The sequence below is a fragment of the Varroa jacobsoni genome, unplaced genomic scaffold (genome assembly GCF_002532875.2).
Source record: "Varroa jacobsoni isolate VJ856 unplaced genomic scaffold, vjacob_1.0 scaffold_920, whole genome shotgun sequence".
In the NCBI taxonomy this organism is placed as follows: Eukaryota; Metazoa; Arthropoda; class Arachnida; order Mesostigmata; family Varroidae; genus Varroa; species Varroa jacobsoni.
Genome location: NW_019213822.1, coordinates 50,359 through 122,447, shown reverse-complemented (window position 1 = coordinate 122,447; position 72,089 = coordinate 50,359). Strand labels below are relative to the sequence as shown.

Sequence of the window (72,089 nt, the reverse complement as noted above, 5' to 3'; positions counted from 1 at the left end):
GACCATTACCAAATAGTAGAATATGTTCTCAACATCCTTAAAAAGCATTTGTTGCGTTGTGGAAATATGTCGGCTATCGCAGCGTCTTCTATTGGCAAAATGGTACAAAATACAAGTAAACAATTTGTAGTACCAATCAGGTAATGTCTGAGAGTATTTTTATTACAATTAAATTGCATATATATTTGGTAAGCGCAAATGCTAGTGTACGCATGTATTGTCACTAAGAACAAAACCTGAAGTGACTCCCTACGACAAATTAGACATCATGTAACACTCCATATAACCATGAAAATTATCATACATATATATTACGTACATGCATATATATAGGGTACATATATCTAAATAATGTAGCGTGGTTGCCAAGCAGTTCGAATAGCGTCTCGCCTAGACTCTCACGTATGGAAGTGATAAGCGAAAACGCCGCTCGAGGCAGCGACTTGTGGAGGGAACTGCGGCCCTGATCGTGCGGATCATGCTTTCGGCCAGGCTGTTGCGCCGTAGATGCGCGATGCAATGGTCGAATCCGTTCAGTATGCTTTTTTCTGAGGTACTTTGTCACCTTCCTTAGTGCGAAACAGGTCACATTGTCTGTCACGATCTTGCTGAAGCCCCCGAGTGGACACCGTAAAGCTTTTACTCCCCGCCCCGCAGCACCAAACGTAGCCTTTAAAGCAGCGCGCGTTAGACGAACCGGGCACGATAATGGACCATCACCGAAATCTGTCTTACCACTAAAGGCTCTTAAATGACCTATAATACCTAGGCTTCCGTTCTCGAGGGAACGTTGCAGCGAGTACACAGGTTAAAAGGAATCACGCTTTCTTATATCGCGATTCCGCCCTTGGCTTGCCTCGACCTGGACCAAAACCGGCCCTAACCCAGATCCGCTGACATTTGTGTGTAACCAAGCTCTTATACCCTGCTAAAAACTACACGAAAGAGGATGTTCTGTCATGCTAAAGCGATGCTTCGCGTTGTCTAAAACGTGATGCGGGTTTGCGCATAACCCGTGTGAGCAGTCTGCGATAAGATGCAAAATTCAGGAACTTCATGAACTATTCGACTTCGCAGGAGCCAGCGAAATTCGCATTACCAGGATCTTCTCGACCGAAACTCACCACCTACTCGCTTATAAACGCACACTTCATAGTCTTCAACCGTAAGTTGGCAGAGTCGATGACCCCCGATGTTCCTTCAGGTACGCCATATGAGTGTCAAAGTTAGGCAAATCGATTTTGGCGCCATTATGGTAAATTAAAGATCTCTGGTACTTTAAGGCTTTAGGTCGATAATATATATTCGGACACATGGATCCCCAACTAAGGCGATTTTTTTTACATCAAACAGTCAAACGGTAATGTTATTAACGCTCGTCGCGCGCATTTCATGCATATATGTATATGTAGAGCGTTCCAAAAAATGTATATACCGTCTGAATGATTATAACTTCAGCTTATCTACGTATAAATCATCTGTAAGTTGCAAAAGAGCCCCCATCGCAGACGCTCAAGTATCTTAAAATTCTAGTTAATGCACAGATGATAAAGGCGGGCTATTGATTCACAAATTTTAATAAATATTTATTTTTTATTGCAGTGCATTCTTGCTCACCTGCGGCTCCCTAAACTTTCAGTGTCGTCAGTTTTTCCCATGCTTTATATATTCAAGGTGTCCCGACAAGCAAAAATCCATGCCTGGGAAACAGGCAGAGTATACTATAGAACTTCTCCGTTCAGCCTATCTGTTCAAAAGGTTCTCATCATGATGTGCTCTCACATCGCGATAATAGCGCATAATTACACACAGATTGTTAGAAATAACATTGATCGCTTTTTAAAGAATGCGTGATACAATAAATCCTTGTCAAATAAATGCCACTAGTCATATTGTACTGTCAAAGAAGGGTGGCGCGCTTAACCACCTGGAATATAGCACTACATTATGACTCCCGATAAATTTCCATAGCGCTACGATGTAATATCTGTATTCACGATCGTCTAGTAGGGAGAATAAGGTCGATTAATTATTCCATTTAGTCTGAATGTAGCTCCATTGCTCCGGAGATTTTCTCCAAAAGCTGTGAATCGTATTCGAGCTTGGCCAACATACCATTCGCCAAATCGTTTAGTTCGGTGCCGATCATCTTCATTGACAGTACGTGCCATTGTTGGAATACAACTTTTTCTTCTATTTACAACGTCCTACGATGCAGTGGGCACTTGATTTGCCGATGCCAAGCTTATGGCTAGATTTCCTCACAGGTTTTTTAGGGTGTTTCGCCATAACCTTTCAGTACACCTTCTTGGCCGGTCAAGCTTTTTGGTACCCTAGTTCTTTCAAAAGATGTCTATGAGTATGCTAAACAAGCCCATTCGATTTAAAGTTATCTTTTATCCGATTATTTGTAAGCCGCTTAGACGGCTCCACTTAAAACTGCCCCAGATATTTGTGCTCCTGCTACATTTTCATATTTCTGAAAGCGTTTCATAACGTTATTTTTCTATTAAAAGTTTATCTCGGTCCACTGAAAATAAACAATAATCAGGAAGTTATCATTATGTATATACAAGACATGTCGCGGTGGCCGTCACGCCACAGTGAACCAGGTTGTTTATCGCAGAAGTAAGGCCTAAGCAAAAATATAGACGAAGTAGACAGTTTTGCCTCCGCCTCTAAGTCTAATAATAATGCGAAAAAAACGGACATAATCAAATTCGGCCCTGAACACGCTCCAGCTTAATAAAGAAAAAGACAGATAGATACTTAACGGTCGGACATCGGACGTAATTTTAGGATATTTATTTACATTGAAGACTTTTGTGATTTGAGTTAGCCTACTCCGAAACGATAGCAAACAACAATGCTTTTTATTTACTAGTTGCTGTTTGCTTGTTACTAACATGCTAAAGCTTACCCATAAACTGAAAGCTGTTAGCTGAAAACCACAATGAAGATAGCGAGTATGCATGAAGAGCATGCGCCGAAACTGATCGCGTATACAGAGTTTCATTACTTTTGTAGTAATTACCATACGATAGTAACGTCGATGTTTGCTGCTTTTGTAAATTAGAGTTGAAGCTTTTGCCGCTATAAATGTCAAGTTGACGAGACATATTTGACGAGTATCATGTTGTGCAATACATCGACCGTAAAAATCTTCCACTTCCGAATTTCGAAACGACCGCTGAAACCAATTTAGTGTAACTAGATATTTCTACTTCTTGTTACAGATACGAGATGAAACATTTACTATAATATACCGGAGGAAAAAAGATTTCATAGTTTCCTTTCTATGAAAATTAAAGGAATTGTGCCTAAAGCTGTCCTCGTAACAACACAGTACAGCTAAATATTGTATAGTAAAATGGACGCTGAAGGACTCGAATTGGACCAGTATAGAGGGCAGATCAATGCACTCTGTCTTGTTTTCTTTTTTGTTTGCGTTTTCCTCGTATTATTACACTAATTGGTTCTTGGCGGACAGATGTGACATATGCATCAATTAGAAAAGCTTAGCAAATGCTTCAAAAAGATATGTCTAACAAACTGGATTTAGTTCTACAATATATATATATATATATATATATATATATATATATATATATATATGTATATGTAAGCTATATTTAAAACAATAAACCCGTGTAGCCAAATCAGTGAGCCTCAGAGAACGACCACTGGAAACACTGCGGTCCTAGCTACGCCTTCTCGTGCTATAACGTGCACGTTACACGGCAATACATGCAAGCAGCCGTAGCAATGATTGCCGGAGGACCAGTGACTGCGGGTAACGCCGGGGCCAATTACACGTCAGCCTCCGAATGTCGGAAACCAATGCAGCTTTTGTAAAGATTAAGAGAGCAGCGAACAAATGGAAGGGATCAGCATCAAGATCGACTATTCGGATTTATTTAGATCGACGTCCAAAGATGTTACTCGCAGTTGTTTAGTGGCTCAGTGGGGTCAGATTGAGGCACTTGGCAACGGTAACACCGGCAGCACTAATCCAACAACGAGCGAATACCATAATGGTAGTTTTAGAATCTTACGATGTATTTCTATTTCTTTTGACTTTATTACGATAATCAAACGGTACAAAACGCAAACGGGAATATATAAATACCGGGTTGTAACCACCAGCGACAATATAAATATACCATTTTATCTTTATTATCCATCTCTGATGTTCACGTTTCTCGTGAGGCTGAGCTAGTATTGCTGACATGATGCATGAGTTCGACTTAGATTAGACAGATACGAAAACAAATGATCTTTTTGTCAACGGAGAGTGATTGTGTAGACAGTTGAAAAATAAATCCTTTAGCAAATGATCAGGATTTTAACGATTGTGACGCCTTCCAGAAGGAACGTTTCCATTCCATATCCATCTGATCTCCATTGAGGAGAATGGTTACGAGTGATTTTTCGGTATTTGGACCTCTCCTTTTCATGAATGGTTCGCCGCCAAATGTCGCAATGGCGACGCCATAAAACCTCATAACTTGTTGTAGCAAAACATGCTTATGGATACAAACGGATTTCATAATAAAATACGTGAATAATTAAGGATTTTTTTCGAGATAGATGGATGTACTCGTAATTTTTGGTTTTCGCGCTAAATAAAGTAAGCTAAAGGCTCTACATAAGTAACCGGTCTGACGTTCACTATTTAGCTAAACGTAAAACGAAAGCGCTTTATAAAAAACATTAATCTAAACGTAAATAAATATAATATCGCTACAAAGCAGGTACCTATTTTTGCGACCAATAGAATAATAGCAACATACAATGTTTTGTTCAGCTGGAGAAACACGAACAATCTGCAAAGTCAGGCCAGGGCTTACGACTTCTGAGCTAGCCCTGTAACCGCGGAGCGGCCTCAGCAGGCCTTCACAATTACTGTTTTCTGAACACGACTTAATCCGACTAAGCAAGTTTAATTTGTTTTCCACAGTATAACTACCGCTGTATGAGCACTGATTAGAAGGACTCATAGAATATAGGCAAACTATGTGAACTCCGAAAAAGAGACCCAACAGAATTAACTTTCAGTTCCAGAATAAGCCTTACGTTATGCATTTTATAGCTGCGCTAACTTATTGCATCGTATATCATAATAAGTTTATTTATACCAGTTGTATGGCATTCATGTGTCGCTGACAGAAATTGACTACACACAATGTTTAGTCTTTGTACACACGTAGTATATATGTGATATGGATAAACAAGACGAAAGTAAGTTAGAATGACAGAAATACTAACTAACTCAAATTTATCTCTCACCCGTGTGCATAAAAAATATTCGTTCATGTGCACTAATTTCCCACTAGAGTAACCGCTATAGTGATTATACACGTATGTCGCCGTGGGTGCCACGTCGCTTTGTGGTCAGGAGTATTTTCTGAGAGCAATGAATACGCTGTTACTTAGCGTTAAGGTACTAAATGAGGTTTTTGCCAGCCATTAGCGTCTCCTACTCCTCCCAATCCCGCACTGTCGAGGCTGGTGCAAACCTGAATTGGTAATCTCTGGCGTAGCGAACGAAGCTACGGAAGGATTCGCTAGAGTCATCTGGTGTCACCGAAGTCTGGTGGAGGTGGCTTAACGTGGCATTGATCAACCGCAATTGATGAAGAGTAACAAGGCCTAGACAAAATCTAACTAAGGTAACCCATTATTCCAGAAATTATTCAAATTATTACGTAATATTATATACATTATTCAATTGAGAAAATACTCGTCGCTAACGCGATCTATAATAATAACATTGCGGAAGCTATTAGACTTTAATAAAAATTCAGTACAGATTTAGCATGTTCTAGGCCGCACATAACCTTCATTTTGCTGGGGTTCGCTGTTCATGGACTTCGTATGTTTGCCAAACGGAAAGCTGAAGTGACTGGAATCGTTCTTTTCTAGTCGAAACCTATAAGAAGAAATGTCCAGCCATTTCTAAGATCGGCTATTGTGCAGGAGCACACAGATTGGCTTGTTTGAAGACTGTACTTCACTGACGCAAACGCGCTTCTATTTCCATTGGGGCAGGCGACCACGAAAACCTCGTGAATCAATTCAAGTTTTCGCTTTAACACATCAATGTGCACTAAGTTTTCAGTGACTACGCCGTTTTGGGTTGCCGGCTTGGAAATGAAAACAATCTCCGGGGTTACGTCCGATTCCTATGTGCTGGCGAGCGTGCTTGTCCCTAAGCACATGAAGCCCTTATGGCCCAACGATCTCGCAGTTTATACCTGGATGCCGCGACCTTACACGATAGGTTTACATATATGGGTCACTATGATGGCGGCGTTGTATAGACGGGACTTCCAAAACTTACCCACTTTGAGTCATGACGTACTATAGTTTCTCTGACATTTGTTATTATTACAATGTTCTGAGCTTCGAGCTGCCAATTAACACGATCAAAATGTATTATATTTAATGTATTTGTAAGAAAATAAGCATAATATGTTCAATGCATTGCTTTTATTATTATTTCAGCTAATCTGAACTTAAGCCTTTCGGAGCGAACCATCTGGGCCTCAATAGTGAGATAATCCCTAGAATATAACGGCAGTGTATTTGTTATATAGCTTACCCCAAAGGAAACGGAACTCCGACAAATCCGTCTTGTAAAGAACAGCTTCTAGAAATTAGATGTGAAAATTTATCGCTAGCCTTTTGATTCGTCAGGTTATTTCCGGCTATAAGAAAGCGCTCCCGACTGAACAGTATGTGTTCTAGCCACAAATGCCTACGTTGACTACGTATATATATATATATATATATATATATATATATAAACGGTTTACATTCGAATGCGGTGCAAAAACATCTATCTACACTATTTATAGCATAGATATGGAATAGAGGGTCAATTAAAGCGCATTTTCGCGTTTGCGGGCAGCAACACTGTTGCATTGAAAAGATGTCATCGAAACAAGGTTAGATTGTTAGTAGAAATGCATCTATGGTAATGCAATCTGGATGTGCACAAGCTGTGTACAACGTTTACAATTTGCTCGTCTCCATCTGCGACGTAATAACAAAGGTGTCATTACTACTATTCTCATGATCAACTTTTCTCTGCTTAACTTGCCGCCAAAGCCAGACACATTCTCCTGCAAGAAGACCTATTGGAGCTAGAAATATGACAAGGTCAACTACGTTCACAATCCAGTGGTCGTGATGCATTGCAAGAGAAGCGCTTACCGCAATACCGAACGCGCCTCCCACGGAGATCAGGGACCAAATTGACGTGCCCAAAATTGCCACTGACGCCGGCTGTGTACGCGGCAGCAATGTCAGAGTCAAAGGCGTCGTCCTTTGTGCGAGGCTGTCATCTGACGTTCTATCGCTCCGAGTGTTGACGCCCGTAATACTTGTCGTCAAAGTAGTTGTTTGACACGTAGTCGTCGCCGTAACCGTTTTTGCAGAACAATCCGTTGTGGCCGCCAATGTGTGAGCGGGCGCGCACGTCACCGTCGTTGAAACTGAATCTTTTGTCGCTGACGCTAATCGCAGTGGAACCAACGGCCACACGTTGATGTCAGTGAGGCCGTCCAGACCGACGTTTCCATTGCCGTCAACAAAGAAGAAAAGTCCTGCGGTGCCAGCCAATCCCGCGCCGAGTAGAGTTTTCGCTGTGAACTGCGACCATATTTCCTGGCTGTTCAGGATTAACGTCGAATCGAGAAGAAGACCGATAACGACGCACGCAATGGCGACTGTGGCAATCGCCGCTGAGGCAGCCAATGTCAGGCGACACGATGGAGTGCGGGGGCGAAAGACGAGCGAGTTGGCACAAGCGCCAGCAGAGGAAACTGCCAGGGCAGTGCCACCAAATGTTAGAAAAACCAGTGGCTTGTAGTCGAAATCAAGTTTTGCCGATTTAATGAATAGAGAAATTGTGGCCAACTTACCCCAAATCAGGTAAAATGTAGAGAACAGAACGAGTTGGCGACTCACCGAAATTATTTGATACGGGCTCATGCTGTTGTCATCCAAAGGCGAGTTCAACTGAACAGAGTTGTAGGTGAACGCTGCTGAAGGCAAAAAGTTTGTCTTCAGTTTTTGACGTACGCTAAAATTTAGGATGGTGACAGCTAGTGAAATGAATGACATAAGCAGAGCGGGTAAATAGCTCGCCACCTGGTGAAGGTACGCGCTAATTGCCGGCTGAATAGCCAAGGCTAGAAAAAAAATCAGAAGTCGATGGTAAAGATGACACAACGCAAGTAGATACCGTTCGGTAAAGAACACTCCAACACCGAGTAAGCAGAACGCTAATAAGTGGCTGTAGAAATTCCATTCAGTTTCTATGAGATAGACCAGGACCAGCACTATTTGAGACACCGTTACGATACTCAATCCACAAATGAATGGCAATTGTGGCAGCTGAAGTAACACGTACAATGAGGCCACTACAATTATTGGCGTGGCCACTAGGAGGCCAAAATGTGACCTACCGATACTATCATCAGTGGACGTGTTCCGCAGGTAAGCAAACTGATGACCTATTGCCGCCGTACAAACGTACTGCGCAAGTAGAATGGAACACATTACTGTCCATTGTTGTGTGTATGCCGAACAGGCAGTGCGTCGCTTTCCTCCGTCCTCTTGGCCTATTTCGATCATCTTAACGTCGGCTTCAGACGCTGCAGATAGGTTATAATCATCTGTACGTCGACAGCAGAGTGCAGGAATCGACGTAAAGTCAGGACCATGTGCTTCTGTTTCCGGAATATTTGGCGGGTTAACACCGAACATAACCGTGGTCGTATGTTTTGCTACACTTCCTGGACATTGTACACTGTCTTGATTTGGCGAAACGGCGCTGTCGTCCATTTTTGCGCAGACGAGAACAACTTAAAACAAACGCGCTTGATCGCAAGGTAAACCAGTTCGCTACACTGTCTCAACTCTGAAATTCACTTGAAAAATAATAATAGAATTAAGCTCTATGCTCGATGATACAGGAGCTGTTCTTATCCGTTGTTGTTATTTTCAATGAGTCTGCGGTCGAGCGCGAATCGACGAAACGATCACAACTTCAGTGATCCTTCCACCTTTCGGCAAACTGATTGAAAGCAGCATGAAGACACTTCAAATTTGCCTCTAGATCTTTGACTTAGTCTCACTCGTTCTCTTCCTTCTCTAAGAAACGTATTCATGGAACTGCTGTTCACGAAGTGAGGATAGCTCAAATAGACCAGTGCCATACATTGTCTGCGCAGAGAAATGTGAGAAAAGCGGAGCTATACATGTAAGTATGGCGGTCAAACGGATACGCTGTCGGATGATGCTACCGAGCCATCTAAGCGACCATCTATCTATTCAGTCGATCAGTGTACCGGAAGGTACGGAACGCTACGTGCTGCTCGCCAACGCAGTCATCGTCTAGTCGATCTTACAGATTCGTCCCCTCCGCTTGAGTCACTTGTTTGTATTTCGACTGATTCGTTTACAAGCGTTAGATGGATCATCGTCGCCGCCGTTCGTTATTTGCTGAATTTCTATGTCTCGTCTACAATTAGCGACAAAAAAAAAAAGACACTGTAGTTTAATTTCGATTTCATAAAGGTGGTTTGAAACTCTAATAAAAATACTCTTGCTTATATTTTAAGAACAGATGCATGATTCGTACATCGGTTACTTGACACGGCTTAATAACCCTTTTACATACTAGGTTAGCACTTTTTTTATCGACCTTTCATTCTACATACATATTCCTAGTTTTCTCGTCGTATATATTGGGTACCGGCAGATCTGATTGGTTAGGAGATAGCATGTGTATGTTGCACTCGGCTATTTAAGAGTTGCACCATACGTGTATCCCAGGCTGTGTACCGTGGCAAGATCAAAACATCAACTACGTCACTGCGTGAATGGATTTGCTTCTCGCGTGGAATAAGCTGACGCTTTGAAACAAAAAGCGTACGCGTTCCACCCTCAACCTCCGGCTGTAGCAGCTATTCGGTTTATGTTTACTGTATCGTTTCGCATTTCCTTTCAAACGCCCGCGCACTCGTTTCATCCTTGCAAACGCTGTTCGCTTGTTGAATTGAAATGTTTTCCTCAAATTTGACGATGCCTTTCGTCTTTGTGTTTCATCATCATTCTCCCTCGGCTACCCCCACATACCGCTGAAAGGTCCGAGTGACATAAGAGCAGGATCAGTGACTACGGTGGCCCCGTGCACGGACAACCTGTCCGCTAAAGAAAACTATTCATACCGTTTACGTTCCTCCCCTACCATTGTATACATCACTACCCAGTTCTGCTCGCCTCTTCAATTCACTTTGCGGTCTGTTCCTGATGTGGCGTGGAGTCGAGAAGTCGACCCCGCATTACTAAAACACGTTCTGTGCGAGTCTCCGTTTTCGTTCCACCACCTTTGCTGCTTTGTTCCCCCATCCAGCGCATTTTACAATTCGTCTCGCCTCTCGTTATCTTTCGCGTTCAGGCGTGTTCCATTCTCGGCTGCCTGAATGCACCTTCGTGACGACTCCGAGTAGCCCGGTAAATGAGCGACCAACGATAATGACATGACGATGCCTAGACCAGAAGTTTCGGTTCCGAATCTTCTTGACCGGCGCAAGCCAAATTAACGTACACGGCTGCTCACTCGCTAGACCGCTCACTAACTGGGCTAAACGAACATGCTGGTCCCGTTCGTTCATGGAAGAAAACTGGCTCCTTATTTTCATCTTGTTCCTTTGCTCTTTCGAATCATTCGCTTTCCGTTGTTAGCATACGACTGCTATTGTTGCTGCTGAAACCTGCAAATATGAAGCGGAATAACCCTGCAAAAATGGAAACCGTCAACGCAGCCTTTGCTTTGATTCTTCCATTCTTGCGCGATAGCAAGAAAAACAGAAGAACCAGTAGAAATATACTAGAAGGGAGAAATCAGCCCTAGAAGCTCTTGTAAAGGAATAGAAAAGAATAAGAAGAAAAAAAAGAGAAAAATAAGAGTTGTATTTGAACAACTTTCTTCTAAGCAGAAGCGAATCGAGAGGAGAGCGAGATGCGTGTGCATATCATCAAGGACTGCCCCCAGGGCGTGACTGTGGGGCAGCATGGCCTGAAGAGCGGAAACGCTCTGTCTACCTTACCTAGCCAGTGCTCGTAAGTAATTCTCTTGTGTCGATTTCTAAATACACAATGCTTGTTCAATTCTGTCCGAATCGTCCATTGTAAAAAGTGGCGGCGTCATGCGCAAACTCTCGCTTGTATTTTGACTTTTTAGCAACGTTGCTCGAAAAAGAAAGACAGGGGAGAACCTGTTAGCTGTGCTGGAGGTCGATTACCCTTGACCCCCCATAGATGCTCATTGATTGACCCCTCTTGTCCAGTAAATGCATAGCGGTACATTTGCGTGTCCGCACATCCTCGGAGTATTAAAGTTCTTTGGGGTCACCAAGGTCTTGCGCAGTTGATCTTCAACTCCTGCACATCTAGGTACAGAGGAGTGTACGAAGCGTGCCATCCCTTCTTTTGCTGCTATCCTGTGGTGTCTTACCGTCACCGCAACCACGACATGCGGCTTTATCCTCGTACGTCTGCATATAAGCCCAACTGCTCGCTTCAGTACCGCCATCGCCCACGATGATATCATTGCATGTGCGCAAGTTCCGGGTCGACTGTGGCAGAGTGCGCGGCAAGAATGACAGGGGGTATTGGGTTGAAGTTAAGCGCTATATTAAATCGCGGGCTTATGTGGCCTTTGCTGGGGCTTCACCCACTTTCACTAAGCTCTTATAACAGAAGGAACGAGGGAGCAAAAAATTATATGGGAGGAAAGAAGGAAAAGACTGCCCGCAAGAGCCACCTTACGGGTAAAAATTTAAGCAGCAGCACCAGCAGGCAGGTCGTCGTTATGGTTGTAATCCTACGGAGTTCATCGGGAGCGCAATTCCGTTGACAATATCCGCGCCACTCATGCGTTTTTAAGTGATCCCCCTGGGCAAGTATGCGCTTTCATTGCTATCACTATGGGTTGCGGAGTTTATAGAAACAGTCACAGCCACTACCGTTCCACAGATTAAATTATAACTTCTTGAAACCGCTACATGTAGTCAAACAGGGTGCCACTGAGGCTCCGCTGTCGTTTCCGGATATTCTGAGGCCAGTGTAGGTATAACTAACCAGCTATAGGAGTACCTTAACGTAGATACCGCTGTCCTACGCGAGAATATGCAAATGTGGCCATTGACGCACTATACAATCAAGAAAGACACATAGTTAATTCATGGTTTCTATAATTGCTGCAGCGAGTCAATTCATTCATTGCTCATTAACAACATGAACAGAAAAGGCTTACACATGTTTTATGCAGATTATCTCTGAAGTAAATGTCTTTCTTGACACTACGTTACAATGATGAAATGTGTGTTTATTTGTTTTTTTTCTTCGCTTCCGTATTGATGTTGCTTAAAATTTCTGTATATTTTTAGGCATACAACAATTGAACAGTAAATGACACATAGTTCGAGTATATGCCTGCATTATTGATACGCAAAACTGCGTATCGCTGATATTATCATAACTATTATGTACAATTGAATGATGAATGCACAAACAAATGAGCATCACGGTAAAGTCCTTTGAAAAAATATCTATTGGTCCTCAGTACCGTTGTAAGAATGCTTGTTTTTTTATGTTTAAATCGGCATACGATGCACGATGTAGAAAATAATAATAGTAACAATTTAGTTCAAATAACAATAGGTTCAAACAGGACATGTTAACCACACATGTATATATATACAAGAATATTACAGCGCATCAAACCGGACTTTATTGTAGATTGACGCGTTGCTATTCCAGCGTATCCATTCATCGAAATCGTTCCGATGCTCACGTGAAAAGTGGCTCCCTCAACCGCCGGCAAAGCCTGTCTTACGCCCGCCGATCGGACCGTTACCGCCGTCCGACGAACCCGCTGAATTGCTTTTGGGTTAGCATACGATCACCACTATCTGTTACCGTTACTGTTGCTGCTACCTGTGAGAACTCCGAAAAGCTCAGCGGTTCGACCGACGAAATCGCTTTCGTACGTGACCACAAGCAGATTGATAGTGTCATCAGCGTCGGCCAGTGAACGCTCGCAAGGACAGTCAGGTATGCAGGTTCGCTCTAGCTACGACCGGATATAAACAAAGTAGTCGCCAAATGCCACTTTTCCAGCGATGAATAGACGGTAAAACTACAGTTCTCCTCTGGTTGCCAGCCGTACAGACGACGGAAAGCCTTATTGTAATAATAAAAGAAACACATACTTGTTTGTTTTGCGTACGACAAGACTATATCTGGCCCGAGGATTGCAACGAGACCTCCAAAATGGCAGCTGCATAGTGTGCACACAAATACAAGGCACGTGGTCGTTTAAATCGCTACAACTGTCAGCTTTCGTATCGTAATCTTTTTCTGGCTTCATCTCTTCGAGCGGTGCTAGGCTTAGCTTCAGTGAGAGTGAGGGGAGTATTTTTAGGACGGCATCCTCGCCCGATGCTGGATAAGCGCAAACAACGAGATCGTAGTTTGCCGGCCAAAATTCTAATCTTTCGGCAAAAGGCATATTAGGTGGTGCCACTAGAGGGAATTTGGCAGCGCGTTGTTGTCGGCGGAAGCTTATCCCGTGTCCGTTTTCTCGAATTGTGAGGTCTTCTTATTGACGAGCACACACTATAGGAGGCCATCCGCAGCTTCTACAAACGAATTTAGACGATTCTAGGAAAGGCTAGATAACAAATCGTCTTCTGCAGAGCACCATTACGAACACTTTTCATAATATACACCTGCCTGCTACGCATTTTCTCGTCAACTAACTGCTCGTAGGAGGCAATGCTTATAAAAGTAACTGCTCGTCATCGTTCTCAGCAGTCATTGCAGGTCGAGTTGGGTGATCAGGACGTCCTCCCGTGACAGCTTCGAAGACCGCGAGTCTGCAGTCAAAAAGATAATCAAGTAGATGACAAAAGTTAGTAAAAATGACCGATTATGAGAAAGCTAAATTAAAAAATCAAAAGTAATAATATCAAAATACAATAGCTATCTAGCCTAACGAGCAGCAGCTGTTTATGAAGGAATTAGATTTTAAGCTGTTTTTTGATTTTAGCCAATATTTAAAATCTAACCGGACTTTTCCGCTTATTGACGCAAATGGCTTAGGTGATACACGCGCTTAGCGGCGGTATGAACGGCAAGGCGATGAAATCTTCTACATCCAGTTACTCTGTTGAAGGACAAGTAGCGTTCGAGCGACCTTCAATTATGTCACCTGCACACTATATTCGTAGTGCAACATACACGATAGTTCATTTTAAAACAACTAATAAAAGGAACATGTTTCTTTAAGCAATTTAAGCAAGATAATAATAACGGCTACCTTTGCGAAACGTAGTAATAATGACAACACTCGGAATTCGTTCATAGTACGAATCTCATTGCTGCCATTATTCTTACTAACAAACACAAACAATTGAAGTCATCACCGTTAGTCAGGCAGATTGTAGGTAAACATAAACCTCGTTGGAACACTTCCACTCATAGAAAAAAAGGTCCTTTATGACCTTGGACCATGCGAGCATATTTAAGCGGAAGACAAGACACCTCTAACGAAAACGTAAGCTACGTTGCAGATGCACACAGGCCCACGTGGCCTGCCGCGGTTGTCCTTCTTCAGCCTGGACTACATCTTCTAGGCAAGCTCCTTATTCCTCTATTTTTGATCTGTACGCGCCTTAATGCAATCGTGTTTTCTATTTATGTGCTGTTGGACAAAGGGGAACTCCTGTTAGCAAGACCCTCTTTCAGCTTAACTTGGTTTGTTTCTCTTTCGTCCCAACAAGGTTTTAAAGCACTAGTATCGGCCAGGAAAATCCCTGTAGATTATCGGATTGTAGGACCACAGCTGCGTAATTCTCGCATGCTCTATGCATGGACTAACAATGTCGTTTGGGGCGTCGGTGCCACCAGCCACGACTGCATAACGCGTATAATAATAGTAGCAAGGCAAAAGGTTTTAACTGCTGCGTGCTGCTAGTCGTAGTTACTTAGTACAAAGTAACAAACAATTATAGCAGTAGTAGAAGCCTCAGTAGCCAATGGGAGTAAAACAGCATTCGGAAAATTGCAGTCCCAGCCACAGCGGCGTGAAGGTGACCACGCGGAAAGGGGCAGGAAGGGCAAACTTCGACTTCGACTTCGCCCAACTCCCAGCAAAGCTACAGTGTGGTATCAATGAGAAATACAGGGCAGCGCGTGGAGAGGGCGTCCGTATCGTCACTTAGCCGCTGGCCAACGGCTAAAGTACGAAATTTATAAGCGACCTTTCTACACAGGAACTTTTTAACAGAATGCATCAAATAGGGCAGCAGCAACAGCAGTCGACGGAGTAAGACAATGCGGTGGTGTGACAATGGCACGACAACTCGACCTACATTAAGCGACACCGTTTGATTTTTTTTGCTTGCGTCCTGTTCTATGCGAATGTGCAATTGCTGTATCATACTCAGGAAAGAAGCGTCAAACACGAGAGTGTCAAGGGACAATATGAAATCATAACGCCAGAAGTGGATAAGGTCTCTTTCATAAAAGTAACATAGCGGTGTTTCCGATGTGGAACACATAGCAGACAACTCATGTGCATAATGATATGTTTTCTTTATGACAGAACCAAAGTTCTATAATTTAACTCTAGAATTTAAAACGCAAAAATTGTTCCCTCCTTAGAATTACGATGATACTCGTAATAAATAAATATTTAGGCGCAGTGGTAATCAACATTGTCTTCCAAAATGGCTCATCTGTCCTCAAAAGAAGGTGACCATTGAAAATGTCCAGAGTAGGTTTCGGTAGGAAATATAAGGCGTTGTCTAAAATCTATGACAACATGATATTATGCCACCTAGCTGAATTACCGGCGAATTACAAATACTTTCAAAAAGCGTTAAGGCGTCAAGCACGTTCGAACACATATCAGAAGACACAAGGTCACAAGACTTTTTCCATAATGAATAACAGGGCTAATAATAAAAACACAATTAGTCAACGAAAAATACCTTCACAAAGGTAACATTGCTTCCATCCAAACAAGAAGTACCTATCTTATATCCGGTATGAGACAGTGGCTGGAGCCAGCTAATGCTGTGTATGTACATAGAGTTACATATATATTACCCAGTGACATCTTGGCACCCTTCCGTGAGAATGAAGCCGTTCATTTCGACCGATTTTTGCAAGGGAACGTGACAACCACTGGCCGCGAAAGATTGCGTGCCATAGCGGGAAATAATGTTTCGGCAAATAATACTAAGCGGATGGAACAATAGAAAGATTTATTCCTGCCGCTGGCTATGTACCAGGACAACTTAGGTACGATGAAAGGTAAAACGGCCACGTATAGTCTTCAGTTTTTCGACTTTTCGACTACTTAACGCAAACAGATAGCGACAGTAGACGGACGCCAACACCAACTATCACGGGCATCCGCTTTGTTAACGTACGTTTCACCGATATTTAATAATTAGTATATGCTCTTGCGCGGTATTGGGACCGCTCGAACAAAGTATGCGTCACAAGAGACCAGTTTAAAAACCTGACTGAGGTTCCAGCTGGCGCAGTTTAACAAGTTTCAGTTACAAGCACGTATACTTAATAAGCGCGCGCGCTTTTAATATGCCTACAGTATTCTAGTCTTTGATGATATTCTTAATCACCCGAACAAAGAGCCGTGAAACGGGTCGGATAGAAACGACCCAACCCAACGTTAAAGCCGCTGCCGTCTAGTCAACGGGAGCGACAAAGAAACAATAGAGAAAGAAGAAAGAGCCTCTCAATGGTGCGCGCACACTTTGAGAATACTAAAAAAAACTATAGATAAATTGTTGTTTACTGCGCGACAGTGCTAAAAAGCTATGATTCATTAACATGTCTGCCGGCTACCGCGCCTGAATTAGCTATTGGTTAATGCGTCGATAGTTTACAAGGTAATCGTAGGGTAACACGTGTCAGATCGAGTTAACAGCCATATAAAGTCATAGCATACAAAACGTTCAGTTGTTATTTCGAAATAACCAATTTAGACATAAATATACTTTCGAGCGTCTAGAACACGAGCTCTGTATGAATTTCGACGATTCGTTCTTAATTGTATTCCGCAACATAATACCTTGTAACATATCTGCAAGATGTTATTAGTAAAAGCATAAGTTATTGATGTGAGTGGCTTCCGAGGGCAAACTAAACGTGAAGAGGTATTAGCTGCTCGGAACAGTATTTCCTCTGTGATTTCGCCTTGAATATAAGTGAGATTTGAAGTACCTTTGGATTCCTTGCGCGAATCTCGACCGTCGGACATCTAATGGCGACGTATAGTCGATATCATTTTAGAAGCTTAATATCGTATGAGTGCCAACAAGGTTTGTTGGATCAATTAATTTCACTGAACTTGAAAAACCTCACCAAACTGTTTCTTGGCAATTTGAATTGAAATTGGTGCTAACACTGGTCTATTTTTATGACAAAACCTTTCAATTTCTTCTATGTCAGAATAAAGTTAAATCAGGGTATTTCAATGATTTTGAAATGGAACTTGATAATTTTGCATGCCACTTGTATTAAGACAGCCTCGTATGACAATCGTAAGCTATGTAGCTGATTGGCATTGTAGTCTACTTCCTGTTTGATTCCATAATTAAAACCGAAGCAGAATTTTCGTGTCATGCCGGCGTCTAACACGTGTCATCATGCTACACCCTATAAACTGAGCTTCCACGGGCTGCATAGGTAGCTTATGTTATACAGTAAGATATTCTTATCTTTCCCGTACCATATTGTGTCATCCACGTGGATGATGAACATCGTATTTGGATAGCTTGGAAAATGCAGACCCACAAGAACAAGATGAATATATTCATTATTGCTCTCAATTTGGGTAATTAGGTGGTCAGCAAAAAGCTCTGTTGAAGTTCGCACATGAATGGCCTCCAGTTGCCACCACGGTCCCGAAATGATGAGCAGATGCTTGTGTCCACAAGTTATTTTAAGCTAGTGTCTGATAAGATTACGGCAACGTTATGCAGCTTATATAGCATTTTTTCTGAGTGATATAAATGGGTGTGTTGCTTAAGGCGTGAATAATACAGACGATCAACTGTGACCATCTCATAAGTGGCTTTTCGTTTGTCTTTGCTTTTTAAAACACCTTTATTGAGAAGCTCTAGATAGAATGGAAATTTCTTATTTTACAAGAATCTTAAATTCTGTGCGCGTCTATGCAATAATTTATGTGCACTTCATTTATAAATTTTAGCGTTCGGTCATCGTCTAGGCTGACACAACGTTTGAAACTTCAGGAATGCGCCCTATTTTCACGTGGTCTCATTGTATCAGAGTCAATTTAAGTAGTAACGAGTTGGTGCTATGTGCTCAAAATGCCGTTGCTAATAAACACTATTTGACCTTATTATTATTATTATTTTACAAAGCAATGAATGAACGAATATGTTATAACATGATTTCTTAGGAATGAATCAATTGATAGCCTACGTAATGAAGTAGGATCCGATCTGAATGCACCATTGACATATACATCAGCGAAGTCCTTATTGAGTACTCTACGTCCACTCAATAAAGTATCTACATATATTTATCCTTGTAGAAGTACCCAACGAGCTAGCAGAACATCATTGCCAACGAACGGAAATGCTGCCACATGATTGCAATTTTCGAATCTTATTGAACCTGGCTTCATTAACACGGCACAGCGATGCTAAACTGAGGTAAATGCAATACACACTGATAAAAAAAAAACGATGCATTTGCACTTTGCCAAAATTGCAGTTCCAAAACCCAAGAACTGATCACTTCGCGAAATCGCGGGCAGAAGAATCGTCGTCTTTGAGGTGGACTTGACAAAAAAAGGGGCGAGCAGCAGCTTTCCGATTGGCTTGTCGCTACTACAAATCCATCCGGGGCCCCTGTGTAAGTAGATTGTGTACAATTGCTATTTAATTTATTGAATGTTGAATAAATTGCCCCTAGACAGCAGCCAGCTCAGCAGCAGTGTGTAAGCGATGCATGTAATGTCATCACATACTGGTGAGTTCGGACCTAGATACGCTTCTATCATTAGCTGAGTAGCTAGTTTTCGACACATAGACAAAGATGTAATGGCATTTCAATTGGCACGACCCGATGCACGGATCGATAAATGCAACGGTTGCGCATATATAAAGGATCCCCCAAAACGAGTCAGCTGTACCCGAGACCGGTCTACAGTTTTCGGACTGCAGTTTGATGCCTTTACTGTCCATTTAATGTGGTGTAAAATAGCACAAGATAATAACCCCTTTATAATCACCGTTATTTTTGAGTGTATTATATATAACGTATATAAGGAGGTCCTCAATGCTGCCCAATCTTATTTACGTCGCTTCGCTGAAATGAACGGGATATTTGCGCGATACTTTATTAGACAATGGTTACTCGAAGCTATTAAACGCAAGCGCCGGATTAAGGATGCACCGCCACGCGATGCCATCCGTCTGATACCAGAGGATGTCACGTGTGGGGTGACGATTAGCAACAGTAGCGAATCGGCGATGCCAAAGCATACTATTTAATCGTGCAAGATAGATAGTCGAAATAACAATACGTCGATGGTGTAGCTACCGCAACAACCGATAGTACATTGTCATTAACGCTAAAAAATTCTGGTGAGGGACATGTATTGCTCGAAGTAAGTACCTGTTAAGGCTTGACAACAATATACCGACAGAAAGGCGACAATAACAAAGACTGATAATGGGTTTGGATGTTGAAGGCACGCTTTGACGGAACCACGAAAAACAACGAAGAATAGCGTACGGCGTTTGTCGTTCTAATGAACTGAGTGTGATTAATAGATTACTTTTGTTCCCTGGATAGTAGAATATGAGCTGGAACATCTATTTTCTCCATGTTAGTCCTGTTTCATGAACAGTAAACGATTTCCCATCTTCATGTTGGTAGATTAGAGAAAGAACTAATCGAAATTACCGTCGTGAATCTATGATATTGCATAGGCATTTGTTCAGGCATGGGAGTCAAGCTGTTCTTCCAATCAGTCAATGTCGATAACAGATCTTTCACTTGTATCACAAGTATATAGCGAACGACAGGAAACGATACGACACATATGATCAAAATCTGAACTTTTTATTGGAGAGTTGCAGTATGTCTAAATGAGTTACATAAATGCCTTAGCTTGACCACCCATCACGGTGGCGTCTTCCCAAAACTCAAGGATAGAATTACTAGCTAGATTTAATTAGAATTAACTAAGCTTAGCATAGTGGATAGGACAAGCAAGAATGTTATACAAGTGCTTGGTTAGAACAAAGAAAGGTAACGTTTTATGAAAAACCTTGTAGACAACAAAAAAACAACCATTCGAAGTTCATGCAACAGAGTAGGGCAAAAGATGTAAGGACCTCACAGCAGTTGGAAGCTTTCTATTTTGATTATTATGTCTTTGGTAGTGTGCTCTTTGCTAAACGTAAATATAAACGGTTTCTTCGAAAGAATCTAGTTCGAGAAACGTTCTACGCGTCATGGTAAATTATACCAAACAAATCTGGCTAATATCGTCTAGATTCAAGGATGGCTCCATTCGAATGCTTGACATAGGCACGTGTTACGTATGTACAGAAAGCTAGACTAAAGCGTAGAATTCAGGGAAGTACGATTCAAGTGAATTTAATTATCGTGCCTTAATAAACGAATAAATCAATCAAATAACTCAATGCAAGATAATGACGCACATGTTATTGACAAACTTCTTTCAAGTAAGATAGCCCAATCCGTACATGTGAAATTGTTGTTTATTCACTCCAGTGTTATATTAAATTACTCATTAATAAATTACCAGATTTTTTTAATATCACTGAAATGTTCTATTCTATATCACTTATTATTTTTTAATTTAAAAATATCACTCTGTCGGTGGTTTTATTTTCGGCTACAGCTATTATTTACGTGAAACCCGCGGTTGACTGCGTAGTCAATCCGCAGTGCGACTTTCACACTCTGTCAGTCATTTTCAGCTGCTTCGTTGACACTCACTTACACCCTTCATTTTTACCTGATTTTCGTTTATTTTGTGGCCTGCTACATGTTTCAACTTTAACGTGATTCTTTTGCTTTGAATGCAATTACCAACTAGATTTAGCGTGAAAATTATCAAGTCATATCTCTGTTATTTACTGTTAGGCAGAATAGTGATTGATTTTGTCTTTTTTTTTTGTATGGGCTGAAACTTTTTGGCGCTGGCACCCCGGCAACCGGTGCAATACGCTTGCGATATTGTAGAGGCTATCCCAGTCTATTTAGTTCTTACTGAAGACCACTGAATAGTTTTCATAGCGTTGAAATCTCTCAGGTAGATCGTAGCAACTTGTCGGAACATGATAATGTTCAATTATACTGTAAACGTAGAAACGGAGTACGGGTCTTGCGAACGGGCAGAAAGGTAAATCGGGAAAACGGTGGCCAACAGCGAATGGGGGCGATAGAGTCAACATGAATACTAGCAGCATAGGCATCATCCTTGTCATAAGAGCCATCATCATTAACAACGATAACAAGTATTAACATTCGGCTTAATTCACTCGCTTAGGAAAAATAGCCGCCATTTAATAATAAGCTCATTTGTCTATCATCTGTAAGAACACTGCTTTTTGTTACGTATATCTAATTTAGGATTTAAGCATTCACACGAATGATACACACTTTTATCCCAAGTAAATCTTCACGTAAATGTCACGCACACAGACATGGGCTTGTGCCCTTAGCCTGTAACAAATAAAAGCAACCACACACATTGATTCACACACATATAACGAACAGAGTACTATGTAGGATGTGACGAAATTCTGCGTTTGGTCTGGGCGACAAAAAAAGCGTGCTTGAGACCGATAAAATCCGCTCTACTACACTTGAACTGAGACAGAGAGAGTGACGATGGGAAATCACATTAGCCGGGCCCTGAAAGGATCCTGGCTACGTCGAAAAAAGATATGAGCTAGCTACCTGATAGGTCACCAACATTTCGCCACATCCTAAATGTTATAGGCAGATATAGACAAAGTTATTACGTCCCGATTGCATATGAAAGCGTGTTCGTGACAGGATTCACCGATGAGTCTCGGTATGCACAGCAAGCGTACGCGTAAGTACAGAAACGAGTAACAGTAATTATAGTCAGCCCTAGAAGACACCCATCTACCTTTTTGGCAAAAAATTGCATCAGTCTCAGTTTACGATAATTAGTGAATTGTTCAAAGCACATGACGACTTCACTATGCCTCCGATGAGATCGGATTAGATCGTCTCGATCTGTCAAACTTGCTTTTATTTGTTTGTTGTCATTTTTTGCATACTTCCCTTGTTTTCTCGTCACCATCTCATGGTATCACAGAGAAGATATTATTATTTTTATGAGTCATCGTTTCATCATTTGAAGATCGTGCATATCACACTTATTCATAAACCCAAATTTCCTCTTACACTTGCCCGTAGGCAAGTCAATGCCGTATGGCTGAAGTGCTATATTGTATATGCAAAATATGTGTTTGTCTTTACATATTTGGCAGGCCAGTACCTATATTAACATCCTACTCTCAAAACATGTTTTTCAGCTTTCGGGCACTTTGCCTGAGCAGCAGGTAATACTAGGTCTTGTTGTATTGTATGAATCACAGTAATCTGCAAATAATCCATAACCAAACACTGCTGTATATTCAAGGTTGAATCGTTGCCTGAATACGGTTATCTTACCGAAAAAGCGAAACATTAAACTCGACCTTCAGTTCAGACAATAGGAAGGGGCTTCTACGTAACCTCACACGAAATATCAGCCCACTGATATTATCTGAACAGTATCAGCGGGCGGCTTGAAAAGTGTCTATTTCATTCAATAGTTATTTTCCACTCTACTGAAAGATTGAATAGCTCCCAGTTCCACAGGATCGCGACAATTACTTGCGATTTGCTTGGCGGCTGTTATGAAGAGCAAGGTCTGCTTTTTTTTTGCAGATAGGTTTTGGTATGTAATGGCATGCAGCCGCCTGCTTACTCCGTTAGTGGAACAAAACCTATTATACAATTTCTTAGAGCGCAAGCGGCCCCAAGTAGTATAAAATGGCCATCTAAAATCTTCAAATAAGGCAAAGGATGGAGAAACAGATAGATGTTGGACAACGACAATTAAAAGTTATTTAAGTTGACAAGATGCTCTTATCTCGATAGATTTATCTCGATAGCCATTTAATGGTTAGTCTTATAGGAATGTGATTTTCTCATTTACAGTGTCGACATCGATCTAACACCTGTCATGTATTCGAAATGCCACGGGCTGGCTTCTAACTGACTTTTGCTACGAATAGATGGGTGTCCTCTTTTAGGCGAGCTGTTAAATCGCATCGTAACCTTTCCTCCCCCATATCGACCTTCGAATTTCCTCGTTTGTGCGAAGTTGCTCCTCCTCCGTTGACGCGACCACCGAACGAAGCAGGTGGGCTTCCTCGTGGGGTGCTGCACGCGAATACAAACGAACAAGAAATATATGATAGATAGACCCAACACTGTATTGTATAACTTCAGCAGAATGCTGACCTGTTTGAACCTTAGCACAAGTTAGATCGTGGGAGCTAGAGACATATACGGCTGGTTCAAAGTTTATCCTATAGCTGTAGCTTATGAAAAAAAAGTGCTTTACTAGACATCGGTGCTCCTGAAAATGCGTAAGCGAATTTGCAAATATATAACAAAGTAATAGTGAACAGCAGCAAAAAACAATATCTTGAATTGAAGCAAAAGCTGACTACCAAATATTTCAGGTAGCCTCACCCCTATCCTGAGAAGTTAGTCACATATAGCTTATAGAGTATGACTCAGACCCGAGCACAAGAGAACACCCAGGCAGATTTAGTTGATGAATTCTTCTTGGGCAAAATTTACTAACGGTACTACAGCAATATAGCAGTACAGATATAACTTATCAAACGGATACATACCTTGTAGCCGTCGGTTTCCTAAACTTGTAACGCTGTTTCCGATGACACGTATATGTTGTTGCATGTCAGATGTCACATCGGAAACATCGACCATCGCAAGAAGCGACTGGATAAAGGAGATATTCCCGAAGCGGTCCGATCTGGAAGCAAGACATCAGGACATGGGGTACCATGTAGACGAAGTTCGTCATAAACATTGATTATGAGCGAATCTATATCAGCGCAAAAATTGCGAATTACTTTTACGCTTTTATACTTTGCAGGCCACTGATTAGCCGTAGTAAGACCGAGTTTGATCTGTATGAGGTCACACACAGGTTTCAGCCCAGTGAAGGGAACGATCCTCTCTGACGTCATCCTTTTATTGCATTTTTACGCTATGAACACAAAAAATAGATAAAATATTCCAAATATATGTATAATTACAAAAATATACGTATGTAGAAGATAGAAAATTTTGAAACAAGGTTAACGACCACTACACTGCGACATGCCGGTCAATAACTCTACAGAGTCTCTGTACCACAAAGTAAGACCGACTCAAGGATTGCTTTTAAGCTTTCGTACAAGTTATTTTTTTTACCGAACAACGTATCCCGGTGAGCATATGTTGATTAATCTAAATCATATTCTTTTTTTTTATAATTGAGGCATGCCTAAATATGGCGTTGCAATTAAGACACTATATGAAATTAATCGAACCATCCGTGACCATGAATTTGAAACAAGCTCCACTCTGCTTCGTGCCTTTGTGCGTTACAATCATCATTATACCCGCACTGTATTTTTTGTGATATCGTAGTCATATTGTTCTAAGTGGTAGTCGGTCTCATAAACGAATCAAGTATTTAAAATTATGACACACAGCCTTATTCTTCTCAGACACTTGATCAGATTTGATTTGATATTTTCGCTATTACGATCCACGGCACAGGTAGCGCTGAGCTGCCATCGGCTGTCAGTATGTAGTATAACTTTTCTTGTTTTTCTCTTTCGTATTCGTTTTTTTTTGTTTCAAGAGGTCCAAAAGCACTGCCATAGTTAATACGGTAAGGAGATAACGAGATGTATTCCTTCCGTGGCACTCAGAAAATCAATATATGTTATCAATAAATAAGGTCTATGAAAATTACTGCAATAAGTCGATCTTTTGGCTTTAATTTGTAACTCAAATATGTACTGGATAATAGTCTGTCACAACTCAGTTCAATATTCTGGTGAGTTTTATTTTTGCAAAATTTGACATTGTGACTATGTGTAGATATTCAAACCACGTGACAGTTATGCGACAGAAAAATGACACATATCAAATTTGAATCAATATGCTTTTTACCCTTAAATGAAATGTCTCATCTCAGCCAACCTATAAGTTTTTTTTTGAAAGATGTCTTTGATTCAATCTGAATAGCAATATTCTATGGTTCCTTGTATGTGATGGCGGCCGTCGCACTACAGTTTCTAATCAACAGTAGCCTGACGTCTATGTATAGTTGAAATTGGGTCTAGTGGTATCTTTATGCCCATTTGAGGTAGTTTCATTTTAGATAGATGACCATACTGTCAAGTTAAAGCAGGTGATGCATAGAATTGCGAAATCTAGAGAATAAACTCCGATTTACGGAGTTGAAAAAAGAGACAAACAACTTACAGGTAAGGTTTGTAGGAAAATGTGTAGTGATGAGCAATGGCCGCAAGAAACATCTCAATACATATGAGGAAATCCTGTATCGATCTTGTTGTAGCTGCTACATCTGCTTGGTCTTCTTTTTTCTTTTCTTTGTTCTCCCACCAGATATAGATGTTGATCAGGACGCTTTGACTGCATTAGAAAAAAAACATTAAGCAAATGCGCGTTTTTATACACTGCTCTGCCTTAAAAACCGTTATGGAGGACACCCCCTCTACTGTAACGTTTGTCACCTTGTCTATCACTGCTAATTCGTTTATTACACAAGCTCTGTTGCAACCATTAGATCTATACGACTCTTTCTAAAGCCTGTTCATTAGTAAACCGTCAGTGGGATGTGTGCGCTTCGAACATTTGTTCCAACCTAGTATATCAAAGCTAGCTTAGCCTTCCAATATATTGACTAAGGTTACTTATTTTATCAAAAAGCACTAAACTGTGCTCGTTTTTTAAGAGGTTAATGTATCAAAGCCATTCGCAGGCACAGCCTCATTTTCATTTGATACTATGGTCGTGTGGGATTTTACCAGCGTCTCCTGACAGCACAGGTCGTCACTGAACACGTCCAACTGTCCTCGTATTTCGAGTGAATTGCGTTCTGTTCAGCAGTTGTAGGTACACAACAAGTGTGGCCGTTAAATTACTTACAAAAAGGAAAAGAAGACAACTGCTTTAATGCAGAGGAACTTCCCAATAGGCGACATGGGCGCGAGGTAGGATCGGTATGCTTTGTAAAACATTACGAGTGAGTACATAGCCACGAACTGCGAGATATTGTTGGCAAGAAGAACCCACGGAAACCAACAGGAAAGGTTAAACTCTCCCTCACAGTAGCTACCAGCAGCCTCCGTGACACTGAAATACGTTCGTGAAGAAACAGGTTAAGATAGACCTTGTTTATTTCCAAAGAATATCACTGTAGAATACATAAAGACGACTCGATAAGCAGAACCGTCGGTTTTTCAAGGGACTTTGTATGCTAAATTCCATCGATATCTATCTCGAGTTTACAATGTCATCATCGCTATGCATAATTGCGTGCCACGACGACCGCTCCACTTAGAATAATTGACGAGGATCTATTGCAGATACGTACAATAAATTCGTGAATCTCAATGCTGTCTTTCGAAAGCGACTGAACCAGTAGAGCTTAGAGTGGACTATTTTTTGCTACAGAGCTAAAATATATTTGAAAGGATTGCTTACACTGCTATAAAGGTGGTGACTACACGAACTACGGTATACTGGAGAATGCCATGTCGGCAATTATCGATAAATGTCATTCCACCTCGACACGGTGTAAGGAAACAAAGTGGGAAGATATGCTTCACCTAAAAACAGTATGCGCAAACCGAACACGACAAGCATATTTCGAATTAACAGTCATTGCTTATAACTAATATTAAGCTGACTATTGACAAATACGTTCACTAATCAGATCACCTGTTCTAGAGTTTATATCTTAAGGATAAAGATTTTGTTTGTAATTCGTAAGTTTCCACATAATATCATAACACGACAATGAAAATGTAATAATATAATCGTTCAAGGTTTATAGACTTTTCTTAGCTGCTTGTATTAATCACAGACAAACACTCATGCTTACCGATGGTTGTTCACCAAGAGCGACTGGGTCGTAATCCTGATCGTAGAACAAATAGTTGAGCAAGAACATCATAAAGTTATATATCACATAGGCCTCGTAACATTCACGCACAACGTCCAGATAGAAGCCTCCTTGAGGCCAACCCAATGAGATCCACTGAAAAAACACCATGATAATAAATATAATTATGCAGTATCTATGATAACCGCTTAGAAATCGCTTCGCGGATGATGAGACGGGGTAAAACCTTTACTGATATTTAATGTTTGATATTAGAATAGATATCAAAGTACGGAACATTTACTACCAGAATACCATTTACTAACTCCATTTTACGTTTTTTTCCAATGTTTTGTATATATATATAGTTTTACTATAGCATTTGCAGATTGCTCAAGGTTATATTATATAAAATCAAACATTTGAAAGATTTGAGTCGGATCTATCAGAAAAACTCATAGTTGCCAATGAGTTTTATTTTTTTTGCTATATTGTGAACTTTATTTATATGGTCTTACTGAATTAATTGAATAGATGGGCACCATCCAAAGAACCCTGATAATGTGCTTTTGTAGATAAGGTTTACTATAATTTGCTATATGTCCAGCAATTTCATATAACGTGACGGGTGATGTCATCATTAGGAACGCCCCTGCCGCAAGGAAGGCCTGCGTTCGTTGAGACGCGCCTTCATGGATCTGTTCAGAAATAAGAGAAATAATCAGCACTGCACGGGTTACAATCGCATGTACAGAGTTATGATCTACGCCTGTTTAAGGTGACTTTTGGAGCGCTATATGGCGCATACATTATGACAATATTTCAAAGTTCCACTAAGTTGTATTTTGAGCAAAGCTAGTGCACATTTTCCCACATACCATTTTGGTAATCCACCACGGCAAGAACACTGTGAGAACAACCAAATAACAGATGCCCGAAACAGCCTTGAACCAAATCCGCCAATTGCGAAGGCATGAGTGGACTTTGAATGAGATCTGCCGCCGAACTGACCCATGTGCTTGGGATGGCGCAGTCCGTGTTGCTGTGTTCTCCATTCTTGTTCCTAGGTTCCGCTGGCCACTGCGCCCCTGCAGGCCGTACCCGTTCGGTCACTAGCACTACTCCTCGCCTTTGATCACCGCATATATAGCAATAAAAAATCACTGTATAGTCCGTCGAGACAACAGTTTCTAAGGTGAGCATTATTATAGTTAGATTTGGTTTATTTTTGCGTGGTATTGTTAGATGAGGCCAGTAACATGTAAGTTACTATGCCATTAAAAGCAACGATTACCACCGCAGTCATGCTAAGGTATAAAGCTTCCGACAAGAATCAGTCGTGAAGTTATGACTTTCGTCATACTTATACAAACAAAACAGCTAGCCTATTTTGTGTCCACAATGTTTAGGCTACGTTGCCCTAACGCTAACAAACGAATAGCAAGAGAAACTCGGATTGGCCTATCGGCCGGAATAACCTGTCAGTCGTTGAAAGCAGTATATATATATATATATATATATATATAGTATACATATATAAAATAGTGTGGTTAAGTATTGAATTAAAAAGAAAACAGCATACCCGGACCGGATGATAATTACCGGAAATGTGTTATATTGAACACTCAGCCACCCTATATGCAAACTGTGAGTTTTCTGTCGAGACCATTCCAATCCGCGTAACAACTATTTGGCTGAATCAGTATCATATATGTAACAGTATCTATACAGATTCGAATTATAGGCAAAGTTCCTAACTAAAGGCCAAATATGCCGAACGGTATTGTTAACAGTCCGACTAAATGTACTCGCATATTCGCGTAAGTATTTGAAAAATCAGTGTTACTCTAATATTTCATTTTGAAATGAATATATTTGTTGAACAATATAGAGATAACTGATCACTGCTTGAGTAGTATGATGCTAAACCGTCCTATTTTACTGGTTCTCCTCAAGCGAGAAAACCTAATTGAAAAACGGTTCAGAGAACAATGTTTTTCGTGGACCTAGCTTTTTCGAGCTTTCCAAGGTAACATAGTTTCTGTGCTTCCTATAAAGTATGTATCCAGTGAGCTGTAGTTTCATATTAACTTGTATTCGTAATACGACAGCCAGGCTGGAGGATCTCTGTCGCGACGCATATAGGTATACATCTTGCGCCATATATGAAATAATACTTTGCTACGAAAATTGGGGAATTATTAAGATGGTGCACTTAATATCTATTAAATCGTTACTCGAAAGTATTTAACCCATCATCCGTGTGGGATAATTTTTTTACATATAATTTACTCTTAGCTTTAACATTTAAGGATCACTTTGGCCGATGCTAATAAATATCTGAAAAAATAATTCAATGACAGCTTGAAACAAAGATGTATGCCGCACAGAAGTCGTGCAAGGGGAAAGGCCTAGAGCTATATACTAGGCTTTTCACAGAGAAACATGCTAAAGTCGGACAGGCAACATCTATGAACAAATTGAATATTCCAACAAAGATTAATACCCTTTATTTACACACTTCCGATACAATGTGGGACAAACGCAGAGTTTTTTTTTGTGTAGAACTGTGTGATTATATCAGAACAGATACATTATATTAGAACTATACAGTGGAAGCCGTAGGTAATTTTTTTTATCATGAGACTTAGAACTCATTGTAATATGGTGGACCTATATTTATTTCCATTTTTCTTAGTTTACGGTCTTTATATCAAAGTAATGCAGGGCTGCTGCGAGATGCTGATTCAACTAGTGAACTTCTCGCAACAAGTCCTTTAAAAGGGTCAAGGTGCACGTATTATAGTGATTCGATAGAGCCCAACCGAAATTAAAGGGATCGAAGGATAAAATCACGGGTATTAGCTAAATATTACTTAACCAATATTCGAAGACAAGCAATAGGCTTACGGTGATTTGAGTACACACATTGTTATACACAGAGGACGGTAGAAAATAGGGTTGCCGAACTGAAATCAGTAAAATAGCAATTTTACCTTATTATTCCCTTTTTTTTTTACCTCAGATCGGACAAGTGTGGTGACTGCAACCTCGTGCGCAAATGAAAGTGTAAAAAACATCAAGAATAAAAATAATTTATCAAGATTACGAGAGTATCTAAATTGACTAACAAAGAGGTCGACCGTTCCGGGCTAAAATTTATAAGAAATACAGGCGGTTATAGAAATCACCTTCGTAAATACTTACTCTTAAAACGCTAATTGCTATTTAATTTGTATATTTTACGCCATGACTGGATTTACGTTCTTACCGTTTAAGAAGGACTGTAGTTGTCTTTTTTTAAGATTATCATAAACGGCAACAAAAAAAAAAGCTTTAGAACACGTTGTACAGACTACATGGCCAACAACTTCACAAGTTAACGGCTTAATGTACGTTTCGTTGGGCATAGATGGTAAATAAAATGAAAGGCCAAGACAAATATTGTCGCTACGAAGAATTCCAATAAATATCAATACAAATTTCGATGCAGAATGAAATATGCTTTATTATTTATTTCAAAATTCTGCTACGATAAGGTTTAAAGCTATCATTCTATTTTGCTGCCCCCTTTTTCAAGCCTACCTATCAATTCGAATGAAATAAAACTATCTGTCCGCACCACAGTTTTTTTTTTATAAGTAAGGCACGACTGTAGGTAACCGGACCTAAAAATGTGCAACATATATGTGTTGCAACATCACTCTGATCACGTTGGCTTTCTGGAGAGTTAACCGTGGTAGACATCGATTTCTGAGTGTTGCTTACAAAACTATAAGTTATAATGTTGCTAGTCAAGTCAGCGAAACGAGTGGCGTGTTCAAAGCCGTATATATAATCACGCGCAACGAGATAATATTAAAACCTGATTACTCTTGTTTCACCGAATACCACACAAACGTAGACACGCAAATCGTGCTTGTGTATGTAAAATATACGTAGAAAAACAAAATCTCATATTTACACTGCAAGGCACGTACCATTTTGTCTGGCAGCTTTGAAAAATCATTTCTTTTATCTTTTATTTAAAAATTTTATTCGCTTAAGACCTATCCAAGATAGATGCCTACAGCACAGTTAATACAAAATACATGTAGAAAAGCAAAATGTAAAGGATCGTACGAGAATAAATTGATACGCATTGTCCACTATACTGGTAATTCAGCTTTTTGTCATTGTGCAATATAAATCAAGCAACGTACGCCGGAAGTGAAACAACCGAATTAGTCACCGATCTCTATCGTCGACGCCTTTTATTTGTGTACTCACGCAAGTTCCCTTACGGATTGCACTGACAAATAGGTTGACTAAAGTCGCTAAAAGAGTATACTATAAAACAATAGTATATGTTGACAGTCGTAGAAGTAGGAAATAGTTCACTACAGTCCTGACTCACTTCCTTCTGCGGACACAATGCTACCACTTCAGTGATCATTGATTGAGTAACTTGATAATCTATTTGAATCCACCGACCTAGCAAGAATGCAAATTGAATTGGCACTCTTGGCAATTGCAATATTTTACGTCATTTTCAGGTGACCGCGCAGCGGTGGAAAAGCCGATTTATCGTTCAAAAACACTCTCAATAGTTCTAAATATTGTCTTGCTGATGTCATTTGGAAGCATGCGCGAGTCAACATCACAATGGGATTTTGGATTATCCAAAGTGGACAGACCGTTGGAGAATAATCTTTTTGCTTCACGCGATACGTAGGCAACGGAGTGAAAAGCCTGAAATTAATATTTCAAAGAATTGTACAGCAATCTGAACCCATCAGATGTACAGGTTTGAGTAAATTATATAGTTCAGGTACGTTACCATGCAGATGACGTAAATGCTGGAAAGACCATTTTCATTCACGTGCATATGCAAAATAAGAGTAGACATTACACAAAAAATTGACTGAATAAGCGTAACAGTCCGGTCGACCAAGCTAATGATTGGACTACTACTAATTTAGACGTCCAAATACATATAAATTAAAGCCAGACGTCGTGCATATTAGCCATCACCTTCTACCCGATGACAGATTCTCTGTGGAGTCACATATCTTCTACAAAGTGATGTTAGAATGATTTTCCGAGACACGAAACTTCTATCAGCTCGAACGCAGTATTTAAGGTATGTTGGGCAATTGCCGGACCGCAGTTACGTGAGACGTTTGCTTTCCTTCAACCAAGTCATATGTCAAGATGATACATAATATCAAAGTAGCCACTTTATATTTCAACGTTCTTCTAGATAGCTTTACATAATTCGTATGAACACATTAGGGAGAAAGCTTTTCGTCTACGATTGTTGTAATTACGTTGACTCACCGACGACTGCTATCTGTAACACAATGCCTGGTAGTCACCGTCTGTCATATGCACTATTACTGTAGGCACGACGCAATCACCCAACAAAAGTCATTACGTTTTTTAATCGAACTCCTCTTTTTCAGACGAGTCCCACTTCAATGGTGACTTGAAGATTATTACCAATACTAGTGACTGTCGTAACGTTTACCAACTGGTTCGCTCCTGACATATGAAATAACGACAGAAAATCGGTCACATTCGAGGTGTAACGAAGGATGGACTATGTGGTGAATTTTGTCATTTTGATCATCGAGAACAGAACGGTCACCAGAAATTATATTCTATATCGACAAAAAAAAATACTTTATATCGACAGCAGTTTCTTCTCCGTCCAATTCTATGGTGGGGCCTCACGATTTGTTTCACGTTCTGTTACCTGGAAGAAGGTCTAGGCAGCCACTCAAAACTCAACACACAGAGGCATTGCACTAAGCAGGCGCTAGGCCCTCAAAAGCCCTCACCCGTTGTCCGAAGAATAACCCTTAGTTCTCGGAGCTCCAAAAATTGAGTCGACTAGATGGGCGATAAAGATAAAAGTACTTCATTGCTCTCTCGGTTTTGCGTGCAAAATAAAATTTTCGTAAAAAAAAACCTAGAAGCTGTAAAAAGTCTCGGTTTGGGATTTACAACAGTAAGCTTTTTTTAGGACGTTAGATATTGGCGTTTACCTTTTAGAACACAAACACGACATAGCGATATTCTGATAGCTTACTTGTGCGTAGCTCGATTCCATTGAGCTCGCAGTGTGCCAAGTCTGTTCGACAGCTGATTGCCAAATTTCGGCTTTTATATTCCACAAGAAGCTTTCAGTAATTTATTGTGCGTGGGATCTATCTAAAATCACAATTATAGCATTATAAATATTTCATATATATACATTGATAAGGTAAATAACGGCCCGAACGTTATAACCAGTAATGGGTGACCAGAGCACTTTGAAGCACAGCCGGACCGTCTGTAAGTACACAGATTCGAACGTCTGGTTCTTGGAGCTTGAATCGAAATCGAATTTGTTTCGGCTAGATTTTATAAATTTTCCTTCTTAATTTTTGAGAAAAAAAAATATTTTGTATTCAATTCGTATTCGCCTGAATCTTTTTACTTTTTTTGCTTTGCCGGCTACTAGTCATCCACACAAAAATTCCTACTCATTTGATGCATTTGTGTCCAAAGCTGTAAACTTTATATAACGATAACTACATAATAATAATATACATAATATATGGTATATGTATAGGATTGTAATTTTAATGGAATAGCCTTCCGAATCGCGGCTAAGTAACAGTCTCCACTCGTTTGTATGAAGTATTTCAGTTATTTTGGACATGAAAGACAATGCGGTTTGCTCCTAGTTTTATACAATCTAAACTCCAACCGGTCATGAATTTGGCTAATCGTTAGGCAGTAAATTCGCAAATCTGTCCTACGTTAATAGCTTCCACTCATTAAACACTTATATATGTAAGTGGGCCGCACTCTAGTAGCGTATCACCCTGACTTGCGCAAAAGTAGTCTGAAGATGGTCATATTTGTTGTATATACACGCTGAGATACAAAAGGGTTGTAGGAATACTCCGACGAATAAGTAAAAGGCTCATGCAAGCAATTAAGGAATAAATATCTATGCGAAAATGACAGATTAAATGGTGTTTGATCCAAATAGGGGAAAACGATTTTATTGATATCAAAGGCAGGTTCCTTAGTATTTTTTTCTAAACGTCTTTTCATTGTAGCTAGTAGTTCCACCCGCAGCGAAGGTGATGGCATGGAGTCTCCAATGAAGGCGGCATGTGAGGTTCCGATGCCAGTGTCTACTCATCGGGCACCAAGGTTCGTCCCAAAAGAGCCATATAAAGCCGCCGTTGGCCTCAGTAAGCGTGAGCATGAAAGGAACAAACTTCTACGTCATGTCGATCAACTTGAAAGAAAACTTGAAACGCTTCATGAACAGTACAAGTACGTTATTTTGCGTAAGCGCTTTAACGACGAGAGACATCTGCTCTTTGCAAAAAAGAACCAACAATACATTACGGGCCACCAACTATGAGGAAGCCATTATCAAAAAAGTTTAGGTCATACTGTAATTTGGAACGATAATAAGTGCTATTTTCCAATATGTGGAAAGGATTCAGGTGGACGTTAATGCGGATTTAAAGAAGCTGCTGGTGGCCTCTCTCGGTGAAGATATGCAAGAGCGTGTTCAGTTTCTTACCGAAGATAAAAACAGACTGGCGTCTGAAATTGCCTTTTACACACAAAAGCTGCAAAAAGATCTTGGCCACATTGACGAGCTTAACATAGAAGTAAGTTCTCGCTCGAACCGACCATTGTAGTAGGTCGCATCGAAACTATTCCATAATTCAAAGCAACTTAACTTTATATACAAATGTATATTTGTGTGCCGGTTATCTCGAAAGGGACTCTTGATTAATGTTTGAACTAGGATTGGTAGGAATTATATTATAATACGCTAAAACGTCTAAATGTATGAAAATTCGTTTTGATTTAGCAAAACCAGACGAAACTTAGGGATTGATAATTTGAATACTAACGTGTTACTTTTTGTTAAAAACGGAGAAAATATCGACCAATATTTGTCACTTAGATTAGAGCTACCATATTTAAATAAATGATTCTCTTTGTATATTCATACAGTCTATCAGTAAGAAGTATGTTTTTGCTGGGCATCGAAGGATGCCTAAAAACGTCAAAGAAAAATGGCCAACCTATTTTGCTGAAAAAGGGTATCCAACCGATCAAAAGAAGTAAATTAGAAGCTATATTTTAAGGTCTTCTTCTAGTCAAAATGTTAGTAATTATAATTATAATACTGTGGTGATTCAGGTGGACGTTTGGAGAACAAAGTACTTAGCCACGAGTCTTCTCGTCACGGAGCTAGCTACGGTGAAAGCTGAGCTTATGAAGAAATGTGACGACTTTGAAAAAGCCGTGGAAGGTAGCCGAAAAGAGCGAGCCGAAATTACAGATAAGATCTTTAAGGTCGGTCCATACCTTACGGTATCCAAGCATATTTATGATCTTTACTGCAAATGTTATCGTATAAATCAGCTTTATAACACGATAGTTGTAAGTGGCGTTTCAGAGTAGCACAGAACTTCGCTAGTCTCTAGCAGGGACACGATTGAAAAAGTGAAGGGGTTAACGATCATTAAACTTTATGAACAACGTAATTTTAAGGTGAGGTTAAAATATAGTCGAAAGATTTGCGGAAGACTCATACACGGCAATAACCTTTATGACCTAAATGGTAATTTTCCCAAAATGAAGTGCGTATATTATAAATTAGAAATGAACCCTAGTCAACAGTACTAAAGAGGACTTTGTTTCATTAAACATTCTTTTCTTGTATCTGGGTAGAGACGTTATAGGCCAAAGCCTTTCATTAGTTATAACATGCTTGACTGCGACATGTGGTTCATTTAAAGGCGTATAATATTCTTCGGGAGGTTCATTTCCAAGTTGAACTTCAGTCTTGCCCTAAACGCCGTCCCAGAGACCTAGTTGAATGCAGTCACTGGGTGCTCCAGCTTGCTTCTGGGATTGCGGCCAACTTTAAGCTCACTGTTCCAGTAACGAATGAGGTAGGTATGGAGCGAGATGTTGCCACTAGCTGGGTACGCTGATCCATAGGAGTTAATTTTACAGCGAAGATACATATTATTTGCTTTGATAGCCTTCTGTTAGCGTTATTACACTTAAATAGACATATCGGTAGGTATGTTAATAATAAGTGTTCACCTACGGACCGACCAGAATACGTACTGGAAGCCTCCGGGTTTTGAGTCGTTAGAAAGGATTTACCGGCCATGCAGGACTGTTTTAACCTTAAGTAGTTCTGAAGTTTTCTAAGTTTTACACTAGTAGCCTTTAATGCATTTTAACGGTGGTTACAACTTGCTCTGGAACGAACAGGTCCTCGATCAAACGTTGTCCGAAAAAACATGTGATATTGCACTAAACCAGTACAGGAACCTGACTTCAGTGATGGCTGCCCGGGCATGTGTGCAGGTTGATCAAGATACACAGGAAGACATGGTGAGAACAACCGGTGTGCCCACTTCGTTTGGGTGTCAAAAGTGTCGAGGAACCATGGTGCATGTATAATACTTGAGCCAAGTTAGGCCGTCGACCGACTGTGGGTTTTGTCATATACAACTAGTAATAACAATTTTTGCAGTAAAGGTTCAGGATAAGGAAAATCGGATGGGAGTGCTGCCATTTTTCTCATTCATACAAAGTCGACGTACTGTAAAGCAATCAAATATTGCCCGCAAACTATGGGCAATATGTTGTATTCGTGCCAACACTGTCTGACTTTTGACGGTGAATGACTGCGTCAAATTTGGCAATTAGGTTGGAGTAGTCTATTGTGCTACACTGTGACCAACATTGTAGATATATGAATGAATGAGATGTTTCCTCAGCGATAGAATTTCGATTAGTTCAATCGGAGCTGTTTCTAAACTCAACTTAAAGTTAAATAAAAGTCCGCCGTTGAATTCTTCTTAATTAAAGCAGCGAAACGGTATCTACCGGTTTTGCTGGACATAAGGTGGTTCTATTCAAATATTGAAAATGTAGCAATGATTTGTTTAAATTGTATAATAAAAGAGAATTTTTTTGCATATCTATAACCATGTTGATAAACGCCGTTAGCCGTTCCCAGAGTTATAGCTGGCTGACACTTACATTGGAGGACTGTACATATATTGAGGGATAGAAATTTAAATAAAATACCTCAAATGACTATAGACGTATTAACTGATTTCTTATTTAACAACTCAGGAATTACGGTTGATAGTTGTTATCGTAAAAGATACGTTTAAGCTGAAGCGGTTCATTTATGATGTATCTACATAGGTACACGTATCTATCGGCTACTTAAGCGTTGCAGCACTTCGAGATATATTCTGTCAGGGCAAGTGAGGCAAATCAACAGAACTTCAAACCTAAGCTGTTGGCTGTCTGACAAGACATTTTTACATGGCGAATTGTACACGCACCGTTTTACAGCGTTCATTTCATTCACAACTCGGCTGTACGTGTTCCATTTTTGTATTCTCTTATTTAAACCAGATAGCTCTAGCACGAGATATGCTAGGTACGACTTGAGCCCCAATATCGAATAGAGTTTTCAAAAGTGTTAGGAAAGCTGGTACAAAATGGTGATAAATCATACATAGATACCTACAAGAAATGACAACGAATTGGGGTATGAATATTTATTGTATGCAAATTGTCGGCTAGCAAATGCACCTATGGATCATATGAGATCAAAATTCCCGTTTGAATCACGGCAAATGTATCAGTTGGCCTTAGATGATATGAACTTATAGTATAATTACGTTGCTACGTACTGTTGGATATTAGTTTGTTCCTATTCATGACGTCGTGCACTGACGATCTTGAAACCGACGTTTAGAAGTCTGTTAATACCTTGGGTAGTATGGGTAGGTAGGGTACGGACGCGGCCTGCCGTAGTACGGGCTGTAATAGTTAAAATCATATTTTGATGCTGTTTATATTGGACTGATGAAGTATTTCAACATTTGGCATGTGCTTCTTTCTTATTGACACCCGAGATGCATGCACGATAAGCCACTCTGATTCATCCTGAGACGTAATTCCGCCGCCTTCAATTCTCTCTTTGTAAAATTTCCTTGTAGTCCGCTATAGCAGTCATGTCCAATTATCTACAAACTAACACACTGGAGATTCACCCGTTTGTTTTCGATGGAACTCATTGATAAGGTACTAACTATAATTACTCACTCCCCATAGACACCGTAGGGTCTCCCATATCCGCCTGTGATGTACGGTCTGTCATAGGGGTATACGTACCCACTACCGCCAAACAGAATCGAGCTTGTCGCTACGTCGATGGCCAACAACAGGACGAGAAGAAACATCATACGCAACATCTGAAACAATATGAGAGGTGACAGATAAAGGAAAATATGAGTCATTCCTCTTTATCTCGTTTTAACATTTTGTTAGTTTTTCTGCTATGTCTATTCGTGTGATTCGTCGTGCTGCCAAGTACGCAAACGAAAGAGCATGGAAGAAGTACCGTAGACACGTTGACTGACAGATATAAAATGGTTCTGCTAAACTGCTAATGGCGTTTTATAGAAACATTGGGTAAGTGAATCCTGCTGTAGCATTTTTATAAATTCAATCTTTATAAGTAGTAATTTCAAGTGGAGCAAAGCGAGAGAACATCAAAAACAACCTCTGCGCATTGAAATTTCATCACTCATGTTGCGCTAGATCTAGTATCATCGGTTGGGAGCTGAGCCTGCTCGAGCTCTACAGGCTAACATGAACTGAAGCTGTTTGATATTACTGATATTCATGTTATAATCTAGTGATGATTATAATTCGAGTGAGGAATAGACATTTTGTAGAATGTTCGGATTTAAACGCATTTTTTCGCAAATGCGTTTGAATCCCAAATAATCAGCCCGATGTTGCTAAGTCTTCGTCTATGAAATCGTGTGGCTTATTAGCTTGCCCAAACGAAACCTGAGCACGAAAACACTGCGGAACATTACCGTAAAGGATAATAGACAGTTAAACCATGAAGTTAACACAAACTAGAAAACAATCCGAATATAATATGCAATTGTATTACTGCAAGTGATGAACTTTTGCTGCGAACATATGTTTTAGAGCTTAACAGACTCCTTGTAAACTGAGACAAGGCTGAGAACTACAACGAAATTGTTCGCAACCATTAGCACGAAATGTGTCTAGCTTTCAGGTCATTTGTGTTTAGAGTTAGTGAAGTACGTAAATAACGCGCTTGATTTGCCTACACTCGTAAAGCACCTATAATTTTTTCGGTGCGTCACTGTTAGAATCATTGCTTTGATGCAACTGGAAAGGTTAGTGAACACCTACAAACGTTCAGGTCCCGCATGGATCTGCTTCACAAGACCATTTAGCCGGACGGTCTAACTGTAGACGCTAGGTTTGTGTAGTAACGAAGAACACTGGTTTAATCTGGGTCAACGACGTAGTTTTATCTTTAGCATGAGCCCAGTTCTTCTCAGATAAGCTGTTCACACGTAAGGTCTCCAAAGTAAAAATTTCCATACAAAACTTCATAAATATGACAAGGAATTTTTGAAATAGTCCAAACCTATGTTCACCTGCTAATCTGCCTCTGAAATAAATAGTTTACCTGGTCAGAGCTTTTGTTGTGCGTCTTTCAACGAAACTTAGTTATGGTTTACAAACAGAATCAGTGTATGATTCGATATGGGTATTCATTGAGCGTATGTTCTATTCAATCCCAATTATAACGCTAAAGATTGTAACACAATAGGTGAAAACCCAGATCCAAAGTTTGCCATTTAGTTGTGCCACCTCTAAGCTACTTTTTTTATTTTGGCGCATTTCTTGGCTTGATTTTGCAGCAACAAAAGTATTTGTCGCAATGTGAATTTCTTCCTCTTGTTCTCCTATTCGTTCCCGACGCTGGTCTCAGAGATATCTTTAGCTGCAGCGGAGATGGTGAAACTTAGGGCATACGCTCTTTTGTTTGTCTGCGGATACTTTGTCTCGCTGCAGTCGGAAACGCCCAACGTTATGATAGTAGAACCGACACCACGAGGTAAAACTATTCTTTACCATGCGTGGACGCATTAGTAAGAAGAATTCACACATGTTATCCTTGCAGTATTACCTAAACTCATGTTTTTTTTTCTTATTCGGGGATTTTGTGATTTCCTATAGGTTCTTTACGTGAAAATCGATGCTGGAAATCCAAAATGAAAACTCTGACAACTGAATATTTCCAGTTGGCAGGCTAAGAAGAAGTAGCTTATAGGATAACCGTTTAAACAAGTCGGGAGCTACATAGCTTCTTCGCTCATTTTCTACTGATTGAATACGGATTTATATAATTAAGTTGCTTTTTAAACATCAAAGGGCCAATATATATAGCTTTAGCTAACGTGTACTCTTAACGTCCAGTAGTGGACTGTTAATTAATTATTTTAGAATACATAAATTTGTCCCAACGGGACGTGTCCTCCAGAGAAAGGGTATTGAAGCTTGGAGATAAGTCGAGCACACATGCTTGCTAGCTATGCTGAACACGCGAACATTTCACGCATCAATGGACATTCAATCATACGTATAATCATAGATATGTCTACAGCTTGGGAAACGATGCCACTGCACTATACCCGAAATGAGAAAAGGTGACAACGCTTAATGGCTGCTTGTTGAAAACGTACAAGATGAAGCAACTGAACGTTGTGCTTGTTCAGCTCCGTATGCAGTTAGCATATCTGTAATGCGAAAGGAATATTATAGGTTAGGTTGTGTACTGATACCTGCAGGTAAAGGGTCGATTCAGTTTCACAATGAATGCGAAGCAGTGATTTCTGTAGAAAATAGCGTGATCATTTAGTATTCGAACAGTATACACGCGAGCTATGCAGCCCCATTCATACTGATTAATAAAACTCATATCTTTATTAAATTGTGATTTTAGTATGATCTTGAGCTTTTCTGTGTTTGAATTCTGTTAGTCCCCATCAATTATTCGTTAACAAAGCACTGCCGCATACGACACTGTCAAGAAAGAAATGGGAAATTTTAATTTGATTGCCCGAATTATTTTTTTTTTAGGTCTTCAGTAGCCGATTTCGAACACAAATTGATGTATACTGCTGTGTTAGCATTCTTTAAAACATTTTACCACTTCCGGTTCTTGCATGAAGTCTAGCGCCGATGATTATCCTTCAACTGTATTTCTTCTAGCGTACCCGAATCATTACATTTTTTTCATGGCTCTGTTAATGGCGTCCCAGAGAGAAACATCGACTCTCCTATCTTCCAGCTTATTCCGGAACCAACAGTTCTGTTCGAAAGCTTGGCTCCACTTCCTTCTTACTTCCTGCTGCGCCTTCTTCAGGTTAATCAGAAATGATTCCGTTTTTAAAGTCAAAATTAATTGTTCTCCGTTGTCAGCTTATGGAAAATTAACGCAGGCGATAAGGAGTCGGTTTGTTTGCAATCAACACTAAAATAAGAGCCGCTTTTTATGTGCGGCCATGTTTTCAAGAAGAGTAGCATTTTCCGGTAAAAAAAGGCCAACCGTGATAGTCCAAGCGGGTTGCCGAAAATAACAAAAAATGGATATTATTTTTTGAACAAAGTGGAACGCAAGATACTTGCTTCTACGTTTAATCCATAATGCATTGTGCTCCTTACGAACATCATAGGTCAGATTGTGCTACAGTTATATTATCATTGTAGCCCGTTGCATAAGACATATATAATCATTAGCAAACCGAAGAGTTTATTTTTATGAAAATCAGTTTACATGGTGGTTGTCCGACACAAAACATAATTGTTGCTGAGCCGGTAGCATAGCAGTATCTCAAGTAGAGACTCTATCCCTAGAAGAGGCTTGTAGTCTACAAGTTATTTTCAGTCCACATAGTTATGTCAAAGGCGACCGTAGTAACAGCTGGATTGACTGCCTACCGCAACAAATGGATTAGCAATTGCACCTGTCTAACTAGCAGAGAGCGTGTTTACGCGGTATTAACGGGATAAACGTATACTGCTTGAGCGCTAAGTTGACTGCAGTTGGGAAACTTCCGCTTTCGCTATATTGGTACGATTATAGTACTAGTATACGCTTGACACCGTACGAATACGGCACCCAGAATCGGAAGGAGGGGCGATCGTAAGTAACAGATTTCCGCTGACCCCGCTTGGATTCCAGTACTTATGCTTATGCTTGTTTGAACCTTGCGCCAATCACTTGTCAGTCTACGGATCTCAATCAACATGAATATTACTTTCATACACTTATACAAACACAGTTCAGTCGCAGAACGTTGTACCAGACGACGCTACACGAGCTTGATTGACCTCCACTGAGACGCGCTTTATGTGCGTGGAAAGCTGGCTGAAATCCAATATAGATATCCAATGCTACTAATCAGCTCGGCGACCGACACACAAAATCTTAAGGAGGGTAAACTTTCGTATAGATAGCAAAATCACATAAGCGTTTCTGGTTGCCGATTACTTTCGGTCCTGTTTCATAGCGGAAGCCGAATCGTCTATTGCACATAAATTGAAAAGAAGGCGCCGGCAAAATCAACGTTGTTTAATTAATCACCCAGCAAAACACACTTAATTCGAGGATGCCATGAAATACCATATTGCCTTCCTCAGATCTCCACTAGAGGGGTAAAACCCTACTTGTTTAGTACTATCAGTGTTCACGTTTATACTAGCGAATACAAACATTATTTCTTATTTTCACCTCGTACGACTTAGCGCACTTCAGACTGATAACGCTCGCAAAATCCTAGCCGATGTCTGAACGAAGTCTAAAACGTCTGCTACCTTTGGCTATTTCAGATGTAATTTTTTCGTATCGACAAGTCGAAACTACGGGAAAAGGTCCGATAGTGCTCGCTCTCGAAGCAACCATGTATATTTGTAGACGCTTCAAGTAGATCGTGCAGAAGATATTTAACTAGAAAGCTTACGGAGAACGTGGACTTCGTTCGATGCCTTATGAAAGTACCATCTATGAACACAAAGCGTACAGACCATAATGAGTTGACGATTCACATTCAGTTTATTTACGGATCTCTAATTGAAGAATCGCTTTATTACAAACGGGCGGTATCAGCGTCGTCCAGCGGCGGTCAACGGTCATGGCATCGTATGACCGCTGCTGGCCTTGCCGGTACAAACGAAAGATAATGACCACGTATGTTAGTTTACCCGTCGATATCTGTTGTTTACGGAAATTACAAACATGGAAACACTGACATGCTTGAGCTCGCTGCAACGACAGCTCAGACGAGGCTGGCTGCCGTTCCGCCTTCCTTTCAGTTTCGTCCGCTACATATGCCACTATTAAATACGTGCAGATTGACCGATAGATGCGCGAGTTTGTCAGCAATTCTTCCAGCGAGAACGACAGTAACAACTGTTAGCAACGACATTATACTTTGATACTGCTCTCAAGGTTGGTAAACGCATTTAAGATGTAAAAAAGAAATGAAGAGAAACACAGATGTTGTTTACCGCCGGTAAAGACTGCTACACGGGGTCATTTATTGTAGCGCCAGCGGCCTGTAATTGTTGCGGAGACTACAGCTGTTGCTGCCGCTGCCGCTGTTGTTGTTGCTGTTGCTGTCCATATGCGGTACGATACGATTTAATGGGTGTTGGAAATCGCGCCCACCATCCATTACTGTAGAAAAGATCCCGCCAAAGTAGTAATTGCCTGCATCCGTTTTTCAGCTGAAATTATTAAAGCAGCAGCAACAACAAGAAACCGGCACAAACGAAAGCAAGCGAACAAGGTAGGTGTAACAAAAAGTGAAAGCTAACCGTCTCCGATTCAGCGTTGGCAGTCCCGCCAATTCAATAGGTGGACAGTGAACGCTAACTGGCTTATTAATAAAAACAGCAATGACTCAGTAAATGGAAAATGTTACGTTATTCATGTTAGTAGTTGGCTGGTTAATGGTACTGGAAATGGAAATGACAAGTGAGAAGTTGAAGGATGTGAATCCCCAAAGATTTGACGTGTCAAAGGCACTATCAGACCAATATTATATTTAATTGTGTCACCGGCATAGTTCAGCAAGATTTTACTAAGCAGAAGTAAATAAAGAGGCAAACGGAACAAGACACGCCTCTGGCTTGTGTGATTTTTCTCGGAAAGATCAACGCTCATAACAAAAACTAAGGCACTATGCACCGTTACGCAATAGGTACTTGTATGAGACACAGATGTGTCACGTGTTTAGTAAATAAAAACATTTTGTTCATCACCATTACTTCGCAATGGTGTATATAGGTCAAATATATATCCAATACATTGTTGTTACAATACAATTAGCCAGATTCAGTCTAATTTACGCCGCAGCGAATAAATCAAGGCACAGTTTGTCATCCGTAACGTGGCCAAAAAACAGTCGAATAGCGCTTTAACGTTGAAGTGGCAGCTAAGCAAAAAAACATAGCTAGTCTAAACAGCTAAACCTACCCTAATTTTTTTCTAAAATTACTTTTTTTTCATGATACATGCATTTTAATAGTTTTCCATTGTTTCTGCAATACCATTGTAATAATTAGTCTGAATGATTTGAATCTAATGACAACAAACGGCATATACGCAATATTATGTATTCATTTCGAACGCTGTGTATCTTTATTTTTTTCATGTACATGTAGTGTACCTGTGCCTTTTATTTTGTCCATCACATGAAAAAGACCAGCCGACACGGGACTACTCTACAAGGCTCCCGTTGTTGAGAATCGAGCTCCGTCACTCATCGCTGTTACTCCGTTTGCACGTGAAGTATACAAATGTGTGATCGATGAAGTGGGAACAGGTGACCCAGTTACGGTGGCCTTCCTAAATAGCTCACAACATGTATATACGTTTGTGAGTAATAACACGCAGTAGGGAAAACAGCTTGCGTATGAATGGTTTGTACGATTTCTGTTAGAACGTATTGTAACGATGATAATGATGACGATGATGATGATGATGATGATGATGATGATGATGATGATGATGATGAATATCTCTTTGTACGCATGTCCTTTCGAGCCTGTTACCTCACCCTCTCTCTCTCTCCACGCGGTAAAAGTAGCAATATCATATTTGCTATTTTCAGAGGTAGTATTAAGTATAGTTTGTAGTTATTACACAAGCTTTTTTGTGACTCTCGGATAGATTAAAATAGAATTAACTATAACTCGTTCCTTTAACATACATGTGAAACTTTTCAGCATATCTTCGTTTGTGCTGTGCATATGATTCTGGCCATTGTGCCGCCATCATTTGGAAACGAAGTCGTCCTCGCTGAGATAAGTTCGAGGTTTTCACATTGGAAGTTTCTGAAACCTTTGCTGATAGCTAATACGCTGACGACAATACAGCCGTGATTCATTTCACGCTGTTTATTTATGACTTATGTGTCTATTGTAGAGGATCCGACTTGGTACACACGCTATAGTTGTTTAGGAAGGTGACGAAGTCGGTAAGGACTTGGGTTTGATTCACCGTAACTGCTCTCGAGTCGTCGGCGAAACCTCCGAAACGTGTCCTGATTCATCTTTCGCATCGATATCCGTCGGAAAAAATCATGATCATCATCCAGGTGATAGCGGTTGGCCGGCACTCTCGTTGACAACGGGTCTATTATGACAAACTCGGAACGGCGTTGCTGGTAACCGGACGCAAGCACCAGTCCACGCATCAATCCCACCAGGAGGAGAACTTGACATGTGAGCATACTTGATTGAAAACGATGCGCCGCTCTGGCTGCAGAGAGAGTATGAGGATAATTAATCAATATTTAACGAACGGTGTAATGGCACAATGCAAGACCGCATCTGTAAGCTGAGAGCAGACGGCCTAGGCGCGTCATAAAATGAAACCAAGATGGGAAAGGCTGAAGCATTGACAGTTAGCAGCTTAGCCAAGCTTGTCATTCCTAAACTGCAAAGATTATTAATAAAGTTAAGCTGTGTTATAATTATAGCAGAAGGTCATGCATGACAATCACCTGATACATCAGCCTCTGTTTGTACAATTTTAAACAACCCTCTGCAATTTATTTCTCATTTGAGTTCCGTATGGTTTCCAAGTTCGTTGTAAATTACAGCAGTCCGATAGACGAGCAAGCAAACTTTCGGGATCTCTTTGTGGAAGCGCCTAGGTTGAGCACCAGGAGACCAACGATGGGCCTAATCATCCGTATATGGAATTTTTATTCAACGCGTTGCTTGGTCTGGGGACGAGAGTCTCGCTTCTGAGTATTTCGATAAAGATAATTTCTCTTCCTCCAACAGAAATACAACTGTGAAACATTTTTCTTTTATGCAGAGGTAGCTTCGGTGTCATAGCGATCTGTTACCGATCAAATTGAGTGACAACAGTAACGACCGTGGCTAAGGTCAGTTTTTTCAAACCTAATCAACTGCCCAAGCACCAACAACTGGTTGTTTTTGTTGATATTGTTGTGGATTATTCGCGGGCAGTTCCTGGTTTCCATCGACTAGCCATAATTATTTCCGTATTCCTCCTAGAGGGAAAGCGTCAAGAAATAAGATCAAGTCGACATTGACTCTGTTCTCGATTATTCGATGCGCCACATCAAATGCAGTAATGATGAGGGTGGACGTTTACGTTTTCGCTGATGTTTACGATCGACAAGCAAGCGGCGGAGTTAAAGTTTTCATGATTTAACGGATCTCCTTCGTGCACCGAAGATTGATACGTTACCCAGGCGACAGTTAACCGATTTTGTCTCTTCTTAGCATTCGTAACCGTCGTACAGAACCGATAAACTGAACAACGTGTATATATTTGGTAGATGTTGTTTTCTATGTTTTTTTTTTGCATCAAAACAACCTGAAACAAGCGACTGATAGTTTTTTGTTGTACACAGAATTTGCTGTTAGGAACGGAAAAAAAAACCAGCCGGCCACTGGGATATTAAAGTAAGGTCGATAACACTGAAAATGGCAGTTTGCAAGGTACCTAGCAGTACGCTAGCTAGAGTTGCTCCGCAATGGTAGTTAGTACCTTTGACTTGAACAGAAGACGGGCATGGCAACTGTGATAGATTTGGAGGAAAAGGAAACAATGAGCGCCGTGATTAACGTCGCCTTACATGTCTCAATCGGAAAAGCGAAATAATGATCTGTTAAAACCTGTGGCTTGTTCTGTGTGGTGGCTAGTTCCGGAATCAATCTATAATTACTACAGAAGGCAGCGAAGTGCTCAGAAAAAACGTTTCGATCGTTTATTCTCATAGTGGAAATATCAGTTGTCTATCTTATCAGGTAATATAGACGAACCTATGCCTAGGTTCCTTCGATGCACAAAAGAATATTGTAAATACTGCATTATAAGGATCGAAAAACGGTTATAGGAGCAAGGAAGAATCACTTTTTTAGAGCACATTTTCCAAGCCCTGATACTTCAACTTCACCAAAGAGAAAAGTAAATCGGTACTATTAGCTTTGGTTAATTTATGATTTGAAAATTTTCTTATTACATTTAAGGGAAAAAAACTAGGAATCCACTGGTTTTGCTTAGGAACCAATTAAGAAACTGACTAGAGAAAGAGCGACTCCTTATACAAAAGTAAAGCATGAATTTAAACCAGGCTGCAAACAGGCACAATATAATAATTGAATCTTGAATACATCATAGTATTAGGAAAATCACGTGTGCAATATTGACTAAGCTCGTCCCTATGTTTCGGGCCTAATTATACGTGGAAAGTGTATCTCGCGTTTTTCTTGCTTCGCTAATCCAGGACACCACATTATCATCAGTTTGCAAACATATGGACTTCAATAAAAAGAAAGCAATAAGGCAAATATTATAAATTTGATGCTTTCCATCATTTTCACTGGAAAAAACACACACCGATTCATAGAAACAATACGAACAGTAGGCAGGCATAATTCGGATGGCACAACGCGACCAATGAATTCCGTACCTATACGTCGAGAAATACCAACTTTAAGCGCGCAAATCTACACACGGTATTTTCATATCTGTGTCTGACGGTAGCTTGTTGGTTTTACAGTCGGCACATGAATAGTGTTTGTACGCGAACTTATATCGAGCAAGATAACATACATATTATTCAAAACTTCTATTTTATTAAGTGCTATTAGTGTAGGCTTAAGAGTCAGCTGTAGTAAATGCCATTAACGTGTTATTATTTGATTAATTTGCCAACTTTCTTAATATTAATAACCGCTGAGAATTTCAAGCCCTAGTTATTAGCCACGAAGCATGTTTGGCAATTGAAGAAAAAAAACTTTTTCGACTAACCTTGTGCTTTCCTATTTCAGTTAATTTAACGTCAATCCAAATCAAGTTTGCCTCGGCACAATTGCGTACTTGCCCTAACGGCTATCTTTCTAGGGGCACTTTTCACGGTCAGATAGCCTCGTACTTTGTTTACTAGACAGTGACTCTACTACAAAGATCTGTAGCTTGTCTGCTTGTCTGCCTAGCGGTCTGTCTGCGTAGAGCGTCCGTTGAGTGCGGTTTTAAGGACTCGCCGACCGAATAGCTGGCTAATGGCTGAGGCACGTCGCCCGCCCTCGCTCCTGGCTGCGCCAATTTGGGAAAGGTGAAAAAGACAACGAAAGAAAAACAGAGAAACGAATGACCGACTATCAACAGGAGATTACATGATCAACATAACAGCAGCAGCGACGCGGGGTCTTCTCCTCAGTACAGAGATAGACCGAGGCGAGGAGCCTCCGTTATGAGCCTCGTTCTATGGGAGCTGCTGAAGCAACAGGCAGCAAATAGTGTTACCGCGGCCTCGTATATCCCGCCGTTCCCGTGTTCTTGCTACCTCACCCAGTCCAGTTTGGTGCACATACCTCACTGCGTTGCTTTCTCCGCCATATCTGTAGCCTACACGCTCCTCACTAAGAGGTGAGGTAGTCAATACGCATACCAAATATGCTGCACCATTTTACTGAATCTGCCGCAGTAATAAAATCAGAGACAACACCATTTGATTGTTGATTACAGACTGGGGTCCGCTAGTCACAGGAAAAAAACGACTCCGTGAAGTGATCCTGAAGAAGTTGGATAGGTAATCAAAAATTGTTAAAAAACACCTCAGCTGGGCTAAATGGGTGCTTACATCGTATACTGTAGTCTCGTTATCAGAACAGATTGTGGGAATTCCCACAGTAGTAGCATGAAGTCCTCTGGAGGGTACTTAAGCAATAGGCCTTCAATGCTTAGGACGTTAGACTTACCAGAAGGATACGTAACGGTCAACTTGACTATCGACATAAACCACAGATTGCTAGCCTTCTGATAGCTTATCCAGTAAGATATAGGACTGGGTTTCGTCGGGAGTCGTTTCGCTCGATTGCCATTCAAGGCGTTTCAAAGCATCGATATCCACACTGAATGTATTGCGCAGGTTACAATTTTACTTTAGCGAAAGTTTAAAGTTAAGTTTGTACTTGAATCGCATATGCTTTGAGATTTCTAATTGGGTGAACTCTCTCAATGATTGTGTCTAGAAGCTAAGTACCTCAGACCTATGTACACGAAAAAACCATAAGATATCATTCAGTAAAACACGACACTGACAAACGTTGCGGATCCTAATCACAATTAAAGTCACAACAGAGATAAGTGGCATCATCGTAATCGAAAATAAGGCCCAGGTTAACTACCGACAAAAGTAATCGTCGTGTCGCTATAGTTCCAACTGGGCTAACGGGGAATGACAGCTGTTTTCGCGAGTAAGACAACTGTCATTTCCCGTCGCCAATGAGACAAATGTTTAGTTTTTTATAGATTTTATAGACAAATTTTATAGATGAGAAAATTCTAATGACGCGTATGCGCCCTTAACGTGTATATAGGACGAGGCTCTAGAGAACCGGCAGCGGACAGCTCAACTGACAATTATGGCCAATATGCATTTCTTGAAGCGAGTCGATTAGTTTATCATGCCCCTGCCATTTGTAAGCAAACACACTTAGACCCAGCATTCAAGTTCCGCTCTGGCTTTATACACACAGATATATTCACACCCTATGCTAACCGCTGATCGTCTACAATCGACAGGCTTACTCCTAAGCCAGCTTCCTACTCGAACAATGCAGGTCAGCTTATTCTCGAGTTTACAATAGGAAGAAGGCGCATAGGTACTTTGCACACTAATGTTCTGCACATCATATTAATACTGAGCTCAGAATATATATATATATATATATATATATATATATATATATATATATAGGAACAATGAAATATAGAATTTTTTTTCTCTAATGTCATCCTTTATTTTTACAGAGCTTGGACAGGCAGCCGGTGCCGGAATTTTTATATCTTGAAGATTTTCGTTTGAATATTGAGATTAGTAAGGGGAAGAGTGAGCACCACCGCGCAACAGAGAAGGGTAAAAAAAACTGTATATACATCAAAGCCGCCTCATTATTGAGCTACGAATACTGATTAAGTTAATGTTTAAAATCTTCTACGTAATGTCGAATTTAATTTGATCCGCTAATGTTTGGAAGGTAATTCCGCGGGTGAACTTATGGTATTTCTAACAACTCGGTCTACCCTATGCAGACGGTGACGGGGCTTCTTCTAGTCCTATAAATCTCGTTGAGATAGTGTCATTTGCGCCTATTGAGAGGAAAAACTCAGTGCAAGTTACGGTGGTTTGCAAGCTATATGCTGATCGATGTTTACTTAGGTACGATTCGTCCCTTTGTCGTCTCTTGATTTCCATATCAGTACATTATTTTATCTTGCAGCTTTACGGGATATACAATCGAAATATGCCTGTAACTACTTTGTCACGTCAAAAGATCTTAGTTGAAACATCGTTTGCTAAATATCTGTCTAGTTTGCTATGTCTTTCTCTCTCCCTGCAAGTCTCTATATATAAATGGCCTATAAATTCTTGTTGGAGCTTGGTGCCCCGGTGTAGCGGACGACGGGAGCCGGCAAATTAAGGTGAAAAGAGATAGACTCAAAACTTGTTCAATAGTCCACATTCTGCACACACGCACGCACTCTCTTGCAGCGATTAGTTCAACCATAGTGACTGAATTTTCTCCCACTATATGGCAGCGTATGTTTATAGACATGCTGCTTAACATTGACTGCGAACTTTAAGTTAGCCGCAATCAAAACGTATTAGCGGTTAGAAGATTCGACGTAGTTTCGGAGCGGCTGCGATGGTTAGCAGCGGTAGCAGTAGCACGCCTCTGACTAGTGACTAATTTCTTAAATATTACCATGGCGATGAGACAGCGCAAGTGCGCCCTCGCCTATCCATTCGCAGACTTTGTAAAGTACCTACTGTTTTCTGAGCATGCCGAACAAAAGCCACAAATCTCACTACCCGCCACACCAATGGGCGGATATATCGTCATCAGCAGCGTCACTGGCCAACGCTGCGGTCCAATCGGTGGACAGTAAGAAAATGCGATCTCACGTTCCGCTGAACCCAAGCACGCACGCCAAAACATACACAACGAAATAAGGATGATTGCATTCACCGGAGGAGTCACTTTATTGATTCATTTTATTAGGCTAGCACACACATACACAAACACATATACGCAGAATAATTTAGAAACAAAGAGGCAGTCGCCTAATTGAAGACACGGCAGCGACAGGCATCACTTCCTCTCTGTTCCTTCTGCTCTCCTTTTTTAGCTTGTTGTTCCTTTTCTTGACATTGGTCTCGCAATGAAGATTTATTCGTGCGGCATGCTACAAACTTCGCCCCAGTGCGCCTTATCCTTGTATTCGCTCTAAAGGGTCATCTCAGTGACAAAAGCAGGACAACTTATGGTTTCCGATAACGCCCTGTACATTCGTTAATATGGTAGCAATGCTGTGGTGGGAGGTTTGACGCAGGGGGGCAAACAAGCACATAAGCAAGTAAACAACGCAACGCACTTGGACGATTTACAAAGGGTACAATGTTGCTAGAACTGGTTATATTGAAGTTCGGAGTTGGGACGTGGCTGACGCGGCAATTTTTTTGCCGCTGGCTGGTCGCTTTTAAAGAGTCTTCACTTATTGGGCGTCTGACATAGATAGAGGTCGTTGTTGAAGACAATTTATTTGCTTACGCGGGAAGTTGAGAGCGGTATTACATTGTGGAATTGCTCTCTACATTCACGCGATATCAGGGGTGCAAATGTGGCGTGTAACCGCTTCATCTGTGTCCCATGCTTTATGCACTAAGTGAATGGCGTTCTATTATGAGCGCATATGGAGGCGCATACTTACGTTGGCTTAAGTCCATCGATAAGTTTTATTGGCCATTTTTGAAACCCGTTAATAATGCATTGATGACGATGTCGCTAACGGCATAATGCTTATCATGGTGATCGTGCCGTGATGACGTCATTTCATTATTTTGATATGATTATGATATATATATATCATTAATGGCGCTGCTGCAAGGCAACGACTACCATCAACTAAAGATGGCCGTCGCTTGTCATGGTCGTCGGCCCTAATTGTAAGCTGTTTCCCAAGTAGGGGTAGTGTTTGTTTACTGGCTGCTGAATCAGGATTATACTTGTACATGAGTACAATTGCAAAATTCGAAACAGAAGAAAGACAGACAAATACGAAGGCAAGCTGAAGTTAGTGTAAAAAAATTGCTATGGCACTATAGATATTCGCCAATCCGAGTATGAGCTAAATGACAACATTCGGTCTGTTTTATAAATCTATTACATTTGGGCGCAGACCTGTCTGCCGACAAACATGGCGCAATCGTACCACCGAATCGGAACGTTTACGGCGGCGTCCTGTTGCCTATAGGAAAAAGTTTCGTATAGAAAGAACTTGATCCTTACATTACCATCTTACCCGTTGACTTTTGGCAACGTTAAAAAGGAAATAGTTTTTTTGGAGAACACGATTTGAGATTTATTGGAAAAATAATATTTTGTTAGTCAGAAATATCCCTACTTGTCCTTGCACACTCATGCAGGGGAGGAGCTTATGTAATGAGCAGTGCTCATAGCGGCAATCATGTTAAAGTAAACTTTAAACAGATTAGACAAGTTGAAAAGTAAGAAAACCGTTGTTGGCTGAATAATTGAATTACTATAATAGAGATACAATCTACTATCTACCCACTAAATTGTAATGCTGTTATCTACAGATCGCAGTAGAGAGACGTTCTCATAGCGTTTTATCTATATTATGATGGATTTTATCACTCTTTTGTGACCGCATTTTTCGCTGCATAAGCAGATCGCTGAATAAGAGGATACAAATTCTGTTGTGCCCTCTTATAGAAGCGTGTGCAAGGTGGGCGGGCCAGTGCTGAGAATATGTCAACCTCTTTGTCAGAGCAAGCATAGAGTAACTGATAGTCAACAAGAATGTTACTGATCTGACATCTCACTGGATATTTAATGGTTGAATGGCTGAATTGGTTAAAGGTAACGAAACAACGAAAATGAGATTGTCGGTTAAATGCTTTAAGGCCGTGTAATTTTTTTACTGGCTATTCTCATCCAAGATCAACGTTTAAAGAAACGTGCTTGAAAAGCAAGTCGCAAAAAGTTCAGCCTTTGTTTATTTTTTGTTTATAACCAAGTTTTACTACTATTTTATTGGCCACGATTGACTTGGTCAACTTTCTGGAGGTAAACCGCTGTTTAATATCTATATGTATTTGCAAGGCGTTAACTTGAAATTCAGATATAACGTTAGCATAATTTTGGTTCATTCAGCGCTTTGTGTCATAAATTCAAACTTCAATGCAAAAGACGACTAGCGCCACTTGAAGATGTTGAAAATAGGTAGAGGATAAGACCAACCAGCGTTGGTCAAGGTCGAGTTAAATGGTTTTTCCGCCATACACTTCAGTATGAATATAATCGAAAAGTGCCTCCTACTATGTGTCGTAAAGCCTTTCAATAGCTTGGCTGATAGGGAAGCAAAACAGGGGGAAAGCGTATGGTATCGTATAGCAACCTTTGTGCGGCGGTAGTGCGTGTAGATTGTATAGAACAAGGCTGAACCCGAAACGACAAACCAGTAAGAGGCCAGTGATCGCGCATGCGGTCGACTTTATCAGCCCTCGACGTTGAGGTCGAGTACGATGGCCGGTAGGAGATTGTGTCCCTCCAATACAGTGTTGTTAATTTCTGTTAGAAACCGAGCATGAGAACCTTCGTGTAGCTATTATCGTATATTTTGTAAGCGGTTAGGTCTGGTCTCTTGCCACCTTTATTGTCCTCGTGCAGACGTCAATCAAGAGGCGGAGTCTGTATTCGCATAGAGGTACATGTGAATTATGCCTGCAGATTGATAGCGCTGCTGTGAAAGGTGACGAAGAAATGCAGAAGTTTTTGGCATTGACCACATCTAATACAGCTGTCGTCAATGTAGACCTAGCTTTAATCAGGGATTGGGGGTCGGGCTTCCATAATGCTTAAAAGTAGACCATAATCATGTCGTACCGTTGGTCGCTCACAAACGAGGATAACATTTTAGGCTATCCTCTTGTAATGGGCAGTAACATGCCCAAAACTGGGTCACGTTGTGGACATGAATGTAAACAATAAGCCGCGGTACTTGAAGAGTGTCAGTAAATGACAACAAACCAGCTTCGATAGTCAAACCAATTAAATGATCGAGAGCGTGTTACACGTGTCAGTTTTATTGAACAAATGAACTTCATTGAATGCTATTGACAATCTGTCCGAGGCCGACCCTTCCTATGTATGAGAACGGCATACGCCTTAGCTTCGAGGGGCAATACTTGCCACTCGCAGATGACCGTATTCGTTTTGATTTCTTGCTCGTTCTATGATAAGGCTTTATTACTTTTCTTGGAAATAAATTACCCTGTGTAAGTAAACCATCTGTTTAAAGAAAATATACACTACAATGGAGGTAGAGCGTGACCGTTTGGCATACTGGCGGACTAGCTGGGATTCTCGTGCTGTCGAAAATGCCATACATATGTCTTAGCCTTATTTAGCTAGGTAATTTATTATTACTTTGGAAGCAGTCCTATGTTGAGCTGTACCTTCTTCTAAAAAAAGTCAATAGCGTGACGATCCTGAGCGAATAAGTAGGCCAATACGTACCGGTCATTCTCGTCATGTTTATATTCGACGATAACCTTTTAAGACGCGTTCACATTAAACCAATATTGATACAAGCCGATCTAAACAGCAGCTCTCTTCATGTTATTATCATCTATATCTAGGTTGATGATGTGAAGGGCACAATGGTGAGTGAGCCGCTTCGAAGTTCGGTAATGGTAAATCCCGTCACGGATTGTAATTTTGCTTGTCAGTTTCGTATACATCTAGCATTATAGGAAATTTACTGGAAATATAAATCAAGGATAAAATGTCGATTATATGTGAGAAGCCCTTTTCAGTAGTTAGCAGACATCTGTATATATTGTTTTGTTTAGTTGTTCAGCCAAACGCTTCCATGTCTTGGAAGAAGATGCGTCTAGCGTATTAATTGACCTTCGTTTCCAGTATCACCTATATAGCATATAACAAATTTATAGGCTCCGATTGTGCTTGACGGCTTTCGAAGGCTCCTATCCCGCAGAATGTCCGTTTAAGTGTAAATCAAACGATATTGAAATTGTTTCTGGATTACAAATTTTACTCATTGAATGCATCCGACTACTAATTACTTGTCTAATGAGACCACCCTTTCGAAAAGAAATCCAAGATAGAACTTAGCAATTGTCCTTTATGGAATGGCGGACTGTTTCGCAGTTGGTCCTATTCGATCTATTTTTTATTCAAACTTCTAGATTGCCCAACTGTAACCAAGTAGAAATGGCAAAGCGGTAATTTTAACTTTCTGCTATAGAAATTATTAAGTAGGATATCTCTATTGATTGATTCAGGTATACTATGATTGATTTGTCGGCTGCATAGCATGCTTATATAAAGTATAGTGAAAATTATCCCTATTTATTATATACATCGTAATTCATCGACAAATGTACAAAGTGACGGAACATCAATAAAATCATCGATCACATTAATATAATTAAGATACAATGACTGTGTTCTTGATATTTCAATCTGTGAATCTACCTAGCTTGTACTGTTCTGACCGGGCATTTAGGAACAGACTGACTAGCAGTCAGCCGCATTTTTTACAACGCATGTGAGTTGCTGTTGTAAGAACTCTTCCGATAAATTTGAACATTTAAGATGCAACACATGGTCGCACAACGGTTTATTCGCCCATGACACATTTAACGCTTAACCTGGTCCCCGGAACAGGATTTCAATGAAGCTGGTGCAATGCATCCGATCAGGGCGATCCTACAAAAGAGCTAAGTTGGTATAGGTGTGATGAAATGGTTCGTCTGATCAACTGGCGTAGCCACTGCTTTTCTTTTTGCTATTGAATGATCTGCCTCTCGATGTTGAAAATTGAACGGAACACATAAAAATGCTGTTTTACGACAGCAATAAGTATCATCCTTGAAAACAGCCGGGCAGCTAGCCCTTGCAAGATCCGATTCACGTATAATCAATATGCAATAGATGAAGATCATGAAGTTCCATTTTGGAAGCTGTCTTGCTGCTCCCGACATGCTCCTTATAGTAAGAACGGCTTTGAGGTACGTAATTAACTTTAAATATTACATGCAATTTTATCTATGAATGGCCAAGCCTTTTCAAAACACGTAGTGGGCAGGGTACGGCGAGCAATGGTGGTATTTATGGCAGCTTCTTCGGCGTAACTCGAAAATCCCGGCCGAATTAAACTTGCGCCTCTAAAACGCGCTAGGAGTTTTCACTGCTCATTATTGAACAGACATGTGTACCTTTGAGGCGATACCCCACTGCTTGCATAAAAAATATTGCACCAAATGTCTAATCCTTACATTTCTCTAAAATGCTTTATAGTATGCCTTCTTAATACCTGCATTCTGCACTAAGAAAGAAAAAAGTACATTGATCGGCGCTGATAGGGTTTCGCTGTACGCTATTTTCGTATTATATAACATAGGGTATCTGCAAACGTCAACTCGCGATTCCTTATGCATTTCAAGCTGCAATGAACTCTGACTTTTGAGTGAATACGCTTAAGCTGCGTTGCTCTAGTTCCAGAAAATGCTTGTTTAGTAACGAAGGCAGATGTCAAAGACCAGTATTGATTTTCGTACTGGCAGAGTAAATTTTTCCCCGTGACAGCTTAACGGGTAATGTATTTACTTGCTAATTTTAGGGACACATTATGGTCTAGGTTCGAACCCATAGGGCGGAGACAGATTTTGTTTCGTTCAATTGTCTGATGGGATGCCTAACAGCGACACCAGACTTTGCCCAAGACACAGAGAGTAAGCAGATAGATCTAGTATGCGCAATCTGGACTCGGTCGCCTTGTGTATATGGTTCAATGCTGCATTAACACCTGTATGCTCCGTGCGAGTGGTGATTGGGGGTAATTTTAGTGGGGAATTGTCAGCTTTTACCTCGACACGGGTAGCGCATAAACTAAACGTTTGACGTGAATTTCAATTATAAATAAGTGCACACATTAGAACGATAATGGTAGTTTAAGAAGTGTGACTTTATTATTATTACGTTATTTTTTTGATTTCACAGTAATCATTTAATGCAACAATATCGTCCTAGCGGACGATATGTCTTTATGTGGGGCAGTAACGCGAAACTAGCTTTTGGTCGTAATGACATCTTAATCATAGTAATCATTATTAAATGTTTACATGCTAATTCACTTTCATTCTCTGATGCTTCGCTCAACCGTTCTGCCGTAACGTCGGCAAGGTTTCAGTTGTTTGACTGCGACCATTTTTATTTGGCCCTGTTGTTTTACCAACAATATATTTGCCGAGAGAAACGCTTACAGTTCTATATACACATGTTCATTGATAACAAATCATTGATCGTAATTTGTGTGCTAAGGCTGAGAGCACTCTAAGTACACACAACAAATTTCCAGTGGCAAACCAGTTCAAAGTCGAAAGTAATTTTGGGTCTGAATTCAGCTCTAGGCATAGTGTCGTGTTTTCGATTGGGATCATGTAATAGCCTTCAAGGGCAACACGGGAATAGTTGCTCGTCACAACGGAGCAGTACTTCTTCTATGATCGCTTGATTTTTGTATCGTTGTTATTTCACAAAAGCTTTATCTAATACACACTCCTGATGAATGAACCGAGGGCAACGATCGGACTGCTCACAGCTGACACCGAATAACGAATCAACAATAATACGCACCTATCTTTTTGGCGTGTACACACTTCTTCAGAATCATCTTCGAGCGTCTTCATCAGATGCGAGCATTAAACTAAAGAGTTAAAAAAAATAAACTAAAAAAAAGGTCGGACTTAGTCTTAAACTCGATTATCGTTAGGAGGGGTGTATTATAGACGTAAAGGTTGATGCTTTGTCAGTTAGATTCGTTTGCCGTCCTCTAATTCGTCACAGGGAAGCTAGCGGGTCACGCGTCAGTCGACGCATTTCCGTGACGACGTTTGAGGCCCGCATCAATGCAAACGGTGTTACCGTGCTTTGCAATCAATTTCTACCCATGCAGACATAAAAAAGGCTACAGAAACCTAACATGTTTCTTGCAACTGACACCACATAACCTTTTACAGTCGTATTACTAATGGGATAGTAACAATCGTAGTAATTCGTCAAGTCAGCCATACTCGGCCTAATGGTGGATGAAATATAGTGTACGCCGATGACAAACAAAGAGCGTTTTGCGGCGTGATGGAAAGATTAGCATCTGTTTAAAGTGAGCTCACAATGACAATATCATTTCACTTGGAACAAGCCATCCTGGTACTACGAAGAGTGGAGCACGCAATCAAGGAGTTGAGACACATTCGTTCATGATCTCTGAACAGACCACTATGCTCTACAAAGGCTCTGACACACAGTTACGTTTGCATAGCCACGCGAACAAACGCATCGAGTGCAGAGTATGCGTGATAGATGGCAACAGGGACTTACGGAAGGCCTCATCATTTGAATGGATATTTAAAACATTGAAAAATGGGCTGATAATGTAATGCTATTAGGACGGTCGCTAAGCAACGTACTGAGTCTGTATGGGCTATGCCTATGGGCTTAACTCGTCGATCTTTCGGCCAGATCCGCCGCTCTTGATCAAACAAATACACTCTCGAAATGCTCTTTTACCCAAAAAGTAACTTAAGTGCAGTTACACAAAATGACCGAAACCTTTCTTTAGTAAATAAATGTAATGAGGCAAATGCTGCCAATATCAATATGCCCCGTGCTATTAGATTCACAATAATGTATAGCTTCCTTTTCATGTTCTACTAAACATAGGGTTACAGGATCGTTGATATATTCATTGCGTACTCTTAATAGAAAATCACTGTAGCCGCGCACTTCTGGAGGATCCCGCTTAGACTTAGACGTAATATTAATTTAATTCATTAGTCCTTTTCTGCCTCTGGTAGTCGACTGGCGCCAACAATAGGTGCATCCCTACAGTTAAACACATTTAACGTAAACGCATCCCTTTGGGACTTTGCACACTATAATACAGTAGTTTATTTAAATTGAGTATCCGCAAGGAAAAAATACCACGCGCTGCGCAAGTGTAATAAGCGGTAGGACCTTCTCACTCTGTCCTTGTGGACAAGACTATCGAAGATGGCCGAAAACAAATGTTCGCCGGTTAGCCGTTTATGCTTGCCTATACAAAACATGGAACAAAGAGCACTGTAACTGGATGGAATTGTCTCATTAGTTTATCCTGTGGCGAGTGCTTCCAAGTTTTATAATAAACACTCATCGTATTCATTGGAAAAAGTCTCGGCTTGATTTGAGAGCTTGAAAAAAAACTCAAATACACAAATTTTACTAGTGTACTCCATATTCAAAAGCGCTTAAGCATTCTCACTGAAAAATTACGATTGGTAATCTATAGTCAAACAATTTAAAGGAAACGTTTAAAGTACATGCGTCTACAGATAGAATAAAAATCAACAGGGTTTGAAGATTAATGGCTAAACATTACTGCTCGATTCTATACGAACGAGTTTAATATAAAGCTGCACTTTGTTGTACGCCTAAATGGGGCATGACTCTGTAACGCGCGAAGCACCTGCATCTGTGAAGAATTGATCACACAGATTATCGGCTTACGTTTGGATATCTTCGTAAATATGGAATTCCCAACGGCGGGAAAGCAGCAGCAAGCTGCCCCAAGGGCAGTCGCAAAAGAATTATGGCTAGCACTTCTTAGTAATGGCGAAAACAATTTCTAGCGATCTCGTCAAACCAATCGTCAAACCAAATCGAAGGACCAAAAGGTATCTTCGGCGAAACCGAAGACACCTTTTGGTCCCAGCGCCACTCAGAACTAAGTTAATGCAATAGAACTATACAATCAACTTCTGTTACCCGCTACCTCGACTCAATAAATCGATGCGTAACATTGGCGAAAACACAGACTGTATCACCTCTACGCTACACGTTGCACTGGCAGCCGACCAGTGCTATTGATAGTAGAAGTTGCGCTGATGATTTCAATTATGATCGAAGACAGTGCGTGCGGTAGAGTCGACGTTATCGCTACTATTGTTGTATTTAAATATATTAACGTACAGCAGAACACACCGATAAGTCTACGAAAAAGTTAAGTCGATAGTGTCAACTTGGTAGCAATATGAAGCCAATACTTGTCTTAGCCGATCTGAACATCGGAGTCAACGTATCGGAACAAGCCAGAACAATCGTGGTGGAGCTCTGAGTGTTTCAAGACAAAACGCACATCGCTTAGCAAGGTGACTTTTTTTTTGCTCCGAACCAAACTTTTTGCTTTAACGTCCACTCGGCATGAAAAAAGTTTTACAAGTTTAAGAATATGTGTACTTTTCGTCTTCCTCAATAAAAAGGGGCATCGAACTTATATAAAACAGACAAAATAAGGAGATGCTAACAATGTTGGATATACAAGCCTTTGCCAGAGATGCTCGCATAGTGCCTAGGGTTTCGTTTGATGTATCGTAATACACTGCCAGAGGAACAGCGTAGGTTTAGCACCGCAAGATCAACGGTAACACATTGTGGGATCTTCATCAATCAAACCCAAACAACACTATCATGGCTAAATTAGTCGTTTTATTTCTTTGACCTTCTTTAAGGCAGCGTTTGACTCTCGATCGAGAAACGTCGTACGAACAAAGCTGACGCAATAGAGTGTGACACGCAGACCTAGGCAAAGCTTAACCTGCTAAAGGGCATCCTTTGAAAGCATGTTACTATAGTTGTCGATGAGGTAACTGGAAGGTCGGCGTTAAACAGACAACAAGATTTGTTACCATGAGAGCAGATCGCACCCGGAGCAAACGCTAATGATTTGTTTTCAACTACGGCGGAAAATCCTGAGTTTAAATGAATGAGGTGTAGATCGAAATCGTGAAGTTCAGCAGAGAAGGTATGCTTTCATGGATGGTGGAAGCTTAAAAATATTCAATTCCATTATATAACTCGGCCCAACATTAACAACATTTGAGGATCTGAAGTTTGCACCAGCTGCTACCGTTAATAGACGAATAATCTTTTTTATAGGGATATAGGTTAGTGCATTTGCATACGACCGGAATGCCCGAAGCTGTTTTCCTTTATCCCGTGCATTTTATATGTGTGCCGAATCTGGAGCTCACTTGCCGGCGTAGTGCGGTACTGAGTGATACCTCATCGCTTATTTAGGATATCTGTGGGAAGTTCGACCGACCCGTGCCAAGCAGAAGCATCTCCATAGATAGACAGGAAAAAAAGAAGTGGATTTTCTTTTCGAAACACGACCGCTCACTGTTCATGGTTGTAAATGCATTGACAAAAATAATGGCCACGTAGCAACGAACTTTAGAGTCTGTGGATTTCATCATCGGGGGTTGGCGAGGTACAGAAATACAGTGAGCCAAATCAAAACCAGGTGCGCTAGGTATCAGTGAATCCGTTTACCCAAATCTATATAGTACAGCTGATATAATTAATATTTAATGTATAGCCAATAATGCATTATTTAACAGTTATAATCAGATCTCGTTATGTGATGTATACTTAAAATTTCTGTACTTTATGTTACGGAAATGTGGATACACATTATCGTTTGCTTGATCTTTTCTTAAGCGGCACTTAAGCCTACCCACCTCGCACGACGCCCGTCCTCTGTAGGCATCGAACAGTCGATGACCTGTCGCTGACAGGTGCCGCAATGCCTCCTCAGATCGTAAACTCGGAATCTTCAATTTCGGATCGAGAACTTATTTTCAACAAGATGCCATTGAAACTTAACGATAAATAGAACTTAAGTAAATGCAATAGTTCCTACTTACAGTGGATATTAACTGCATATAATGTGTAACGCGTGGCCGGCTATAAATTGTAGTCTCTGAAATCGCCATTCAGTGCTCACAAAAGCCGTAAGCGGCCCACATGCGCATTTTCTATCAAAAACATCATGCGATTCGTCAAAAATTAACGGAAAGACCGTGCTAGTATTTTTTTAAAACCGACACGATCATGTTCATGATTACGGTTTGCAAACGATTCCTATTATACGATTTATAGATGCATAAAAAAAATAGATCAAATAGTGTAAACGGGTACAGTTTTGTTATTGGTTTAGCATTTTCTATATATTAACAGGCCGTTATTAATACGACCAATTAAATTTTTTGCGAACTTATCTACAGCGGTCATGGATTTCTAGCAGGCAGCTGGCTTTAGCTTGCCGTTCCGAATATTAAGTAGATTTTATCGATAGTATTATTGTATAAAAAAACGTTATCGTACTAGACAAACAAAAAGAAAGTCGTTCTTTCAAAGATACGCCAGTATACGTCTTGGATTCTTTATGGCTTTAAACTGATATACACAGTGGCGTTTGAAATATACTTCATTATGGCATACAGAATTGTGTCGAGATATAGCTAGGGTAATTTTATAATCGTAGAAATGATATGCTAGTATCTGAGTTTGATGATTTGGCTATCTTTGGACTGCATTGTAGAAGGCATTGTCTCACACGTCTTGGCGGATACAGTTTGAGATTTGTAAGGTCAGAAGGTTTCTATGCTGGTGTAGTGATAACGTGTTCCCGTATTGAACTCAAGGACACATGATGCTGTCTGAGCGCGAAGCCAGACTGTTTTCGCCGAAAATCATCCGCTTAAAGCAACGCTTAAAGGCCGTACTGCACGTAGAACATTCCTGTATATCCGGGACGAAGCCAAGAACTTACAGGCAAACTGTACCCTCTGAGAGAAGTTAGGGCCAATGTATCGCCCGGTAAAAATGTGGCTCGATTATCCATATTGGCAAAAGAGTGAAGGCCATGTCCAAACAAGTTGACTTATGGCTTCTTAATGATACACGTCGTGCAATGTTACCACTATGCGATAATAGTCAGTCTCTATATGCTAAAAATCTTGCTGAAGCACCCGCATTGTTCCAAGCCGAACGAGGAAATGTATAAACTAGTGTGAATATTATCTACGACAGTTAGAGTAAACATTTTGTGTGCTTCTTAGATTATAGCTTAGCAGAAGCGAGGTTGTATAGCTTAGCGTAATTACGGGGCATCCCGTTTTGACAGATTAAATTTACGGACAAATCCCTTCTATAAATAGACAAGTGACACAAAACGAAAATCTATGAAACAGCAAAATTATGCGGCTTTAGTTGTGCATACAGGATACTGCCCCTTGGAGTATAATTAAATCAACACCTTCCATCTACCGCGCAGCTCTACCATTGAAGCGACTGTTTGGATGCGACTCCCACCTTTTCTTATTGACACGCAGCATATTCCAGATACAATGCAGCAACGACGTCAAGCAGAGCGTAAGAACATATGACTCAATCTGTACTACAAACGATGTATGTTATTTCCGAGTTGAAAAAGGAAATTCGGAAGCTTTCAGTTACCAACTGCCTCACCAGTAATAAGAACAGCAGTTATGCCACGGAACATGAAGTCTTCGGGTCTTCGTTGTCTTCTTGTTTTCGCCGTCATCGTCATCGACATCGACGTCGGGTCCATATCATGAAACCCCTTTTCCCCGCGAGGCTGCCTCCCTAACGCGTGCCTCCTATTCTTCCTAAATTCGCTCCTATAATCTCGGTGTCTCCGCCGACTTGCCGAACTCCCACCCGTCCGCCAGCCAGCCAGTCCGTTGTTTGTTCGCTCTAAAATACATGTCAGCCGTCGTCTTCCGTTGGCAATGAACACCACGAAGAGACCATTTAGAAATGGCGCGTTACGTTCGTTTGATAAGTTGAAAGATATGCAGTCAGCCGATGATGTCGACTGACCTTGGAGACAGACGACAGGCTAGCGCAACCAGCGGTAGCAGCTGCAGCTGAGGGCGTAACGATGGCTGAACGTCTTTCCGCCAAGGCTAAGGTGAAATGTTTTTCGTCACTAAATGTGTGTTCATGAAGAAGAACTCATAATGTAAGCGATAAGAGCACGGGCTCGTCGGTTATGGGCATTCAGTAGGTCGAATGGTTTTTGCACGAATGGTGTTCGGTACGGAAAATGAATGCAAGTACGAGACTGCTGTTTTACCCTCTAAACATAACACCAATGCCAAGAAAAGTTCCCTCTTACTCATTATACGCTCGTATGCTAAGGCACCGATTATACAACAGGACAACTGTTCAAAACAAAGCAAGTTTTTACAAACAGTAGACTTTACCACAAATAAGAAAAAACACGTAAAAATAGGTGTGTATATAGGCTATAATTGTCAAATTTGAAGTGAAACTAATCAAGCCTGTCTGTTATAGAGAAGCATTAACGTGCTCATGATAAAAAACGTAGACAAACGTGTACATCGGCGGAGGATATGCGGCCGTCGTCCAGTTGGCAAAGGCAATTTCAGAAAACAAATAAGTAATTGTGGCGTACTATGAAATAAACAGGAAACGCAAATATGTGTAACGCACGGGAAATACAATGACATTGAACAAGTCCTACTACAAATAATTTCCGAAGTCTGCAATGACACACCGCGTATAAAAATCAATATTCCCCTTATTTTTATACTTTATATATTTGTCACCTACAACATTTCAGGTTTAACGTCTGATACTGTGCTTAAATATTGATAAATGTCTTAATTATTATGTACAGGGTGTTCAAAGAATTAAACAATTATATGAAAGCCTAGACGATATGCGACGAATCCGCGTAAACTAGATTCATTCGCTACTTTGAAAACGCATGCCCAAATATTTTCAAGCAAAAAAAAAAAGGAAAATTCTAACAAAAGATCTAGGCAAAAGCGTTTATCATTTAGCATTGTGTTGACAGTAAAATTTTTTGACCTTTTTATCTTCTTGCACATTTGGCCTCTAGCAACTATCTTGATATGACTTTAGGCAAAAGGCTTGTTCGGTTTGATTTTGCCTTATACCCATCAGATGCACGAATAAACAAAGAAATACGTTTGCACACAGACACATACATAGATGTAATGTTGAGTAGGTATGTGTCGTGACGAAACTTATACCAGGGCCTGTTATCTAAGCAGGACGCCTAATTTCGGAAGTACAGAGTCCGAAGCAAGTCAGCTGTGAATATAGGGGTTTCTATGCCTGTAAAAATATGAATACATTTTTAAAAGAATGCAAAACAAGGTAAATTAATATATCATTATTATAGTGTACACAGTATGTATTTTTGTTACGTATGCCAATAGAACTTAGCCAATAGAATAGCATATTTAAAAAGCCCGTCCTTATGTACACCTAGCATTCTCACGTCCCCTATTATTTGTCATTTCTTTTGTCTAGACACAAAACGTGAAAATAATAATTAAAACGTAATAATGATAATTGTTAGTAAGTAAAAATGAATAATTTAGTAACTTACTACAAAAGCATTTGCTAGATAGAACATATTTAAGATAGGCGCACCAGTTTGAGAAAAGGCTAGTGAACTCGTGCGAAAGAAGCCTGAGAAAGACGGCATAAGTCAACGTGCTTCACATATCTTAGGTAATCGAAACTATATTTTTATTTGGTAGGGTTTTGACACAAGCTAGAAAAAACAGCGACATCAAGCAAGGTGTCCAAGGGGTTCAGCTTCTTGAACTTAATGTTTGCCAACAATACAATTTGCATCATTTGCATAAAATCGCCAATTGCTAGCCACATGTATTAGGATCATCGTGCCAGCAACATCACTGCCTTATAGCGAAGCTGGTACTGAATAGTTTCAGCAATGTAAAGAAAATTCTGATCTACGACCTTTGCACAATCGGCCTACATGTATCATTGTCTCCCAAAAACGTATCTTGAACCTTTTCCACGAAAAGATTATTATTTTTCCAAATCTCTCACCCTTTGCAAAGTCTAAGTGATTCTCAAAGCCCAATTTCCACGACACCAAACTACTGGTTCGGGTTTGTCCATCTCGTATTCTTCTTTGCTGTTATCTTCTGAATCTTTTTAGGTAAGCAAACATATAATAACGGGAGTTATATCTATTGAGCTACAATTATGCTATTGTTGTCTGTTATGGGAGCAAAGCTTTTGAAGCTTTATATCATACATTTTTTGCTACCCTCCTCGTTCTTTCCGACTTTTTACTTTTTTAGGCAATATCAATATGAGGCATTCAAGTGGACGCCACTGCCAACAGTCTCGCTGGGTCTTCATGCTACGGGTCTCTGTGCGCCGCTCGTCGTTCCTTCGATCCAAGCTTTGGGTTTAGCGTTGGTAACAACCGGCTTTTGTGAGGATTTTTTCATTTCAGTCGTCAGTTTTTAGTCAGCGCGACACATCTGCTTTGTTCTCTAATATATCGCTTTTCTATTTTCTCTCTCTTTCTATAACTTGCTTCTAGCGTTCCTTTTACTATTGGCAAGCCCTTGGTAACCGACTTATAGAGGTCAGGCCGCTGTCGCGTGCGTCGCTGCTGTGCAAGTGTTGATACTGACAATCGAGTGTTTATTTATCTAGAGACTATTGCAACCGTCTTGTGCGAAGTAGGCAGAGCAAAGAAACGACTTCAGTGGCCACAATCTCATGAGGAATATCCGTGTATGTGCGTTCGTGTAACAATTGGATTAAGATACCTTTTGCTGTCACCGACTCAATCGATGTACGCGGAACGACCAGTAGTGAGCAACGACGAACAAGGTCTGAAAGGGCGTTGACTAGTTAGTCCCTATGTCACTATTGACACTGTCCTGTCCACTAAGAAGTAGTCAAACTAACCAGATGCCACAGGACTAAAAAAGCTAGTGAGCCGTAACACCGTTTCATTCCATAGACGCAATTGAGACAGCGGTAGGCACAATGGCAAGGCCTGCGTTTACCATTGTAGCTAGCGTCGCGCTCATACCTTGTCTGTCCGATGCTAGTGTTGTTTTATCTGTACTATTATGAAATATATATTAATCTAAAAAAGGATTTCCATCGGAAGGAGTAATGCTATGCAAGCTACTTATGTGTATATGAAGAAAGAGAGGCTTCTATAGGGACGAGAAAAATTATACGTACATTAAATATTGTACTATAAATCTAAATAAATAAGATAAAAGGAGAGAAATAAAGATCAATGAAATATGAACACTTGATGTAAGTTTGCTAATGTTCTTCGATAAGTATATATATATATATATATATATATAACCATGTGTATTTGCAATAGGAGCCGAACTTGACTTAAGTTACTAATCAATAAGAATAATATTAAAAGCAGCTCTTCATAGAATGGCTTATATAAATATAGTTATTGTCCATTCAGTCAGAATCTTCGAATATACCTACGGCTAGTAGCTTTCGACCCCTGAAAATTTGCTCGATCTTATAATTTGAAACGTGATACGCGGCGAAAGCTTAGTTTACTATGTAGCATTGCAAACCCTACCTTAATACATCTGTCTTTATATATTTGCGGTGAATTTCACAAAGTTAAAGTTAGCTTCGTATAGGCCGATAAGAACTAAGATACACAAAAGCCAGACCGTTCAAGCTTCCTATTGATACTGTTAAGCGTTATGGTCATTCATGTTAACAATACCAATTGTTTTTATAAATTGCTGCTTGTTTACATTTATCGTACGGCAGCATTATTATATAAAGCCTACGTACAAGATAGGAAATATATATAATAGTTATGTTTATATTATGGGTAGGTTACGAAGTTGGTACGTTCGTTGACGAGTTCGTCGCAGAGGTACGGTGGAGACTAGTCGGTCGATTGTCCGGATGGCTTTCGGATTCATCTGGATCATTGTGACAACGTACGTCGTTACGGCGGCTACCACACCCAGGATGAAGCTGCGCGAAATGACGAAATAAGTCTCAGCCACTCAGAACAAGCGGAACGGCAGCTAGGGACTCTGCTTAGTTTCAGATCAGACGACGAAGCTAGTTATTAATTTGTATCACTATTAAACATAAGTTCAATAATAAACGGAATTAGTTTGATAAAGCACTATTGTCAACGATTATTATCTGTAGGAAAATTTGTGGTAGTTATTTAGCTTACAAATGACTTTGTATTGTGACCGTAGAATTTCACCTAATATATATATAAGGAACTTTTAACTTTTTTTGTAATAAAATAGATCCTTCATATTGATCACTGTTGTTGTTCGTTGACCACCTTGACGCCACTCGGAGTTTGTGACCCACCTGAGTCACTCGTCAATGAAATGAACACCAACGACACTAATACTATTTAAATTACTAACCAAAGCTACCTTTGGGAGCGAGCAACGGCTAGACATTTGTCAGCTATTATTTAGTGTTTTCTCTTTTCCTCCCCTCTTCTGTAAAAGATACACCCTGCAATATCCTACAGAATCATAAAACAAGCCTTAGCTGTTGAAACATTTTCTTTCGGGCGGCAGCGACCGCGGTCGTCGTTGCCGTACGTCGATTCGTCCGTTCCGCGTGACTGTTTTGCGTAGCTTTCTTGGGCAGGTTCTGCTCCGTGCTGGTAATCCATATAATCTATGGTGTGCGTACCATTTTGCATGCACATGTGACCGTTTGAACGGTGCCGTGCGGTTTTTCACTGGATGACGGCACTTTTTGAAAAGGTGAAAGCATTGCCGAGGTGCAATCAGTAAAAACAGCTATTCAACCAGAATGCGTGGTTTATGGGTTATTCTTATCAGTCAACGTGTAATACCAATAGCGTTAGTCTGATGATGATGACCGACGGCAGCATATTCGTATTACGATTACTGCTGTGCCAACCATGTACATGTATCTATAATTCACATAAGCGACCAGCAGGTAAATCTAGTGAGAAACACGTTCGAGTATATCTTTACGATAAATAGGGAAACACTGTTGACCTATTGGTGAACAGTTGAACACACAGACTATTCGGCGACCGAAGCCAAATCGTAATAGGAGCATACGTCTCAACCCATTGAATAATAGGTCAGCATGCAAATTGAGCTAAACTGAGGTAATTGCCAGTGACCGATCTTGTAAAGAGATCAGTAAGAAAATCTTAGTCGACTAAGAACATTTTGTGTAGTAAGCAACGGTCGCTTGGGAGATTTTTAAGACGGGCAGCAAAAAAATTTTAGGCACTGCCCTACGCCTTATAAAGACTTCCGATGGTGTAAACAACAACATAAAATACGTATTAAGTTACCCACGTTCAGCTTTTTACCAGTGAATGGGATGCAATGCAACGCTTAATAATCTATGCTCAAGCGGTGCGCTAAAAAACCATTATGACCATTTACATCTCGGTATAGCGTAGGAGACAGGGTGGAGCATACAAGCCTGAACCGTTGATAAAAACAACGGCTAAGAGTCACCGGACGACGTTTGCTTGTCGGAATTTGCCGATGTAGAAATGAAATGCATAGATGCGACACAGCGTATGAAGAATCCGTGTTTGCCATAGATGTTAGCTTCGAACTGTAAAATCTCAAAGACGCCTCGAATTACGTACCTACTTCCCGTTGCTTAAGGTATCACCACCCCGGTTTCGTTCAGTTGGGTAGCTCCCAGAAGTTGTTCCAGAAAGACTAAGTTACCTCGAAAAACTTGCACATAAGAGACTCGCACTGTCCACGCGAATTGCCGTATTACGACCCAGCGTGGCTAGTTACGACGTTCTTTAGCAGGAAAGAACAGTAACTTCGAAACGTTACGCTGAGCTGCTGATAGAGTTGTCCTGCATATCGTCAGAGGTCGTCTTTTTTGACAGTCTCAAGTTTATTACATTGACAGTTCCTAATCTTAGTAAGAACTATACCTGATCAAACAGTTCGGAGACGCTTCGAACATGTCGACGAACTATATTCACAAAAATACACCCAAAAAGTTGTGAATCTTCAAGTCATCGCCCGTGCTCTTCTCTCTGTCTTGGAGAAGTTTTGCAGACTCAACGTGTGCATCTAATAACAAATGACTGCCTTTGTGACACTTGAAAATATATGCATCGTTCATTTTTGACTAGTTTATTTAGCTGACAAACAATTGAATGTTGTATGGATAGAGAGTATGTAATTACGCGCTCACATGTGGGCTAATCTTATTCTTAAACCAGAAATTAGCATATCTGACTTTTGGGGCAGAAAGTTACGTTTTTTCAGGTTCAATGTTAAAAGTGGGCTCACTTCTCAGATATTCTGTATGTAGTGGTCCGGGCAGCGACGTCGTGAGGAGATCTACGATCATGGGTGTTTTCTAGTTGAAAAAATGAAAAAGTTAAACAATGTTGGATTCGCTTTCCCGCATACAAATAACTCAGCTTCATCCGTTCGCTTTTGTAAAAGGTGCAAAAAATGTGGGTGACTTTTCCCTTGTATTACTGGAACGGCATGGGTATTCTATCCGCTCTCTAGCCCCATCCACCGACGGACCTTGCGCGGCTGCTAAAATCTATTGTAGATATTATTCGTTCGTTAAATAGATACCTGTTAAACGTACCATGATAAAAGCTACCTGGATGGAAAGAAGTGCGCTTCCGTGTTTGTGTTCGTGTCCAACGTCGACGATCGTAACGTCAAAGTGTGTAGAATAGGAAATGGATGCTGCACACTCTCCGATACCTGAGCAGCTATGCAAGTGCCCGGGAACGTCGACAACGAGAACAACACACGAAGACTGAATCGCGACCTGATCGTCGGGCTCTAACAATCCATGATCGCTATAACGTAGAACGATTAACATGTTTGATGGAAGTGCTAGACTGACTTCACGCGCTATATCTAAGTACTCGAGCGCGTGAAATGACAGTTATAACAGAGAGCACGAAAGTTTTCTTCGTTTGAGTCAAGACCTAAATTCAGTTAGGTTAGGTTAGATCTGAAATATCTAATGCTATGGAGGTTATGCTCAGACCACAGTTTTTTTTTTACTGAAAGGCATCGCATGAGATGACGTTTGTATCATCTTTGATGAATTAGGTCAAGGGGTACAAGTAATGTAAATATGTTTTTGCAAAGTTTATTAAAGGTTCTGATGTTTATACGGAGTGCAATCTAGAAATTTCCAGTATTTGCCTACCGAAAATGATTGTACTAATCGTTATATCAAATATGCACTAGGTTTAACTTAGACTTACGTTCTACTCATCGAAATGTAAATTATGTTAACTTTTCTGAAAATTGAAAAAGGTATATTTCAGACAACATTTCGGCATTTTTTTATTATCATTCCTACCTGAATAATTGTGTGACGTCGATACAGGTGCTTAATACGGTCTTAACGTACCAGGAGAAGAGCACTTTTCCAAGGCCACTATTGACGTTCAGTGCCAAAGCGTAAATTCGCT

The 72,089-nt window shown here is 40.4% G+C and overlaps 3 protein-coding genes and 2 long non-coding RNA genes across 13 annotated transcripts in view; 3 read left to right on the top strand and 2 right to left on the bottom strand.

Moving 5' to 3' along the window:
* LOC111264986 (uncharacterized) overlaps positions 1-6,411 on the top strand; it is an 11,002-nt gene extending 4,591 nt beyond the window's left edge. Inside the window, exons 3-4 of the long non-coding RNA XR_002683185.2 lie at positions 1-1,204; positions 1,603-6,411. The exon at positions 1-1,204 is cut by the window's left edge and continues 3,607 nt beyond it. This is a non-coding gene — a long non-coding RNA (uncharacterized LOC111264986). The remainder of the gene's footprint in view (positions 1,205-1,602) is intronic.
* Positions 6,412-12,256: 5,845 nt separating this feature from the next.
* Positions 12,257-33,181, bottom strand: LOC111264984 (transmembrane protein 184C). Of its 7 annotated transcripts, none has more exons than XM_022841280.2 (10): positions 33,099-33,181; positions 28,240-28,490; positions 27,880-28,059; positions 27,362-27,517; positions 26,962-27,086; positions 26,404-26,610; positions 25,717-25,887; positions 24,069-24,208; positions 23,502-23,586; positions 12,257-13,955 (listed from the first exon to the last, which is right to left on the bottom strand). In XM_022841280.2, exons 2-10 carry the CDS (start codon positions 28,414-28,416, stop codon positions 13,859-13,861), a joined length of 1,338 nt encoding a protein of 445 aa, XP_022697015.1. In that variant the 5' UTR covers positions 28,417-28,490; positions 33,099-33,181; the 3' UTR covers positions 12,257-13,858. The 7 variants fall into 7 exon arrangements, with proteins under 7 accessions (XP_022697015.1, XP_022697012.1, XP_022697018.1 ...); XM_022841277.2 differs by lacking the exon at positions 33,099-33,181 and adding an exon at positions 32,681-32,816; XM_022841283.2 differs by lacking the exon at positions 33,099-33,181 and adding an exon at positions 32,681-32,806 and having other exon boundaries at positions 23,424-23,586.
* On the top strand, positions 32,410-37,500 carry LOC111264985 (golgin-45). 3 transcript variants are annotated; one of them, XM_086970274.1, is made up of 6 exons: positions 32,410-32,483; positions 34,456-34,678; positions 34,848-35,025; positions 35,567-35,722; positions 36,169-36,324; positions 36,656-37,500. In XM_086970274.1, exons 2-6 carry the CDS (start codon positions 34,488-34,490, stop codon positions 36,845-36,847), a joined length of 873 nt encoding a protein of 290 aa, XP_086826400.1. In that variant the 5' UTR covers positions 32,410-32,483; positions 34,456-34,487; the 3' UTR covers positions 36,848-37,500. The 3 variants fall into 3 exon arrangements, with proteins under 3 accessions (XP_086826400.1, XP_022697020.1, XP_022697019.1); XM_022841285.2 differs by lacking the exon at positions 32,410-32,483 and adding an exon at positions 33,490-33,679 and having other exon boundaries at positions 34,456-34,552; XM_022841284.2 differs by lacking the exon at positions 32,410-32,483 and adding an exon at positions 33,490-33,679.
* Positions 37,501-37,950: 450 nt separating this feature from the next.
* On the bottom strand, positions 37,951-48,841 carry LOC111264987 (uncharacterized). Its single transcript, XR_002683186.2, has 3 exons — positions 48,606-48,841; positions 38,516-38,664; positions 37,951-38,230 (listed from the first exon to the last, which is right to left on the bottom strand). It is a non-coding gene; the product is annotated as an uncharacterized LOC111264987 (long non-coding RNA).
* On the top strand, positions 38,674-44,035 carry LOC111264988 (uncharacterized). Its single transcript, XM_086970271.1, has 3 exons — positions 38,674-39,630; positions 40,165-40,361; positions 43,139-44,035. The coding sequence occupies exons 1-3, from the start codon at positions 39,617-39,619 to the stop codon at positions 43,234-43,236; spliced, it is 309 nt and encodes a 102-aa protein (XP_086826397.1). The 5' UTR covers positions 38,674-39,616; the 3' UTR covers positions 43,237-44,035.
* Positions 48,842-72,089: the final 23,248 nt, after the last annotated feature.

Excerpts from the sequence above, each read along its gene's own strand:
- LOC111264984 (XM_022841280.2), bottom strand. The coding sequence starts at position 28,416 with ATGGAGAACACAGCAACACGGACTGCGCCATCCCAAGCACATGGGTCA. Across the intron at positions 23,587-24,068 it reads AGGAAACCGACGGCTACAAG|CACCCCACGAGGAAGCCCAC; the intron begins GTATGTATCCGT and ends ATTCGCGTGCAG. Across the intron at positions 13,956-23,501 it reads ACAAACGAGGAAATTCGAAG|ACTCGCGGTCTTCGAAGCTG; the intron begins GTCGATATGGGG and ends TTTTGACTGCAG.
- LOC111264988 (XM_086970271.1), top strand. Across the intron at positions 40,362-43,138 it reads AGTAGAACCGACACCACGAG|ATGTAATTTTTTCGTATCGA; the intron begins GTAAAACTATTC and ends TGGCTATTTCAG.
- LOC111264985 (XM_022841284.2), top strand. The coding sequence starts at position 33,640 with ATGGGTGACCAGAGCACTTTGAAGCACAGCCGGACCGTCT. Across the intron at positions 33,680-34,455 it reads GAAGCACAGCCGGACCGTCT|CTAGTAGTTCCACCCGCAGC; the intron begins GTAAGTACACAG and ends TTTTCATTGTAG. Across the intron at positions 34,679-34,847 it reads ACGCTTCATGAACAGTACAA|GATTCAGGTGGACGTTAATG; the intron begins GTACGTTATTTT and ends ATATGTGGAAAG.